General features: G+C 34.7%; 2 protein-coding genes and 1 non-coding gene across 3 annotated transcripts; all 3 read left to right on the plus strand.

Moving 5' to 3' along the window:
* Positions 1–22,829: 22,829 nt before the first annotated feature.
* LOC149228063 (serine carboxypeptidase-like) lies at positions 22,830–24,067 on the plus strand. The gene is made up of 4 exons (XM_089375630.1): positions 22,830–22,928; positions 23,071–23,329; positions 23,494–23,627; positions 23,714–24,067. Exons 2-4 carry the CDS (start codon positions 23,218–23,220, stop codon positions 23,861–23,863), a joined length of 396 nt encoding a protein of 131 aa, XP_089231756.1. The 5' UTR covers positions 22,830–22,928; positions 23,071–23,217; the 3' UTR covers positions 23,864–24,067.
* A 3,518-nt stretch (positions 24,068–27,585) lies between these two features.
* Positions 27,586–27,657, plus strand: TRNAT-GGU (transfer RNA threonine (anticodon GGU)). Its single transcript has one exon. It is a non-coding gene; the product is annotated as a tRNA-Thr (tRNA).
* An 11,036-nt stretch (positions 27,658–38,693) lies between these two features.
* Positions 38,694–39,383, plus strand: LOC149228065 (serine carboxypeptidase-like). Its single transcript, XM_089380666.1, has 3 exons — positions 38,694–38,701; positions 38,796–38,988; positions 39,075–39,383. The coding sequence occupies exons 1-3, from the start codon at positions 38,694–38,696 to the stop codon at positions 39,222–39,224; spliced, it is 351 nt and encodes a 116-aa protein (XP_089236792.1). The 3' UTR covers positions 39,225–39,383.
* The last annotated feature ends 32,706 nt before the right edge of the window (positions 39,384–72,089 follow it).

The raw sequence follows: 72,089 nt of genomic DNA on the forward strand, positions 1-72,089 counted from the left end.
CTCCTCCATTGAACCACAAAATGTGAAAGAAGCATGCAAAGATGAATGTTGGGTCAAAGCAATGGATGAAGAACTTGAGCAAATCGAAAGGAACAACACTTGGGAATTGGTTCCTAGACCAAAAGATAAGAATGTAATAGGAACAAAATGGGTCTTCAAGAATAAGTTAAATGAAAATGGAGAAGTAATTAGAAACAAGGCCAGACTTGTTTGTAAAGGGTATGCACAGCAAGAAGGAATAGATTTTGAAGAGACCTTTGCTCCTGTGGCAAGACTAGAGGCCATCCGAATGTTCCTTGCTCTCTCAAGCTTTCAAAACTTCAAGGTATTTCAAATGGACGTGAAATCAGCCTTCCTGAATGGAGACTTAGAAGAAGAAGTATATATTGAGCAGCCAGATGGGTTCATTCTTGGGAATGATCCAAACCTTGTATGCAGATTGAAAAAGGCTCTCTATGGGCTCAAACAAGCCCCAAGGGCTTGGTACTATCGGTTGGACAAATATCTTCACCAACAAGGCTTTTCAAAAGGATCAGCAGATAGCAATCTCTATATAAAAGTTGAAAATAACAAATTGCTAATTCTTGTTGTTTATGTAGATGATATTATTTTTGGCAGCAATGAAGAAACTATGAGTCAAAACTTTGCCTTGGTTATGCAGAAAGAGTTCGAAATGTCACTTCTTGGAGAATTGACATATTTTCTTGGATTGCAAATCCAACAAAATGAAGGAGGTATCTTCTTGTCTCAAACCAAATACCTCAAGCAGATCTTGAAGAAGTATGGCATGGAAGAGTCAAAACCAGTATGTACACCCATGGTTACAGGATGCAGCCTCAGTGCAAATGATGAATCAGCAGCAGTTCACCAACCCACTTATAGATCCATGATTGGGAGTTTGCTTTATTTGGCAGGTACTCGACCAGATATTACTCATGCAGTAGGGATGGTTGGAAGATTTCAAGCCAACCCAAAGGAAACCCATCTTCAGGCAGTCAAAAGAATCTTCAAATATCTTCAAGGGACCCAAAACTATGGCTTATGGTATCCTAGAAATACAGATCTCACTCTTCATGCTTACACAGATGCAGATTGGGCTGGAAGTGTGGATGATAGGAAAAGCACAAGTGGAGGTGCTTTCTTCATGGGTTCCAGATTAGTGTCTTGGTTCAGCAAGAAGCAAAGTTCGATTGCCTTATCTACAGCTGAAGCAGAATATGTGGCTGCAGCATCTTGTTGCACACAACTTCTTTGGATGATGCAGACCTTGCAGGACTTTCAAATCACTTGCACTCCACCTGTCTCTATCTTATGTGATAATACAAGTGCAATCAGCATTTCAAAGAATCCAGTCATGCACTCAAAGACCAAGCACATACCAATCAAGTACCATTTTCTTCGGGAACAAGTGCTTGAGCAGAAGGTCAAATTGGAGTATGTTCCTTCTAAGGAGCAAGTTGCTGATATTCTCACAAAACCACTGCCCAGGGAAACTTTTGAATATCTCAGACAAAAGCTGGGAGTAGTTGATGCTTCATCCTGTTGTTGAAATTTGTTTGGTCTACAGAAAAGTTGGTATACGCAGGTTACGGAAGGGATATGAGCGTATACACGCGGATTTGTGTTGAGTAAGTCGCGTGTATGCTGGACGCTTGTTGCAGAAAGAATATCCGCGTACATACGCTGCTTTATATAGGATAAAACGCGTATATGAAGTTCTGAACAGCAAAGGAAAACTCTGAAGTTCTGAACAGCAATAGGAATGTCAGAAGTATTCAGGCACAGTTTCAGGGAGTGCAACAGGCACAGGTTCAGGGGGAGCAGCTCAAAAGTCTCATAAAGCATTGTTGGCATTCAGATGTTTTGGTTGATTGGTTTAAGAAGGAGCTCAGAAAGAAATTCTCGTTGCTGATCTAACAAGATGTTTATCAGATGCTGCTGGTGTCTTTCCTAAGTCTTGGTCTAGATCTGTTGTCTCTATGTCATGTATCTCTCTTGTCTCTTTTATGGTGTCAAGGTCATGTAACGACCTTTGTTGGTTTCCCCACTATGCCTGGGATGAATGATGAAATGTTCATGTATTATCATGGTTAGGTGGATGAGTCAATATTGATGTATCCCCACTTGGTTGGGTGGATGAGTCATTTTTTTGTATATCCTCACTTAGTTGAGAAATGGATGTATGTATGAGTCTTTGGTTATAGGAAGGTCTTTTATGATGTATAGAGTCATGTTCTTCTTGAAGAACATCTTTTGCAGATCTTGCCTACAGTCAAGGGGAGCATGAACAGCACTTGGTGAGCAGGATGGATAGATTGGTACTCTTTGGCATTCACAAAGGGGGAGCACACTTGGAGATTTCAGCATGTACTCAGGGGGAGTATGGACAGCAGTATGGACAGCAGAAGGATTACCAAGGAAGAGAATATCTTGGTCCTCCCTTTGCCCTTGATGTCAAAGGGGGAGAGTGACTTGGTGTGGTGGTTGCCATCAAGTCCAAAGGGGGAGATTGTTGGCATTATGGTTCAAGTGTTGTCCTTGATGGCAACTCACTCAGTGGATGGTACAGGTGCTCAAAGGTTAGTACAGGTGATGGCAACTTAATCAGAAGACAGATCTCAGTACAGCATGGCAAGAAAGCTCATACACGCTGTTTCGTTAAGCCCAAATCGCGTGTACACGCAAGTTCGATTCAGAAAAAGCGCGTGTATGTGGAAAGGTTCCTTTGGTTCATGGTGGTTAGACCTTGGAAGTTGTGCCTATGATTTCGGACCATTATGTCTCGACGGGCGTGTCGATCCCTAGTTTTAAAGTTGATGGTATTGTGTTACTATGGTTTTGGCTCTTGGTATTGAGAAAGGCCTAAGGCTATATAAGGAGAAGAAGATCATTAGGCAAAGATCATCTTTCGACAAGGCATGAATATCTAAGAGAGAAAGAGATCTGATATGCAGGTTCTGAGTTGGTTGATCTGAGCTAAGGAGAGATCTCATCGGTTGATGGAGAACTAGATCTAAGGAGAGATCGGGATCAAATGGTTTGAAATGCACTATCATGTTATGGTTGATTATGCGTATTTCTAGATCTGCATATTGTCGCAATGTTACGTTCTGAGTCTAACTAATATCTGGTACAGCTGCAAGTTGAGAAAGTTTATTTTTAGATCTGTACGCAGGTTGGCTTCGGTAAAAGCGCGTGTATACGCGGTTTCTGCTCATTAAAGTAGCGTATATCTTTTGAAGCTTGATTTGGGTTTACAGTGGGATCTGACTGTTATTACAGAGTTCTGTAGTCTGCTCTGTGTTCTGGTAACTGGTGATTGACAGGGTTCAGTGGTTCAGTGATTCAAAGTTGGTTGTTTTATGCTTCAATGATCTGTTGTGAAAATTGAATGAATTGTGGTCTTCAGATTGTAATGTTGTGCTTCAGGAATATCCAAGTCTGAAAATGTATGAAAAGTGATACCTGGAAGAAGGAAGATTGTAGGTCAGCACCTACGTACTAGTATCTTGGCTAGTACAAAAGCAAAAGGGGGTTGGAGCTCCCTTCCAAGGAAGTTTGGAGAACGAGAGAAGGTTGAAGCCTTCTGCAGGTTGTAGCCTGCGTACTGGTATAAGGCTGCACCAGTACAAAAGATTGTAAACTGAAGTTTCATATTAAGAAAGATAGAGACAACTTGCAGCAGGTGGTTTTCACCCACATTGGGTTTCCACCTTATATCTTGGTGTTCATGTGTGTGGCTTTTTATCTGTTCTGTTATACTGCACATGTTTACTGTTAATATGATGAATAATGTCCTGATGCACTTAATTGAAGAATAAGCCAACTAAATTGTGAATTTTCTGCTTATACGCTGTTTTACTTCGTCACAGTAGCGTGTACACGCTGGTTCACTTAACTGAAGTAGCGTATATGTTTTGGGCATTTGAAAAGTTTGATTAATCTGATAATACTGATTCACCCCCCCTCTCAGTATTATTTCCAACATAGGTATGGAAAACAAAGCACATCTTTTGAAATACACCTCTTAGTGTAGCTTAAAATGTTTCTTATCATTGTCGAATCATTCTATCTTCAATGACATGCATGGTTGAAAGAACTGAAAGTCATTCCATGTGTTTCCTCTTAATGTCTTGCTCCCTTTCACTTGTTTATTACATAACTTAGAAGATGAAGAGTATTACCATTTGTTTATTTAAGCTACGGAGGTTGTAACCAACATTATCTTATGACTAACCAGGCATGATGCAAGGAATCCTAAGTGGTATGAAATATGTTTGATGATATGTATATAGTCAGTACACTCCTTTGCATTAATCCTTCCTTTGTATCTTACATGTACCCTCACTACTTGTCAGATTTGGCTACCTGCTGCCAGCAGTCTCTTAGCTCTTTCCTGACAAAGCAGGGGAAGGAATTTCCTTCAACCTGATTTATTCAAGGCTCTTCATAGAAAGTATAGAGCTAAGAGAAGGAGATGTAGAATCTCACTATAAAACTCTTGAAAATACTTTGCATGTTCAAATCTATCCAAACGATTATGCTGCCACTCAACAACATTGTCAATCTTGGAAGACTCAAGAAAGATCACATCTATAGATATCATAAACTTCTTATTCACTTTATCATAGAGATGGTATTCTTTGGAGGTATGAGTATCCAAAGAAGATACATTTGTGACTCCTTGCACTAAGTTCTTTTATCTGTTCCTTAGGTAACAAGGCATAACAGGAGGAACCAAAAACCCTGAGATGCCTCACTGAAGGAATGTGGTCATACCACATTTCATAGGGAGCCTTGTTACTGATAGCCCATGAGATGGACTACCAGCTTGATTTTTTCATTATGTTCCTTTTAATGTTATAATACATATTTCTACATGCCGAAGCATCCAATACCATGGACCGAAAACCATCACGTCCAAAAACATGTGTGAAAATCATGCACAAAACCATAGGTGGGTCTACCCATCCCATAAAGTGGGGTTACAGGTATGCCTCAAACCCCCCGTGACTCCTCCCCCCACTACACAATCGGTGCAACGAAGGCGGGCTCCTCCCTCCCTCTAACACCCCAATTAGCTACGTGGGCTGGTCGTGGAAAGAATATAACACAACCCAATAGTATGCAAAGGATGTACAATGCGGAAGTACATGAAATCCACATTCCATGATCCTGAAAACAAAGCACATGCAGTCCTAGAAAGGATCCATTATCATGTTTATGGACCTTTCTCGACAACCTCCACTGCCATATACAAATATTTTGTCATTTTTATTGATGACTTCTCACGGAAGTGTTGGATCTTCTTCATGTGGAAGAAAGATGACACATTATCCAAGTTCGTATAATTCAAGGCACTGGTTAAAAAAGAAGCTAGCAAGAAGGTGAAGGCTCTATTGTAGCAACTGCAACACCCTCCAAAATTTTGGCCTGCACTTAAATATCGAAACCTACTATGGATATTGTGATTGATTGTTTCTTAGTCAGTTATTGGTAAGTTTATGATCTCAAGCTCCCCTTTTCGATCTTAAGAGTCGTTCATGCTTTTATATTTACATAGAATGTGTCATCTTTGGGCATGGGAGTTATCGCTTGTCATGCAAAGGGAGGTTTGCTTTTCTTCAAGGGGAAATATTTATGAGAATGGGTTTTCCTCACCACATAGATGTGTTTCACACTCATTTCACACACTCTTACACAAGTGTTGCCTTTATCCTCCCAAAGTCTATCATCAGAGCCACACTTATCGTAAGCTTCCACAAAGGTTGTTGCATTAAGAGAAGTATGTGTTATATGTTCTGGATGGTCTATGTTGTATCTCTAAGTTTTCAAGTGTGTGATTATAGTCAAGTTTTATCACTGTTCACATCAGTTTCATTAATCCCACACTTCGCCAAATTTTGGAGTTTCCTTAGCAACCTAGCCTCATCCAACTTTCTTTAACTTTGCACTTCACATATGTAACCCTCAAGACTTTCCCTTGCTTGTTGGAACTGTGAAATGTGCAGAAATTCCAACCTCCCTTAGCATTCAAAACTACAAAGTGATTTCCTCCAATCTCCTTCCTTCAGTCGGAACCCACTGTCTCAAGAAATTGTGTAGTTTTGTCCCTTGACTACCCAGTCAACTCCCTCTCATCTTCCTTGTCACGTTTTCTAGGACTTGCGTATCCAACAAGAAATTTGGGATATGAATTCCATCAAGGTAGAAAATCAAGGGGTTTTCAAGTCATTTTTTTAGGGTTGCCACTAGCATAGTCTCACAATATGATCCACCCAGTCCCTAAATTGGGGTCTAGTGCTATTTCAATTAATTATTAGATGATCATGGTGGGCCATAATTCCAAGTTAAATGTTATGACTCTTCATAGGATATTATTGGACATACTTGAGGAGACACCTCTTTGGCTAAAGGGTTAAATATTTTGACTTCAATATCGAACCATCAACCATATCCTCAACATTTTTCCCATCAACCATATCCTCAACATATCGAACCAACAACCAAGAATATAACTGAGGTGAAGCATGGGCATCCTCTATCGCCCACGTTGTTCAGGATATATATAAATCTATGAATGCCTCTACACTCCACCAATTGTGCATCAATAAAATTTTGGGTTGCCCCACTATCCACCAAGATGGATACACATTGTCCCTGCAATGTGCCTCTGATTCCCAAAATTGCAAAATTGGGATTTTCCATGTCAAAATTTTAATTCGAGACTGACCATGCATTGGAAGGCAATTAACACATTATTAAGACATTAAAAATGAATAATTGACACAATACCAAATACAATACATGCATTGATTTTTATCTCACAAGGTATTTAGACGCTAATTAAGCAAGTTCACACAAAGAGAGAAAGGAAATATCGTGATACATTGTTCAATTTGTAATCAAGAGCACTATATTGGATAAGGGAGAAGTAACATTTAGTATCTTTCTCATATACAAAGGAAAAACTACGAAGCAATGTAAAATGCCTTTCGTGAAGCAATGTTGTTGTAAAGGGTGGGGATTTTGGGTAGATGGTTATAGGTTTTGGAGGTATTAAAATAAGTATTTGGTAAAACTAGGGGATATGTACTAAACTAGGCATGAAGTAGTATTGACTATTTAGTAATAGAAAGAAAAGGGTATTCTAAATCGTGAACACACTAATGGTTGTTTATCTCACCACTTGAAAGGATGTTATGAGTTCAATGAACCACATGAGGGAGAAGATTATATGCTAGTAGTACTTTTTTGCAACGTTCCAAATCAGATGTGAATGAAGAGGACTTTGCAAAGGTTTTTTTGCAAGGGTCAAGGGTTTATAGGCTTTGATAGTTGATCAAAATGGTGGAATGAGGACGAGTTATCCAATGCAATGTGATCAGAGGAGGTGGATTCAGTTGTATGTTTGGATGTCATGAAGATGCTAAAGGTTGCAAGGTTCATTCTGGCAAGTGGAAAGGACAATGGCAATTGTTCTTTGCCAAGGAAGAGTAGATTAGACTCCTCTTCTTTGGCAAGATATATACACAACAAGGGGTAACTAACAAATTAATTTGCGCATTTTGACATCATTGTCGATGACATTTATTGTGAATGGGTTGTCATGTTGGTTAGCTAGTGTTGGGGCATAATATGATGGAGACAATCAGGAAATCTACTTTCACTACAAAAAAGGGGCAAACAAGAAGTTAATTTTTTTTGCAAGGAAATTCTGAATACATTATCACATTAGTTTAGTGGTTTTCATTTATTAATATGATCATGGTGGGTCATACTTTCTAAGCTAAATGCTATGACTCTTCATAGGATATTTTTAGAGATACTAGAGGAGAGACCTCTTTGGCTCAAGGGTTCAGGAAGGATTTTGACTTCAATATCAAACCATCAACTATATCTTCAACACTTGTGCCATCATGGAGGAGGGGAGACATTTCTCTTCAAAATTATTCCTCTACTTTGTATATTTTTCGAAGTTGTTTGATGTTATCTTTAGGGAGGCATTGTTCCATGGATGAAATTTGCATTTCAAAGATTTTGTTTACTTTTATTATATGTCTACTAGTTTCTCTAGGAATTTTTTCTTCTTCCTTGTTCCCATTTAAAGTGGGCAAGTCTCCGCTTTAAAATGCCCTGATATTGTTTTGCAGTTACCCAAATCCACTTCCCTGTTGTGTTTGCTGAGGCAATTTTGACTTGGCCCAAATGATTTGTTTCCACAAAATATGAGATTTCCTTGCCATTTTTAACATTTACTATTGATTTGTTTTCCATTTTGGGATGAGGCCACTCACTAAATATCCTCAATGAAAATAACGCATGAACCTTGATGAAGCCCTAAAAGAACAATCCCTCATTCATCCGTAAAAATCGTCGAATTTCGCTTTGAACAAAACAAAATATGCTCAATACTAAACTACCCACATAAATGGTATTGAGATTTAATAAAATTTACTCGAAGTCTAAGTTTTCGATTCCTTCTCGAGTCAGAAAAACCACTGGCAGTATCAAGTTGGTAAAAGAAAGTAGGATCTGTTATCCAAAATCCTAGCTTAGTGCCCTGAATCCCTAATGTGACTGATACTTTGATTAATTGAGTTGATGTATCGATCCTTTGTCTCATGGCTAGCTGTGACAACTCGATTTATTGATTTAGCTGATCTAATCTTAGGGTTAACTGTGGTAGCCGAATTTGAATCCATGATCCATTTGTCGTTTGTAGAAAAACCACGAGTTCACTGAAACCATCAAGAGAACATGGACAATTCTTCATGTTCTTCCACTCCAACATAATTATATTATCAACATTATAAAACATATAAAATATGTATCAATTTGTACCAGGCAAATCTACTTGAAAGGATCATAACCTATAAGCTCGACCATGAAGTCTTACTCCAATAACGTCAAGATAATTAAACAAGTGACCTTTTAATAGAAAAGATTTTTTAACAATGGGAACTCAACTAACTAGGTTGACCCTTAAGACTATGTATTTGTACCATTCACTTTGAAATTTGAGAAAAATAATTTTAAATTTATAAAATTACTAGCATTATAAATGAAATATTTATAATAAACTCATTTTTGCATTAAAATAAAACTTTTATTAACTTAAAATTAAAAAAATTGTATTACCAAACTCTTCCAACAAAAAACAAACAAAAAAAATATCAGAAATAATAGTACTCAAGGTGTAAAGAAGCAATAAATGTAAAAGACACTCATACCGATGAGAACACAGTTAACAATATAATATCAATGGATTTTATGGTTAAAGACTTACGTAATTACATTAGCATAAGTTTTAGCGCCATAGGTTCTAGATAGAGCCACATTTCGCAGAGGGGGTCTTATGCCTCCCATCCTACCCTGCCTTTTCAGTTTCAAGAACAAATCTCTTTCTTCTGGAGCATTCCACGCATTCCAATAGTGAGCCTGCACATTCCGCGGAGGGGGTCTTATGCCTCCCATCCTACCCTGCCTTTTCAGTTTCAAGAACAAATCTCTTTCTTCCGGAGCATTCCACGCATTCCAATAGTGAGCAGACTTCGGAGGGATCGAATCCCATTACCACACTCCAATAGCGTGCAGACTTCAGAGGGATCGAATCCCATTACCTCAGTTCAAGGTAAGAATTCTTTGAATCAAAATTATCCTCCACTTCCTTGTCGGAGCTTGATTCTATTTCTCCTTCCAACCTGGGTTTTAATCCTCTGAAAATTTACAGGTGTGCTCTGTTTTTTTGATATTTTGATATATGTCCCTATATAGGTTTGGTGTATAAATCGGTGACCTTCTTTTCCAATCTGTTTTATATCCTAGGCATTTTGTTCAAGTAAATCCTGTATTTGGTGTGTCAGTCCCTACTGCTTCCCAGTATGCATAGGGTATCCAGGTTTTCGCCCTTGGATGTTGCTGATTGTGAATGTAATTTTACAAGCTCTAGGGTTTTTAGTGAGGGTTTATGGTTTTGGTGGTAATTTTGGAGAATAATGTTTATATCCTGTAGAGCATTATTAATGCCTTTGATTTGGCTTTAGTCGATGTTTGTTTTGTGCTCGTTTTGTATTTTTCCAAAACAAAAGCTTGATAGTTAACACCACCCGCCTACCTAGGGTTCGAATCAGGGATCTTGGATGAGGATAAATCTAAATGATCAACGAACACCCGCATACCATGGGATTCGAATCCACACCCTACGATGCTTTTTTTGAATTTTTCCCAAACTGGAAATTGATTGATAGACAATGACACCTGCCTAGCGTGGGGTTTGAACCCACTACGCGAGATGATTGTTGTCTATTAAACTTAGCGATGGTTGTTTAGTATTTTTCCAAAACAGGGGCTTGAGAATAATAAATCCCGACGGTTCTAACAAACAGGAGCTCAGAGAATAAGAAATCCAAAGACAGAAATATTTCATTTCAAAATATGCATTAAATGAACACAACACGCCAAACGTAGGGTTCGAACCCACGACTACAAGATTAGGAACCTTGGGCTTTAACTACTGAGCTAGATGGGTTACTCCTTTTGACTTCCCACTTAAATCAAACTCCAGAATTATTACCTTCAATGAATTTAGGTTAAATTCAACACAAGTAGTTTACTATTAATAATTCCACGTTGTGGACATGCTCTTGAATTGCAGTAACATCAACTTTCAGTTTGTTCTCGGTTTTGAGTGACAGGCATAACAAAAATCTATTATCACCACTGTCAAGTGAAATTATAAATAGTAGAAGAGAACTTAATTTCTTCAGGTTCCATCCTCCAAAACCATAACACAGGAATGAACTTTACAATCTTGTTGACCTTAACTTTCTTACTTGTTAAACAATTACAATGTTTTTCCCATTTAATGGTAATGGTTTTTAAAAGAAAATGATCATGTTGTCTCACAATTATTTGATAGTAGGCTCTACCTGCAAAATGGAGAGTGTACTTAATAAAGTATGGACTATATTCAGCCATAAATGATGACTAGGGTCTTTGAAAAAAAATTCTATAACTGACAACCTTTCCATTTGTTTCTGCGGTACATTTATCCATTGTGTACTGTCATATCCAAATGAATTGAAAAATACAAATTGAAACACCTAATACAAATTCCGTTGAAAATAAATCCTTTGGCTTCGAGATGGTCTTCGTTTGATGTTTTTTTGTTTGTAGTTAAGATCCACCAGGATCACTAAACAATCCAATTCAGATGTCCATGAATGCAGCAATTTATTCCTATAGCATAAGCAATGATCCTAACTAGTGTCCACAAACTTTTCTTCGCAGATTTCTATTACATTATTCTATACAAAATGGCAGACCAGGTATTTATGTTGCTTTTGGTATTTGTATTATTTATGTTGTTGATTTAGTTAGAGGTTGGATTTGTTTTTAGAAATAACTTTAAAATGATACTTCAAAAGTTTGTTTGTGACTAGTTAAATACTTGTTGGAACACTCTGATAAGCTTGCCTCAAAGTGTTGGACAAATCTTCAATGCACACTCAACACATTGGTAGAGTTTTGTTCAAGGTTTTGAACCTAGTTCTCAATTGTTTTCATATCTAATTCCTACATAAGCACTAAACACTACCTTGAAATAACAAAAAAACAAAAGTACAAACAATCAAGTGATCAAAGAGCCAAAAAATGCATTAAAAAACTACATATTCATAGATTCACTCCCTATGTTTATTCATTGGTCATGTTCTCTTGAAAAATAAGTAATACCCAAGTTAAAAATTGCAGTCCTATTGTTTAAAAAACGTGGTGCATTTAGTGAAATAGCACATCGTCATCCGAATATTCAGATGAACAGGAAACAAGACCTACTCCAGGTACATATGAATACTTCAATGAAATGATATATTGCAGTTGCAAAATGTGCCAAAATAGGAAACTAAAGATGCGAAGGCTTGTTGGTATCCATAGATTGGAACATGGAGTTTATATAGAAGAGGTACATTATAAGTAACAAATTGTTATTCTTATAATAAATAAATATGCACATTATTTAATACATTATTATTGATCATTTGATTTGATTTTTTTATTTATGAAAAGCCACTTCTAGTTCCCAATATTCGTGAAGAACCAATGGATGATATTGATAATAGCGACTCTCAAGATGAAGGACAAGACACATTTATGGAAGAAGCCACTTCGCAGATAAATGAGGCTGGTGTCAATGAATTTATCCAAGACTTCTACACATCTTTTGAAGAAGTTGTTGATTCACCCCTAGCTCATTTGGCTAGGACACCTCTTTATGCAAATGCTAAATCTTCTATATTGGCGACACTTATGTTGTTGTTGAACTTGAAGGTTACACATGGACTGACAAACACATGCTTTACTGATATATTAAGGTTGGATTGATATTCCTATAAATTAATTCTCTAGATGTCTTAAAAGTTTTGAATATTGTGCATACTTATAAAAATCATTTGTTGCACTATGCAGACTTTTGGCAAACAAAATACTTCCAAAGGACAATAAGTTGCCTCATTCTCATAGAGAAGTATCTTCAATAATGAAAGACATTGGAATGGAGTACAAGACATATGATGCATGTCCAAATGACCATATATTGTACTATGGAAATAATGCAAATTTACAACAATGCCCAAAGTGTCACACAAATAGGTATCGTCAAGATCAATTATCCAAGAAGGTTCCTTATAAAGTATTACGACACATTCCACTAAAGCCAAGGTTTGAGAGAATGTTCAAATGCAAGGAGTTGGCAAAATATATGGATCATCATGCACAAGGGAGGAGCTAAGATGGTGTCATGCGTATGGTTGCGAATAGTAAATGTTGGAAATATATTAAGGTAAAATGGCCACATTTCAAAAATGAGCCAAGGAATGCAAGAATTTCTCTAGCAATGGATGGCGTAAATCCTTTTGGAGATCTTAGAACAACATATTCTGTTTGGCCAGTGTTAATTATAAACAACAATCTCCCCCCTTGGATGGCAATGAAAAAGGAACATGCAATGTTAACTCTTATCATACCAGGTACTAGAACATGTGAATGCAATGTTTTCTTGAAGATTATATAAAAATATTTCAATTCAGTTAATCCTAATAAATAACTCTTTGTTCACTTAGGGAAATATCAAGTAAAGGATATGGATGTATACATGGAGCCCCTCATTGATGAGCTTCGTGAATTATGGGATGGTGTAAATATGTTTGATGTATCAAGACCTATCAATGATAGAAACTTCCTATTTCATGTGATTCTTATCTGGACAATTCATGATGCCCCGGGGCTCTCTATTTGTTGTGGTAATATAATATAAATTACATTTATAATTATTATGTTCATTTTAGGATTTACTAAATATGGGTTCCAATCTTATTTTACGACTACAAACAAAGGGGAAACATGGTTGTCCATCATGTGGGCCAAAATTGTTGCATAGGTAGTCAAGGGATCTCAATAAAACTGTCTATGATGAGTATCGACAATTCTTACCACAAAATCATCGCTATCAAGTGCGTGATAAACATATGTTCAATGGAAAGGAAGTGGAAATGAGGAAGCCAATAAAGATGAACCCTGCTAGGTGGAAAGTGATGTATGACAAAAAATAAGGGACAAGTTTTCCCCTAGGAATGAAAAGACTCTCTATTTTCTACAAATTAGAATATTATGAGAACTTGCCAATAGCCCACCTATTTGATACTATGCACATCGGGAAAAATGTGGCAGAGTGCTTGTGGAAACATCTAAATGGAAATAACATTGAAGCACAAATAAAGTTAAGAAAGGACCTTCGAGTTGCCAATATCATGCCGAACATGTGGTTGCACGAAGACAACTCATATGTTCATGCTCCATGGACATTTACATCAAATGAGAAAGAAAACATAATTTCTACTATGAAAAGCATAAGATTTCCTTCTGGCTTTGGTGCGACATTAAAAAACTTATTCACAAGAGATGGATCAGAGTTCTCAGGCCTAAAAACACATGATTGGCACAATTGGATAAAGGTAACATTGTCACATGTTATATTTGTTGGAAACTTAATTATAAAATTGTATATCCTAGTGATAATATCAGTTCATGCATATTTGAACATGGTTATTTGTTAATAGACATGCTAGTATAGTGATGAAATTAGTTCATGCATATTTGAACATGGTTATTTGTTAATGGTCATGCAGTATGTGTTGCCTGCAACAATACCAAGTACTTTTGACCACACTGTCACTTTGACTATTTACAAATTATGTAAATATCTGAGGTATTTTTCAATCCATCATGCATACTCTTCCATTACTCTTATCATTTGAAGTGCAACATTGATTATGCCTTTATATGAGTTTCTACTTTTGGTTTACAAGAAATAACAAGTCTTTATTGTAATACTTGTAGGTGGGTCTCATCTAAAGAGATACATTAGGATGACTTGAAGTATTGGAAGAGGAATGTTTCACTTTTGATGTGTTATATTCAAATGTTCTTCCCTCCAAGCTTCTTTAATTCTCAAGAGCACTACCTTGTACACCTAGTAGAAGAGATTGAACAGTGTGGTCCTATTCATATTCGAACAATGTGGCTCGTGGAGAGATATATGAAGGTCTTGAAACAAATTGTGAGGCAAAAGGCTCAAGCAGAAGGGTCCATAGTTGAGGGGTACATGGTTTTCCAGGCCATGGTTCATTTGAGTGAGTACTTACCTCAATTGCATCTTGAAGCTCTGCGATTATGGAATTATAACCAATCTCAATCATTTGGAGAAAAATTAGAGGGAGAAGGGACTTCAAATAGGATAAAAGGTGTAAAAAAATGTTAGGAGTTATTTGTATCTTAAGTTTTATATTACATGGCTTTAAATAATTATTAATTCATTGAACGAAAAAAAATTTCATTGTAGATGCGAAGGAGTGGGAGGCATTACATTTGTATGTTGCATACAATTCTGACTTTATGTTGGAATGGATGGAGAAGTACGCTGAAAAAAAAGAAATTAGAAGATGAAAATGCATGGGCCAATATATATAATAGACATGGTCAAAACACTACTCGAGCATTGCCTGCAAGCCATAAAAGAAAGTGGCCAGAGAGATGCTCGTGGAATTGGCTAAAGGCCAATATTGAACATGAGGCAACAAAAGGGAATAATAGAGTAACACAACAACAATTGAATTTCATTAAAGGATCCATAAATGGGGAGGTGATATATATTAATATATTGCATATATTTAATAAATTTTTTGTTAGATTTCATATCCTTGAATCTAATTAGTTTATATTTATATGAATTTAGGTAAGATATTACAAAGGAATGTGGAATTTTGGTCATCATTTTCGCATCAGAAAAGTTGATGAAAAGAGAAAAACTTATGATTGTGGAGTTTCAGCATCATTTGAGGTGGAATGTCGTTCACGTGCAAATGATAGACAACCAATCACAAGAATACTTCGCTACTATGGAGTGTTGGAGGACATTATTGAGCTTGATTTTATGTCTTTCAAGAAAGTTATTTTTCGTGTTGAATGGTACAAGCTTATTGAAGTGGGAGAAGAAAAAACTATCTTGCTCCATGATAATGGATTCCACATGATCAATACATCTAGGTTTGAAGCCACTTCTGAACCTTATGTGTTTCCAAGTCAATGTGACCAAAATTTTCTCATTCCAAATTTAGAACAACCTGGTTGGTCATTTGTGATTTATTATGATCCAAGAGGACAAAGAGTAACATTTGTTCAAGATGTAGAGGACCATGATTTACTTGAAGATGCAGAAGTTCCCCCTAAAGACATAGATGGCCAAGATGGAGATGATGAAGAATTTATTGTCAATGATGCATATCACCAAGATGAAGACCAAGACGAGTTTATTGAAGTTTATGAAGGACATGAGCAACCACATGGGCGTCAAATCCATGAAGATGATGAATTCATTGATTTTAATTTACCTGTAGTTGAAGGTGATGAAGACTATGAAAATGATGGTATTAATTTACTTGTGGATTTAGGGTCTATTAATGATGGGGTATATATGCCATCAGATGAGGATATTTCATCCGAGAATGACATTTTATGATCACTATGTATACTTTAAGATAGTTTTAAGGATTCACTACAATATAATTTTTCTTTACAAGTTAGACATATGAGTTTTTAATTGTAATGAACATTAAGTAATTTGAATGTTTAATGTTTTACTTGTGAGGATGACATTTTTCGATCACTATGTTTACTTTAAGATGGTTATAAGGATTCACTGCAATATAATTTTTCTTTACAAGTTAAGTATTGAGTTTTTAATTGTAATGAACATCAAGTAATTTGAATGTTTAAGGTTTTACTTGAAAGACATATATATTTGGTGTTACCGATTCTCTTTTCTTATCGGTTTTTTTTATTAAGGTTTTCTTATTTTTACCTGTGTCTTAATTCGAAACTGAGACTTCTTATTGGCTACCACGAAATGGATTTTGTCTGAGTGAATTATTTACCTAATCAACTACAAGGAAAATATTCTCATTGGACCTAATAGACACAGGATTCAAGACACAGATAGGAATAAAACACATAATAACATAAAAATAAGAATGGGGGATTCAATGATATTCACTACTTTTATGGAAATATTCTAATGATATTTCCATAAAAGTAGTGAATATCATTGAATCCCCCATTCTTATTTTTATGTTATTATGTGTTTTCTTAAGAATGTACCCATGGGTGTTACTGATGCTACTATGGGGGATTCAATGATATTCACTACTTTTATGGAAATGTTAACAAATGCACGAGGGCAGGACGCTGCTATGATGATGCATGAGGTAAGCTTGAATATTGTCTTTTATATGTTCAATTATCTTATATTCCTTATTGTATTATCTAATTTATGTTTGTGGAATGCAGGCAATCGCTAAAGTCATTCCAACCCCTATAACACCTTATAATACATCTAAGGTAATGATAGTGGTAAAACTTGATCAATATTTTTGTGCATTTAGTTAACTTATTTCACTATATATATTTATTAATATTTGTGTTTTTACTAAGCGTGCATTTTGTTGGCATGCAGGATTCATTTATGCCCCTCAATACAACCAATGTTGGCATGCAGGGATCATTAATGCCCACATATACATCTAATGTTGTGCAAAATGTAAGATTCAACAATTTATTTGTGTGAGTTTGATTATGTTATTTGTTGATAAATCTAGGGCATATATTTAATAAAGTTTTTGCACAATGACTCCATGATTTATGAGGTGTTACGAAGAGCTACATCATGCCTTTAAATGGATCACCCCATCCGTTTTTTTCTTCTTGGAAATATAATACTATTTTAACAAGTAACCCAAGCAATATATTATTCCAAAACATGATGTCAAGTTACTTTTCTAGGGTTTTTATGTAATCAAGAGGCCTTTTTAGGGTTTCTTAAATTCAAACCTTAGATCATACTCTTTTCCCTTTATGTCATTCTAGAGTTTATCCCATGTCCTAGAAATCAAATCATATGGAACAAATAATTAAGATTAAGGTTTCTAAATACTAGGGTATTTCTTAAAATATAAACCCATAAATTCAACCCTACTACATCTTATGATGGATCCTTTAAAAGAAAATTACTATACATACTTCATGGACACCTATCTGTACTGGTTAGTATTTAGTAAACAACAAATGGTAAACAGCAGAGGCCCATTCATAAAAACGACTTACAGCCAGTACTCCCCTCCGCTAACAGCTTGTGGTTTCAACATACAGCTGTTACAACTCAAGGAGGACAGGAAGTTGTAAATCCATGTGGTCAACCAAAAATAGCCCAGCTTATTCATCGTGATCCTAAAAGGTGTGCAAGTGTTTAGCTAATCTGACATCAAGATGTTGACAACCGTAAGGTTGGAGGGCCATTGTTGCTCAAATTCATCAATGTAGATATGTTGATGAGGGTATGACCAGAGCTTACTTATATTGAAGCATGTGAAGGGATTCAAGGGAGAAATGGTGACCAAATCTTCCATAATGTTGGGTCTTGAAGAATCTGATAAAGAGATAAAGCAAACAATGAACGACACATGTGCTGTGGGTGTTGATATCCTTACAATGGAATAGTATTTGCAGCCCATGGCTTTCAAAGAACGAAATTTGTTTAGTATTGTTGATACAGGCTCTGGAAAAACAATGGCATATCCTTTACCTACTATTGTTCATGTTAATATGCAACCTTATCTAGCTTCAGATTCTGAACCCTGAATGCAAGCATTCTTGCATTCATAGTCGCTGCATTATTATTTGCGGAAGCTTACGCACACCTTTCATGAAGAAAAGATTATGGTGCTATTACTATTGAGGAAGCTAACTCCACGACAATCTCCTGATTGTTTTGATTCACATCGCTGATTCTTTGGGTGATAGTCAACAATTTGGACGAATTTCCTGGCGATAGATTAGAATCTGGATAAATATGATGCCAAAAAGAAACTGCTTTGAGCACATTGTAGCTAAACTCCAATTCATGTGTAAATCACACCAGTTCTGGATCGAGGATTATGAAAGAAGGTTTATTATGGAATAGTTTCTGGTGTTGAATCATTAGGTCTCAAAAGATACAGGCCTGTAATATTGGTTAAGAGGTGCCTCAATTTCCACTATTCTAGACCTGTAGCACTCAAAGGAAGACATAAATCATGCCAAGAATATTGTGGCCAATAACACTGGACGGGTGAGGAAAATCGCACAAGTATAAACTTGTAATGTCAATAGAGAAGGGGTTAAAATATGTAGAGTGCCCCAATCTAGATCCACCGCATCTATTCAGCTACCACAGCTTTATCACACAGGCTACTCAAAAGAAGATCTCAAGTAAGTCTTCTAGTTCTCAAGGCACCATGCTTTTAATGAGTTTAACCTTCCAAAGGATACTTACTCCTAAATATCTTAGGAATTTCCATGAATTACGCAATCTGTAGATTATATATCCAAAACCTAGTGGACCTGCTACAGCACTAATTTACTAGCAACCTGTCTGAAATTGTATATAATTCTACATATGGGAAAGATTGACAAATGTGCACATCAAACTGTCTGGGGTGTGTGCACATTTAGTTAACCCTGTGCGTTGTTAAGGAATAACATTTGATTTACTTGTTCCAGGGAATGTGCAAACTTCATGGTTGACTTCCACTTAAGTGCAGGAAGAAATGAGCTGAGATATGTTCATGAGAAGTATTCAGATCCATGTCATGGCTATGTTGCTTTTTTATGCCTTGCCAACTTACCCAATGATGACAGTTGCACCACCAGCAATGACGTTGTCATTTGTATTAGTGATAACATCGACTCAAGTGCACAAGAAGGGGGATTAGAAAGACCTAGCCAACTGAAAGCCAGGAAACACACTGCACCATCATTGACTGCAATGCTAACATCTCAAAGTGAGGTCTGTGTCACTCTCTTATACTTTTCTTGTTCTTGTTCAACAAATATACACAAACCAAAGACTGCAATGCTAACATCTCAAAGTGAGGTCTGTGTCACTCTCCTATACTTTTCTTGTTCTTGTTCAACAAATATACAACCAAAGAGTATCCATGTCCACTCCAAATTACTAGCAAGTTTTATAACCTTAAGATAGCTTTGTCTTTAGTCATGTTGTACGTTGGATGAAAATGATTAGTTATCTTGATAGCCTCAAGTTAGTGTTTTGTTTATTTAAAGTCGGCTGAAAATGATTAATAATCTTGATGAATGTATTTAAGGATGCATTCAGGGATTCCCATCAGGTGCTTCCTAGCATTGATGATGGAAACATTGAAAACCAATTGGTAGTTGTTGAATACGTTGAAGATATATACAAATTCTACAGGACAATTGAGGTATGTTTCTCTGTCAATGATTACAGTTTCTTGTTAGGGTGAAGGTAAAGTTTTATTTTCCTTAACTAAAATTTGGCATTCATGTATGCCCAGGATGTGAGTTGCGTACCTCCAGATTATATGAGAAACCAGGTTAAAATCAACACAAAGATGAGGGCAGTCGTGATTGATTGGTTGGTGGAGGTACAACTTTGTTCCTATGCTAGTTCCAACTTCCATTTGCTATCAAACTTAGATCTAAAAGAGATTTATATGGTCTATCTCTTAGGCCTGACATCAAAATCTTAAAATTTTCAGGTGCATTTGGAATTGGAATTAATGCCAGAGACGTTGTATCTCACTGTGAACATCATTGATAGATACCTTTCTATTCAGAGTATTGCAAGGAAGAATTTGCCATTACTTGCTATCGCTGCAATGTTTATAGCTAGCAAATATGAAGAAGTCTGTCCTCCACAGGTAGGATGACTTGTTGACATCTGTAAGAAAGGATGTGTATATATCTAATTAAAAGAACACTTTGTTGGCTGTATAAAAGTACATATGCCTTGCCAACTTATCCAATGATGACAGTTGCACCACCAGTAATGACGCTGTCATTTGTATTAGTGATAACATCGACTCAAGTGCACAAGAAGGGGGATTAGAAAGACCTAGCCAACTGAAAGCCAGGAAACACACTGCACCATCATTGACTGCAATGCTAACATTTCAAAGTGAGGTCTGTGTTACTCTCTTATACTTTTCTTGTTCTTGTTCAACAAATATACACAAACCAAAGACTGCAATGCTAACATCTCAAAGTGAGGTCTGTGTCACTCTCCTATACTTTTCTTGTTCTTGTTCAACAAATATACACAAACCAAAGAGTATCCATGTCCACTCCAAATTACTAGCAAGTTTTATAACCTTAAGATAGCTTTGTCTTTAGTCATGTTGTAAGTTGGATGAAAATGATTAGTTATGTTGATAGCCTCAAGTTAGTGTTGTGTTTATTTATGATGTAAGTCAACTGAAAATGATTAATAATCTTGATGAATGTATTTAAGGATGCATTCAGGGATTCCCATCAGGTGCTTTCTAGCATTGATGATGGAAACATTGAAAACCAATTGGCAGTTGTTGAATACGTTGAAGATATATACAAATTCTACAGGACAATTGAGGTATGTTTCTCTGTCAATGATTGCAGTTTCTTGTTAGGGTGAAGGTAAAGTTTTATTTTCCTTAACTAAAATTTGGCATTCATGTATGCCCAGGATGTGAGTTGCGTACCTCCATATTATATGAGAAACCAGGTTAAAATCAACACAAAGATGAGGGCAGTCGTGATTGATTGGTTGGTGGAGGTACAACTTTGTTCCTATGCTAGTTCCAACTTCCATTTGTTGTCAAACTTAGATCTAAAAGAGATTTATATGGTCTATCTCTTAGGCCTGACATCAAAATCTTAAAATTTTCAGGTGCATTTGGAATTGGAATTAATGCCAGAGACGTGGTATCTCACTATGAACATCATTGACAGATACCTTTCTATTCGGAGTATTGCAAGGAAGAATTTGCCATTACTTGCTATCGCTGCAATGTTTATAGCTAGCAAATATGAAGAAGTTTGTCCTCCATAGGTAGGATGACTTGCTGACATCTGTAAGAAAGGATGTGTATATATCTAATTAAAAGAACACTTTGTTGGCTGTATAAAAGTACATACACCAGCAATATCTACTCATACAGAAGATTACGTTTTATGCTGGAATCAGCACAAAAATTATATTATAATAAGTAACACAATATAGAGCTGGTTTATACTTGGCTACAAGTCAATGACTTCATCTGCATCTTCCCAAATGAATGCACGTCAGAACAGATAGTGGCCATGGTAATTAGCTCTAATTGATAATTCTTTGTCATTGATTGCAACATAGTCTCCAAACATTTAGATTGACTAATCAATTGATAATAACTCTTCGCAGGAGTTTAAAGCAATTGAACTTCAAGCTTACAGTTCCCACTCAGCCATTTGTATTCCTCCTCAGGTTTCTAAAGGCAGCTGATTCCAACAAAGTGGTAAAGTTTTGAATGACACCACTTTTTATATTGTTGAAAGTAGCCTATGTGGCATTGATCAAATCTACTTTCGAAAATGCCTCATAAAATCTAGCATTCATGTTTTAAATTACTTTTCTTTATTGTATTCCTAATAATACCTTGTTGTACTGACAAGTCGTACTATCTATTATTCAGATGGAAAATCTAGCATTCTTCTTGGTTGAACTGTGTTTGCTTCAGTACATAATGAGCAAGTACAATCCATAAAATTTGTGTTAAGGGCTTTGAACACTTATCCGCTATGGAAGGCTTGTTTGTTGATGTGTTTTTTGAAATATTCAATGTATTTTTTAAGTTGTTTGAGCAAGCGTTTTCCATAACAGTAGTGAAGGCTTATCTAGATCTTAAAATATTGTGCATAGGTGATGCTTTTCCCTCCTCTAGTTAGTTCATTCTTGTTTATTGTGTGTTTTTACAAACATTTTGCAGTATGGTCCACTTTTTATCATTTTTTATAATATATCTCATGTATTTGATACTTGTAGACCTTTAATCCATAAAAAACAGCCCAAAAATCTCATAAATAGACACCTATAAATATAAACTAGTCATCAAATTTCAAGGAATATTTTTTCATGGGGCTGAAATCCTATTAAAATTTGGAACAAAATGCATATTTTCATATTTATGAGATGTATACTTTGTTTACTGAACTAGATTTGTATGTGTTCATATTGAAATCTTGTTACTATGTTTTAAATTGCGAGAAGCTTGATGGCTAAATGTTGTTTGCTTTATGATCCTTAGTTACCATTTGTGAAGTGTTTTAAGTAACTGGTTACGGCTGATGTTATGCTAGATCATTTATCGAAGGTTCTTAATGTAGGTTCTAATTATAGACGGTGTGATAACTTTCCAGGTACCGAAGGGACTGTCACATGCTTTGCATCATACTTGGTGTGCACCTCAATTTTCAATTCCATTATGGCATTAGCTGGGAATATCAATGTAAGACTTAAATTCTAAATACTGGACAGCCAGACATTATGTTTATTTTATCAGCATTTTTTTATCTTAAAATGTAGTTTGTCATCGTTGTTTTATATATCTTACGATATTAGTTTTCATTATTTTGTTTTATATTTTGCAGTACTATGATGTTCGGAAGGAGTGCAATGGTGGCCTGTGCTATCATTTTTCAAATATGGAGAATTACTTAAACCAGTGATCCGTTAGGGATGCCCTGGGGGTTGGCAGCCGAAAATTTGTCTCCTGTAGCCCCTTGGTTTATGAAGCTATGCTTACTGACTGGATGCGGAATATGGAAGTTGGCATTCCAACACTCTTGGAGGATGGTGTTAAGTTGCTAGTTTATGCAAGAGAATATGATCATATTTGCAATTGGTTAGGTAATGATACTGTATACATATAACATTTTGTTTTTGTTTTGGAGAATGACTTTATGATTTAGGTGTTAGGTCTGTTATTAACTTATTTGCAGTTGTGTTTTTCAGGCTTGTCAGTCTAATCTTCAAAATTGAAAAGTTAATTGTTCAAATTATGTGTCTTTCAGGCAATTCAAGATGGGTGAATTCCATGGATTGGTCTGGAAGTGAGAATTTCAAGAAGGCACCTACAAAATCCTTCCTTGTAGATGATAAGGAAGCAGGTTTAATAACCAGTTATGGACCACTCAGTTTTCTCAAGGTAAAAGGCACTCGATGATCATCTTTGATTTCGTTGTACAAGTAGATAATTTCTTCCTTACGGAATCTTCTATTTTGCTGCACCAGGTTCATGATGCAGGTCATATGGTCCCAATGGATCAGCCAAAAGCAGCCTTGGAGATGTTAAAACGCTGGACACAAGGAAGTATTACTGACGACAATTCTCAAATTTTAAAGACAGTGACGGAGATGCCAGAGAAGAATTTCGAGAGTTAGTTATCTACTTAACTAGGAGAATTGCTCTCTTCACCTAGATTAATGTAAATATTTCTAGATTTGCAGTAGTGTGCATCCCCAAAGATGTGTATTTTCTGATTTGGAAAAATAATTGTGCATTGGGACCATCAGTCTTGCTAACTTGTGTCAAATCTTTTGATGGCCACTTTTTAACTGTATAGAAATAGTGCTTCTTATTGCTTACCAAGCCTTGTGGAATTATGATTATACATGGTGTTAAAGTTATATTCAAGAACATGAATAGTATGTCCTGTGTTCTTATTCTAGCATGTTCTGATGTCCTAATGGATGAAAGAAATTGTAAATTGGATGAAAGAAATTGTAAATTCAACAAAAATATTTGGTTAGAGTCTCGGGGAATTCAAAGCATGATGCTCTTAGCCTACATTCAATTTTATTGACAATGACATGAAAACATTTATGTTGTTTGCAATCATACAACGGATGCCAGTATTGTCTACTTATATTTGAATTGGAGGCTATGTGGTTTGGCTGTGTTTCACTTCTCGTTCGTTCTATTATTTTATTGTTGAATATGCCTGTTTCCTCTTTTTGCCTCTTATCCCTTTATAAGCCTCTTGGACATTAAGTGCTTGGCATGGCAAGATATGTCCATAAAGCGCATGGACTATCTACAATCCATCAATGCTTGCTGTTGCTGCTGTCTACACTACTCGATGCACTTTGAGGAAGGATCCATGTTGGAACAAAACACTTACCCTTCATACAGGCTACTCTGAAGCAGACCTGAAGTAAGCCTTAAAATTTTTGAAGCATCATGCTTTTACTGATTTTACCCTTCTAAAGAAATCCTACTCCTAGACATTTTAGATTTCTTCATCAATTACAGGCAGGCATTGTTGATCAGCTACGGCCAGAACATTGTGTCTTGATAAACTATATGTTGGAACTCAGCTACTAACACCCTGTCTGAATTGAATCTTTATCTAACACTAATGCGCATACTAAGCGTCTGGAGGCGTACGCACATTTTGTTAACTCTGTACATTGAGGTAATAACATTTATGTGCATTGTTCCAGGGAATGTGTGTATTTCATGGTTGATTTTCACCTAAATACGGGAGGAAATAAGCTGAGAGTTGTTCATAAGAAGTATTCAGATCGTTGTAGCAAGTCTATCTTTTAGCAACTCTCAGAATTTCAGAATGAGATTGCATCACATGACATCAGCTAACATAATACATTTTAAATGGTCATTTTTGGATTGCAGAACTGATGCTTATGGGATTCATCTCATTTCTACTGACCACTGGAGAGAAGCCCATTTCTAAGATTTGTATACCGAAAGGAATGGCTTATAGTTTGCTTCCATGTCAAAAGGAGTAATCAATGGCTCCTGCTATCCATCATTGTTCTGAGGTGGACACCAAACTCTATGTTGCTTATTCAAATTTCCCAATGCTATTAGATGTTACTTAGATCGTGTTAGTCCATTTGATATGATTCAAGATATTTATGATAGTTTGATAATTATTCATTCCCTCTTGATTCAAGGGTAAGTATCCTCTGGTCTCCCTCACTGGCATGAACCAGCTCCACTACTTCATCTTTACGTTGGCAACTGTCCATGCGTTATATAGTGTCCTAACAATCGCCCTAGCAAGAGCAAAAGTAAGTGCCATGGGAAATAACTGATCTTCTCCCATGTCATTCAGTTTAAATTTTTTCTCGGTTTGAATTTGCTTTCATATCTTCGTGCATTCGAAACATCTTTAACTCAATAGTTTGAATTATGGACATTTATTTTTTTTTAAATAATTTTTTATATTGTCTCTAGAGAGACAATAGTTTGAATTATGGACATTTATTTTTTTTTAAATAATTTTTTATATTGTCTCTAGAGAGACAATAGTTTGAATTATGGACATTTTTTTTTTTTTTAAATAATTTTTTATATTGTCTCTAGAGAGACAATAGTTTGAATTATGGACATTTATTTTTTTTTAGATAATTTTTTATATTGTCTCTAGAGAGACAATAGTTTGAATTATGGACATTTATTTTTTTAAATAATTTTTTATATTGTCTCTAGAGAGACAATAGTTTGAATTATGGAATTGTCTCTAAAAAGACAAATATGTAATTGTCTCTAAAGAGACACAAATGAAATTGTCTCTAGAGAGACAAATCAAATTATCTTTATAGAGACAATAATAATATGTGTTCTATATTGTCTTTATAGAGACAAATTTTTGAGACATTATATTTTGAGACACCCACTTAGAGACAATATTTAAGACAATATTTGAGTTTCTTTTTGTCTTAAGTTAAGACAATTGACTCAAATATTGTTTTAAAACCCCCTACATGTAGTAGTGACTGTAGCAGTAGAGAACATGGTAAGACTAAAGTAGATAATGAGTATGAGAGTGGGTCGGGCAGCGATAATGTGGTGAGGAGCCGATTGGAGGATGATCAAGATAACACTCAACGTCAAAGAAAGAAGCGTTTTCAGAGACATACTCCACAGCAGCTATAGGAGTTGGAGGCGTATGTTATGAAACTAATTTCGTTTCCTTGGTGGGCTAGTTTTCGGGATGAAGTTCATTTGTGTTTGTTGTTTTCGGGACGAAAAGCAATGCCAACAACTTAGCAAAAAGTTGCAGCTTGCGCCTAGCCAAATAAGGTTTTGGTTTCAAAATAGTCGCACGCATATGAAGGTATGCATTTTTTTGTTGTTGTGGCCATTAGGGTTAGAACACTGCACAAAGTCACAAAGAAATTCACCACAACTGTTTAAATCTTTCTTTTCTTTCTATTTCATTTCATTGATCCTGATTTGCTAACTCCTGGATTGGTCAGGCTAAACAAGAGCATCACGATAACTCAACTTTGAGGCCGGAAAACGAAAGGCTTCTAATGGAAAACCGATCTTTTAAAGAAGCAATGACTAACTGCACCTGTTACAATTGTGGAGGACGTGCAGCAATAAAACCCACCTGTATCACTAAACTATACACGCCACAATCCCATTGACGGATATTCCGTCACTTCTTTCCTTCCACATTTGAATCCAAATTCCGGAATTCCTTAATTCTCTCTCTTCTATTTCCGAGAGAGAAGAAAGGATTCTATCCATTCTAGTTTTAGAAATTCTAGGTTGTTCTTTCTCTTTATCAAGGAATTTTTTTTGCTCAACTCCTCTAATCTTCGAATTGAATTCTTTCTAATTCAGTTTAGAAAGATCTTCCTCTTCCAGGAAGAAAAAGAGCCATAAACTGGAATGGCTCCATATTCTTAGCTCTCAATCTTTGTTGATCTCTTATAGTAATCACATCTTGAGGTTTGCAAGGGTAACTTGGTATATCTACCATATGGTCATTGACCCGGATATGTCCATGATTCACTAATTGTCTAGCTCCGGGAATGGTGGGAGCCATACCCAATCGAAAAAGAATATTATCCAAATGCATTTCAAGTAATTGCAATAGGACCTGACCCGTTGAGCCTTTGTCTCTTCTAGCAATATGAACATATTTCAGTAAATGCTCTCAGGCATAACTTTTCTCCATCCGCTTCGTATCAGCTCAGCCCGGAGTTTCCAGTATAGCGATCCTTACCCTACGAGCTACTATAATATATGTTCTCAACTTGATATCTATAAAGATAGATGGATCATCCATATCCAATTTGTTGTCCATCTACCATAGTAGACTCACTCATTCATATATGATGAGGGGGCCCTTTTAACTCAGCGGTAGAGTAACGCCATGGTAAGGCGTAAGTCATCGGTTCAAGTCCGATAAAGGGCTCATGTTTCCCACAAAGAAAGAAGGCTCGAGTGTCCATTTCTATTACATAGATAGAAATATTTTCACCGAAATATGAAAATGAAAACAAATCGGATTCGGATCCAGTCCATTTTTTATCTTCTTTTATGAGGCGAACGACGGGAATTGAACCCGCGCGTGGTGGATTCACAATCCACTGCCTTGGTCCACTTGGCTACGTCCGCCCCGGAAAAACCAATTTATCTATCTACAGTCATTTCTTCCAAGAATAAAAAATGAGCTAACGTTTGTTCTTATGTGGGTCGTCGGTGACCTCTGATAGGGGATCAAAGCAAGATCGATGACTAACTCTCAATTGTGGAGGACCAGCAATGCTCACTGAGATGCCTTACGAACAGCAACATGAGTTGCGGCTTGAAAACATGAGACTGAAAAAAGAGGCTTGTCTCCACTGCCATTCAAACTTAATTTAGCTTTGAAATATTAATAATGAAGGGCAGTTTAGGAATGCAGCTGGTCCATTTCAAGTTTGAAACTGTTTCATACATTCATTAAAACTAAGCTTTTTATTCAATTTCAAAACTCTTATTTGTTGTTTTAAGGTAGTAGTATGAAGGTAATCTGGATTTTTTAAACTTATATTTTCCATTTAATCCTTCCTTCCTGTGGTAATTATTTGTTTTTCTTTCTGCTAAAATGAAATTTATCCTGCTAATGCACGGAAAGGTAAGCAGAAACCTCAAAGGTTATGCAAAACAGCTTCCTCCCAACTGTTATTTGATGACATTAGACTCATATTTCCAGTGGACTACAGATTTTTCCTCTAGGAAGTGGGGTTTATGTCTATGCCCGTTGAAAAGGATTTCTAATACTAACTGTACTATTGAATGCTATGGTTTATGTACTAGGGTTAGGATGTTAGGATTTCTAATACTAACTATACTGGGGTTTATGTCTATGGTGCTGATTTTAGTTTTATGAGGCACTTCTGGTTTGTAAGCGGGTCAATTTGACAGTTATGGAAGGATATTGGTGGATTATAGAAAAAATTGTGTCAGTGAAAAAAACAATTCGGTGATTGTTTCTCTGGATTGTGCAGCTAGAGAGAGTTGCTGCGATTATGGAAAGGTTGTGCGGGAGACCATTCCCATGGTAGCCAGCATTAACATTTTCAGAAAGAGATTGTCTGTGATGGAAGTCGATATCATCATGAATTTCCAAAAGCAATTGCTAATCCTTGTTTCGGTTATGCGTTGGGGAGACAGGAGCTCACCACATATATCCTTGCTAAGTGGTAACACAAAATTATACACCAAACATCCCCCTTAACTCTTCGAGCATAACAAGGGAATTTCGTTCTAGGAATTGAATCAATTGCCAGTGGACTTTACCACTATGCAAGGGTAATGGTTCGTGTATTTAAGTCCATGTAAATAGGAATACGGTATCTTGTATTGAAAATTTTCGCTGCTGTTTCATCTTGAGATTATAAAAGTCATTAAATGCCTTGGTCCAGTTAGATTGAGCTTGAGCTTGTGTGTTGTGTAGGCTGATGTTTAGGAGCAAACCCCTTGGTTATCACAGACTTGACCCCAAGGGCTTCGGGTAGAATCTAGCCTGTCATCTCCTGTTTTGGCCACTTGATGGGCTAACCCTTGGGGCTTTTTATTTAGTGATGTTGTAATGTAATATTTAATATTTTCACAAATTACATAAAAATAAAAATAGTTAAATTAAACAAAAAGATTAATGTAATGTAATGTAAATATTTTAACTAGTCAAAATAAAATAAGAAAACAAAAATAAAAAATAAAAATAATTTGATAAAAATAAAATAATAATAAAAACGAAAATGATTCATGGTATTGAGAACTCATGATATTAACTCACGGTATTCATGTGGAATGTAGCCTATGTGGAATGTAGTCTATTTCAGGGGAAAAATTAAACCGACTTAGATCAATCCTAATTTTGGATCTGTCAAGTGATGAGAGGGATCAAAATTCTTTATATGCAACCCCCTTTTGTAGTTAAAAGAGATTCGGTCCCTCCATAGGCTTAGAGATCCAGAATTAATATGGATCCAGGCTAGTTTTATTAATGGTTTGGAGAATTTCTTGTTATAGTTATCTTCTTAAAAAAAAAAAAAAAAAAATCACGAGATTGGTCTCTTGACATTACTTAACTAGTACAACCACATTAAAAATATTAATTGGTTGATAGAGTGGAAGACTTCATCAATATAACCAACTATTGCAACACCAAGAATACTTTATTAATGCACACATTTACCTTATTAACCGTGTATAGAAAATTTATGGGCCAATTTTAACTTAAGAGATTTTTTTATCAATGAATATTATAAATAATAATGAAGAACTTATTAGAATTGAAATAATCACAAATTCCTAGGAAATTGGTGGGTGGGGAGCCAAGCGGCATGAATATAATTTTTTAAATTTATTAAAAATAATGGAACATTTTGCTAAATAAAATTTTCGTATATATAAATGAATGTTATAAATAATAATGAAGTACTTATTATTGATGAACTTATTAGAATTGGAATAATCTCAAATCCCTAGGAAATTGGTGGGCATGAACCACGTGGCACTAATCTAATTTTTTAATTTATTTAAAGTCAAGGCAATCTAACAACTCTTAATACACTACAACAATTAATAAATATTAAGACTAAACATATGTTGAGCATAAATTGGAAAAAAAAGCCTTTCAGTGATTAAGTTTTCTGAAATGCTTAAAATATTAAGGAATTTTATTTTTATAATTTAAAAATTATTTGATTAATGTATGTAAAATAAAATTATTTATTTAAAAAATAAGAAAAATGCTATATTATTTAAAGAAACAAGCTAATGACTTAAAATTTAAAAATATGTTCTAATTTATTATATTTCTTTATTTATTTTTAGAAAATATTTTATTATTAAAATTTAGAAAAAATTAAAAATATGTTCTCATTTATTATATTTATTTTTAGAAAATATTTTATTATTAAAATTTAGAAAAAATTATATATTTATATATGTAAGATTTTATGAGTAATATTTTAAATATTATATTTCTAAAATTTCATATATTTAGATGAAAATTTAATTAAAACATATATATGATATGTAAGCATTTGATTTATATATTAAAATAATTATAAAATTTATAAAATATATTGTTGAAATTATTTGTTTTTGATATTTTTATCACAATGTAATACTTTTTTTTAGTAACTTATGTTTTATAAAACAGAGACATATTTATCTCTTATATATTTCATAAGGAAAACAATGTATAATGATAATTTATAAATAATTTAACTTCGATTGACTATTATATTATACTTTTCATCCCCATTTTATATCTAAATTAATTAATGGAAATTAATTAAATCATAATCTATGTTTTCTCAATTCTTAAATATTTGAATTGTTTATTATATTTTTTTATTTGTTTAAAAAATAAATTTTGCTTCTTTTAATTTAGAGCAAAATTGTTATCAGCTTGTAGCTAAATATATTAAAATTATTTTAAATAAATTTCTTCTCTTATCATAATATAATTTTGAATATATATTTATAAATTTATAATTTAAATAAATAAGGTAAATTTATAATCTTTTAAAATTGGTTATCAATTTATAGAAAAATACATTAAAATAATTTTAAACTATTTTTTTTCTTATCATATTATAATTTTGAATATATATTTATAAATTTATAATTCAAATAAATAATGCAAATTTATAATCTTCTAAAATGGGAGACCAAAGCTAAAATGTGAAATGTCTAAATAAAATTATTGAATTTGAAATAGTTTTTAATTTAATTCTAGGGATATTTCAATTATATTGTAGAAATTATAATGTTTTAATCATTTCTGTTTTTTAAAATGTAATTTAATATTAATGAAATTTATTTTTCTATTAATTTAATTTTAAGGGATATTTCAATTATATTGTATAAATTATAATGTTTTAATAATTTTAATTTTTTAAAGAAAATATAATTTAATATTAATGAAATTTAAAAAAATAAATGATGTGTATAATGTAAATAAATAATATGCTTTTTATAGTGAAAGAATGGTAAAGTTTATATGAAAATTTAATTAATAATTTAATGATATAAAAGTTTAAGTTTATTGTCAAATCTTTTATTTTTGAAAATTATAATTATATATATATATTAAAGGTAAGTCACTTAAATTAATAAAAGTCTAACTCCAAGGAAAACTGAACCTAGATCAATTGAGGTAACCTTCGGGCCATTAATTATTTATATTCATTAAAAAGTTGCAATTTAATATTAATTAAATTTTAAAATTTAATAATTAAAAATTGGCAATATAAATAGGTGTTCCTGTGGCATAGTACTTGCAAAATAAAATTTAAAGATAAATATATGTTAACTTATGATTATTTAAAAATAAAATAAAAAGCATAGTCTTGCAAGTAATGATGAACTGAAAACAAGGAGAGAATAAATAATGAGAAGCAATTTCACCTCGTTTTGAAGATGTCAGTAGGGTGAAATTAGGTTAGGGTATAATATTGGCAATAGGAATCATGATGTTGATACTTATTATAATATAACAATAGGAATCATGATGTTGATATTTATTATAATATAATAAGATAATGTTTTTAGTTTTTTTTGGTATGATTTTGTAAAAAATATTTATTTATTTTAAAAAAAATGATTTAAAAAAAAAAACCTAATTATATTATAATTATCTTTATGACTTTGTTTTAGATAGATATCAATTTTTTCCTTAAAATTATAAGAATAATGCTTAATACTATTTTTATAGTTGAAATGGATTCAACACAATAAAAAAATTTCTAGCCATTCAAAATCTTGAAGCTTAGAAATTATAACCAAAAATTTCTATCGAATTTTAACAAAATAATGCCAATTTTTTTATTATTTGTCTAGCCACTCTTTTAATATTAGCCTCTAATAAAAATATATTTGAAATTTCGAAAAGAAAAAGTGAAAGGTCCTTTCAATAAAAGATCAATTATTCGTGCACATTTTGATTATGAATTTTAACTACATACTGGTCTGTGGTCCCCCTACTGTAATCTAGAAGCTCTGAGGATGATTCCGTAAAAGGAAGGAACATTAGGCCTTAGAAACCCACAATGATTGCAATGGTAATTATGCTTTCTACCTTCAATTTCCCAACGCTACACATTAATTTTTTTTAACGAACTGCACATTTAAGATTTTTTTTAACGGGCTGCCCATGCCCAAATTTTTACCGAACACTGCACATTATGTTGTACTTTGATCCTTCTTTCGCCCCACGTCTGCGGACGTAGTCACAAAAGTTTCTTAATAGACAACTCTATACCTAGGAATCTTTCACATCCCCTATAAAGCTCGTTTTGAATCCGTTTCAAATGCCCACATGAGTACTTCCTGTATATATTTCCAATTAAAGATTGGAATGCACATTATCGTTATTCCCATACTGACATTTAGACCAATCGATAGGTTATTCACGGACTCGCGATATTGGTTTCCATGATTATTGTGGTCACACTGGTTCCTAAACTGTTCGGCTTGCAGGCCACTCAAATTCATAGTCTAGAGAGATCAGGTGGAAAGAAATAATAATCTTGAAATGAATTGCTTCAGAGGTCCCATTTCTCCATGGGGCCATCTCAATGTGTATAAACTACCCCTCCTCCCGAATAGGTTCGTGTATAGCTTAAAGATTTCATGCACCACTCAATACTAATAGATTAGCTAGTTGAAAATGACATATATAATTTAGATAACTGCAACACAGTGAACAAGGAAAGACTTCTTAATTATAAGCTTGTAAGCTTGTAGGGATTATCAATCAAAAGTGGTGAAAATAAGGTGGACCCTTAGATCTGTAAAAGACTCACTGGACCTTAAAAATATAAAAAATGTTTATGTTATCAACTTCTCTTGTGGGACTCCCTACATAGATGACATTGGTCGCTCTATTAATCAAAGGATTCGTGAGCATGCTGCTGACATCAAGCATGGTAGGACTTGCTCATTTGCTATGGCATAACATGCAAAAAACTAAGCATCACTTTTGCATCGAGGAGGCCCACTTCATTGCCATGATTAGTCATTTCCATCATGGAAAATTCAAGTAGGCCCTAGTAATCTAAAAAATAACCACTAATTTGTTTTTACTTATTTTTCAATCATTATGGTCAATATTCTTTTATTGGTTTTTCATCAATTAAGTTTTATCATCTTGATCATTCTTAGCTCTTTTATTTATTTTTTATCATCTTAGCAACTTTAAGTATTTATTTTATGTTAGACTTTGTCTATTTTATTGTTTTTTCTTGGCTCCTTGATTTATTTGTAGGCCTTAGCCCCTTATTTTATGGTTGACCCTGATTCATTATTTTGATTATTTTAGTTTGGATTTTATTTATTATATTTTCTGATTTTCTCAATAATTTATTTTTATTTCTTAATAGGGTGTTGACTCCTTTTGTTATATCTTTTTGACTTCGCTCCTTGTTTGAGGTTTGAATTTGAATGTTTGATTCTTTTTATTCTATAGATATTTCGAACGCTAACCTATTACTAGATTTTATTTAAAATAATGGGATCCTTATAACTAATGTTATAAATTAAATAACATTATTCAGAAACTAGCCATTTATTATAGCCATTATATATTATTCAGAAACTTGCCATTATATGAACTAAGAGTCTCTACATTGATCTCTATTTAAGTTGGTTCCATGATCTATCTCTTCATCTTGCCGTGATGATGAACCACACTAGCTGGTTCAAAATGCATCGACAAAAATTCTTCTATGTGATTTCTACAATTTTTTTTTCCTTCTTAAAATGAGGTTTGTCGGAATCATCAAAACAACAACATTTAACACATAATATGGCTCTAATTGGTCCACCTGCATTATGATGATGCACTAAGAGACTTGTCTATAACATAGAGAACATATTGCAATTCCATTATATTCAATGTCTTTGTCAAATCTTTACATCTAACTGTGTGATAACCTTAGTGTAATTACTTTTGCAGATATTATTATTTATATTTAATTGTAACTAAAGTTTGTTGGCACATATAAATGTTAGAATATTGTTATGAATAAATATTATTTCACTTATTTGCTAAAACACAAGAGGGGCCACCACATCATTAGCTAGACTCCCATGATTAGCTAGATTACTAACTGTGAGGAAAGAGTTAGAATCCCTTATGGTACAAGGAGGGACAAAATCATAGAAAAATAAAAATCCTCCACCATTTGAAGGGGATGATCCCTTTTGCGGTTCTGACCACCAAATTTATAGTGACTCGAGATAGATGTCATGAGTGAAAGATAATATGAAAAGAGATTGCAGGAGATAAAGGCAATCTGAGTTAGACATGGTACTAGTGGGAGATAAATACTAGGCTTATTTTGATAAAGAATTTAGCCCAAAATTAACATGAAGCTCTTTGTACTTGATAAGGTGAAACTATGAAAGATAGTTGATTGGTTTCTATATAGGAAAATAATCTATTGCTCAAGGGAACTACTAAGATAGAGGTTCACTGGAGTGCGACAACTCCTATTGTATATTCAAGATTCAGATAAGTAACAAGCTTATATGTTGTGCAGAGACTATGCATGTCAATATTAATTACTATTAACTATGCATGTCAATATTAATTACTAGTAACTATTGAGGTTCACTAGTTAGGACGAGTGCGACAACTCCTATTGTATTGTATTTTCAAGAATCATATAAGTAACAAGCATATATGTTGTGGAGAGACTATCCATGTCAATATTAATTACTAGGAACTATTGGAATTGTATTGTATTTTCAAGATAAGTAACAAGCTTATATGTTGTGGACAGACTATGCATGTCAATATTAATTACTAGGAACTATTGGATGTAAGATTTTGTTCGAAAAGGAAATTTTAATGGTGTTGTAATTCAGTTTGTGGATATGAAATTATAAACTACGAGTTAAATAGGACATTTTTCCAGATATTTGTTTTTCATAAAAAATAAATAAATAAATAAATAAATTACATATAATGTAAATAGAACTAATATATGACAATGTTAGCAATATTATGGGTTAATACCAATACAAGGTTCTCAAGTTAAAGCCAGTCACCAAGGAGCAAGCAAGTAGTACCTACTAGGAGACTAGGTTTTTTAGAAAAATAGGAGTTGAGAAACTAGGAAACTAGGACCCTTGAACTCTAATTTCCAAGTATAAATAATTGTTCATAACTACTATATAAATATAGATATAGAACCAATCCATAAAATAAAATACTGAAGTAACATGCATAAAAAAATTATTTAGCCATAAATTACATAATAAATTCACAAATAAGAACATTATTTAGCCATGAATAACTTGTATTATTTAGAAACTCTTATTTTATAATTAAAATTTAAATAAAACCTTCACAATTCTAGTGCTTGATGTACACATGTGTGTGATACACATAACATAAATTTAAACTAGTAGCAGACCATTAAGCCTCAAATTATGTTTATTTTATACAATTTAGTAGTTACTAAAAACTTACAATAATTTTTATTTTTATTTTCAAAAATTCTTTAAAAATAAAATCGCAATGGAAAACCACCTACAGTGTATTTAACCCATCAAATACAGTAAACCATATACCTATGTATTTAATGCATGGTTCATAGGCTAATTCAGGAGGCATGGACCTAACCTCATTGTATTGAGGTACAACTTGTAATAGAAAACCAAGAGAGGAGGGTAAGTTACCCAAATACATGGAAACTTTTTCGGAGTAAAATACCTTATAGTTTTCTCTTTGAAAACTTCGGATATATTCGGTACTGACCTGCATCCATACAAGGCTGGAGTTATAAATTATAAAGGTTAATAAGAAAAGTAAAATAAACAAGGGCAACTGCGTAGCGGTAGTCCCTGCTGTATTGCCAATAAACACGTTTGGATGGTCTCCAAGAGACCCACGAGCCATCCATGCTCATCTTTCTTGTAACAACTGCATGGTATTTAACAAATAAGCAACTTCAATTCAAAGATTGGCATACCGTTGATTGCAAGATTCCGCACGGCAAGAAAATATTTGTTTACGAATTAGCCCCAAACACAGCGGATGGCCCGATGATTCCTAGTGTACAAAGGAAACAACTACCTCACCTGGCCCAGAGTATTGTGGATATTTCCATAAAAACGGAAGACAAAATAACTCATATCTAGAATATGTTACTTAGCTATCGCTTGGATCTTCTCGAAAGTCACTGATAGCGGATTGGTGCAGCATATGATCGGCTTGCAATCATGAAAATGCGTGCACTCATCTCTGAGGGGAACATGATATGAACATGATATGAGAGCATTAGATCGCTTAGCAAATGTAGCAAGTTGTGTGATCTACCACCAACAAGAATAATAAATAGCAATGATATAATAATAATAACAATAAATAGCAAGCTATGCGATCTACCTAAGTAACCCTCAATATTTACCTACTCAATTTGCAAGATAACTGCCACGTCCAAAGATCACGTACCTTACATTGCAGAATATTGCAGCAGATGATCCGCTGCAACCAGGGATCTTTTCAAAAACACAATGGAAATTCGCGTATATTAAATGCATATCTATATATTAAATTCATACCTGTAAAGCCATTCACATGCAACGCCGTAGAGAGGCACTATCGTGTCGTGAAGACCAGAGACTACTCTGGATCTTTAAGAAGAACAAAACATTGAACTATGTATCTTTATTAAAAAGAAAAAATATTTCATATGGACAAGTCGTACTATCTATTATTCAGATGGAAAATCTAGCATTCTTCTTGGTTGAACTGTGTTTGCTTCAGTACATAATGAGCAAGTACAATCCATAAAATTTGTGTTAAGGGCTTTGAACACTTATCCGCTATGGAAGGCTTGTTTGTTGATGTGTTTTTTGAAATATTCAATGTATTTTTTAAGTTGTTTGAGCAAGCGTTTTCCATAACAGTAGTGAAGGCTTATCTAGATCTTAAAATATTGTGCATAGGTGATGCTTTTCCCTCCTCTAGTTAGTTCATTCTTGTTTATTGTGTGTTTTTACAAACATTTTGCAGTATGGTCCACTTTTTATCATTTTTTATAATATATCTCATGTATTTGATACTTGTAGACCTTTAATCCATAAAAAACAGCCCAAAAATCTCATAAATAGACACCTATAAATATAAACTAGTCATCAAATTTCAAGGAATATTTTTTCATGGGGCTGAAATCCTATTAAAATTTGGAACAAAATGCATATTTTCATATTTATGAGATGTATACTTTGTTTACTGAGCTAGATTTGTATGTGTTCATATTGAAATCTTGTTACTATGTTTTAAATTGCGAGAAGCTTGATGGCTAAATGTTGTTTGCTTTATGATCCTTAGTTACCATTTGTGAAGTGTTTTAAGTAACTGGTTACGGCTGATGTTATGCTAGATCATTTATCGAAGGTTCTTAATGTAGGTTCTAATTATAGACGGTGTGATAACTTTCTAGGTACCGAAGGGACTGTCACATGCTTTGCATCATACTTGGTGTGCACCTCAATTTTCAATTCCATTATGGCATTAGCTGGGAATATCAATGTAAGACTTAAATTCTAAATACTGGATAGCCAGACATTATGTTTATTTTATCAGCATTTTTTTATCTTAAAATGTAGTTTGTCATCGTTGTTTTATATATCTTACGATATTAGTTTTCATTATTTTGTTTTATATTTTGCAGTACTATGATGTTCGGAAGGAGTGCAATGGTGGCCTGTGCTATCATTTTTCAAATATGGAGAATTACTTAAACCAGTGATCCGTTAGGGATGCCCTGGGGGTTGGCAGCCGAAAATTTGTCTCCTGTAGCCCCTTGGTTTATGAATCTATGCTTATTGACTGGATGCGGAATATGGAAGTTGGCATTCCAACACTCTTGGAGGATGGTGTTAAGTTGCTAGTTTATGCAAGAGAATATGATCTCATTTGCAATTGGTTAGGTAATGATACTGTATACATATAACATTTTGTTTTTGTTTTGGAGAATGACTTTATGATTTAGGTGTTAGGTCTGTTATTAACTTATTTGCAGTTGTGTTTTTCAGGCTTGTCAGTCTAATCTTCAAAATTGAAAAGTTAATTGTTCAAATTATGTGTCTTTCAGGCAATTCAAGATGGGTGAATTCCATGGATTGGTCTGGAAGTGAGAATTTCAAGAAGGCACCTACAAAATCCTTCCTTGTAGATGATAAGGAAGCAGGTTTAATAACCAGTTATGGACCACTCAGTTTTCTCAAGGTAAAAGGCACTCGATGATCATCTTTGATTTCGTTGTACAAGTAGATAATTTCTTCCTTACGGAATCTTCTATTTTGCTGCACCAGGTTCATGATGCAGGTCATATGGTCCCAATGGATCAGCCAAAAGCAGCCTTGGAGATGTTAAAACGTTGGACACAAGGAAGTATTACTGACGACAATTCTCAAATTTTAAAGACAGTGACGGAGATGCCAGAGAAGAATTTCGAGAGTTAGTTATCTACTTAACTAGGAGAATTGCTCTCTTCACCTAGATTAATGTAAATATTTCTAGATTTGCAGTAGTGTGCATCCCCAAAGATGTGTATTTTCTGATTTGGAAAAATAATTGTGCATTGGGACCATCAGTCTTGCTAACTTGTGTCAAATCTTTTGATGACCACTTTTTAACTGTATAGAAATAGTGCTTCTTATTGCTTACCAAGCCTTGTGGAATTATGATTATACATGGTGTTAAAGTTATATTCAAGAAAATGAATAGTATGTCCTGTGTTCTTATTCTAGCATGTTCTGATGTCCTAATGGATGAAAGAAATTGTAAATTGGATGAAAGAAATTGTAAATTCAACAAAAATATTTGGTTAGAGTCTCGAGGAATTCAAAGCATGATGCTCTTAGCCTACATTCAATTTTATTGACAATGACATGAAAACATTTATGTTGTTTGCAATCATACAACGGATGCCAGTATTCTCTACTTATATTTGAATTGGAGGCTATGTGGTTTGGCTGTGTTTCACTTCTCATTCGTTCTATTATTTTATTGTTGAATATGCCTGTTTCCTCTTTTTGCCTCTTATCCCTTTATAAGCCTCTTGGACATTAAGTGCTTGGCATGGCAAGATATGTGCATAAAGCGCATGGACTATCTACAGTCCATCAATGCTTGTTGTTGCTGCTGTCTACACTACTCGATGCACTTTGAGGAAGGATCCATGTTGGAACAAAACACTTACCCTTCATACAGGCTACTCTGAAGCAGACCTGAAGTAAGCCTTAAAATTTTTGAAGCATCATGCTTTTACTAATTTTACCCTTCTAAAGAAATCCTACTACTAGACATTTTAGATTTCTTCATCAATTACAGGCATGCATTGTTGATCAGCTACGGCCAGAACATTGTGTCTTGATCAACTATATGTTGGAACTCAGCTACTAACACCCTGTCTGAATTGAATCTTTATCTAATACTAATGCGCATACTAAGCGTCTGGAGGCGTACACACATTTTTTTAACTCTGTACATTGAGGTAATAACATTTATGTGCATTGTTCCAGGGAATGTGTGTATTTCATGGTTGATTTTCACCTAAATACGGGAGGAAATAAGCTGAGAGTTGTTCATAAGAAGTATTCAGATCGTTGTAGCAAGTCTATCTTTTAGCAACTCTCAGAATTTCAGAATGAGATTGCATCACATGACATCAGCTAACATAATACATTTTAAATGGTCATTTTTGGATTGCAGAACTGATGCTTATGGGATTCATCTCATTTCTACTGACCACTGGAGAGAAGCCCATTTCTAAGATTTGTATACCGAAAGGAATGGCTTATAGTTTGCTTCCATGTCAAAAGGAGTAATCAATGGCTCCTGCTATCCATCATTGTTCTGAGGTGGACACCAAACTCTATGTTGCTTATTCAAATTTCCCAATGCTATTAGATGTTACTTAGATCGTGTTAGTCCATTTGATATGATTCAAGATATTTATGATAGTTTGATAATTATTCATTCCCTCTTGATTCAAGGGTAAGTATCCTCTGGTCTCCCTCACTGGCATGAACCAGCTCCACTACTTCATCTTTACGTTGGCAACTGTCCATGCGTTATATAGTGTCCTAACAATCGCCCTAGCAAGAGCAAAAGTAAGTGCCATGGGAAATAACTGATCTTCTCCCATGTCATTCAGTTTAAATTTTTTCTCGGTTTGAATTTGCTTTCATATCTTCATGCATTCGAAACATCTTTAACTCAATAGTTTGAATTATGGACATTTATTTTTTTTTAAATAATTTTTTATATTGTCTCTAGAGAGACAATAGTTTGAATTATGGACATTTATTTTTTTTTAAATAATTTTTTATATTGTCTCTAGAGAGACAATAGTTTGAATTATGGACATTTATTTTTTTTTAAATAATTTTTTATATTGTCTCTAGAGAGACAATAGTTTGAATTATGGACATTTATTTTTTTTTAAATAATTTTTTATATTGTCTCTAGAGAGACAATAGTTTGAATTATGGACATTTATTTTTTTAAATAATTTTTTATATTGTCTCTAGAGAGACAATAGTTTGAATTATGGAATTGTCTCTAAAAAGACAAAAATGTAATTGTCTCTAAAGAGACACAAATGAAATTGTCTCTAGAGAGACAAATCAAATTGTCTTTATAGAGACAATAATAATATGTGTTCTATATTGTCTTTATAGAGACAAATTTTTGAGACATTATATTTTGAGACACCCACTTAGAGACAATATTTAAGACAATATTTGAGTTTCTTTTTGTCTTAAGTTAAGACAATTGACTCAAATATTGTTTTAAAACCCCCTACATGTAGTAGTGACTGTAGCAGTAGAGAACATGGTAAGACCAAAGTAGATAATGAGTATGAGAGTGGGTCGGGCAGCGATAATGTGGTGAGGAGCCGATTGGAGGATGATCAAGATACCACTCAACGTCAAAGAAAGAAGTGTTTTCAGAGACATACTCCACAGCAGCTACAGGAGTTGGAGGCGTATGTTATGAAACTAATTTCGTTTCCTTGGTGGGCTAGTTTTCGGGATGAAGTTCATTTGTGTTTGTTGTTTTCGGGACGAAAAGCAATGCCAACAACTTAGCAAAAAGTTGCAGCTTGCGCCTAGCCAAATAAGGTTTTGGTTTCAAAATAGTCGCACGCATATGAAGGTATGCATTTTTTTGTTGTTGTGGCCATTAGGGTTAGAACACTGCACAAAGTCACACAGAAATTCACCACAACTGTTTAAATCTTTCTTTTCTTTCTATTTCATTTCATTGATCCTGATTTGCTAACTCCTGGATTGGTCAGGCTAAACAAGAGCATCACGATAACTCAACTTTGAGGCCGGAAAACGAAAGGCTTCTAATGGAAAACCGATCTTTTAAAGAAGCAATGACTAACTGCACCTGTTACAATTGTGGAGGACGTGCAGCAATAAAACCCACCTGTATCACTAAACTATACATGCCACAATCCCATTGACGGATATTCCGTCACTTCTTTCCTTCCACATTTGAATCCAAATTCCGGAATTCCTTAATTCTCTCTCTTCTATTTCCGAGAGAGAAGAAAGGATTCTATCCATTCTAGTTTTAGAAATTCTAGGTTGTTCTTTCTCTTTATCAAGGAATTTTTTTGCTCAACTCCTCTAATCTTCTAATTGAATTCTTTCTAATTCATTTTAGAAAGATCTTCCTCTTCCAGGAAGAAAAAGAGCCATAAACTGGAATGGCTCCATATTCTTAGCTCTCAATCTTTGTTGATCTCTTATAGTAATCACATCTTGAGGTTTGCAAGGGTAACTTGGTATATCTACCATATGGTCATTGACCCGGATATGTCCATGATTCACTAATTGTCTAGCTCCGGGAATGGTGGGAGCCATACCCAATCGAAAAAGAATATTATCCAAATGCATTTCAAGTAATTGCAATAGGACCTGACCCGTTGAGCCTTTGTCTCTTCTAGCAATACGAACATATTTCAGTAAATGCTCTCAGGCATAACTTTTCTCCATCCGCTTCGTATCAGCTCAGCCCGGAGTTTCCAGTATAGCGATCCTTACCCTACGAGCTACTATAATATATGTTCTCAACTTGATATCTATAAAGATAGATGGATCATCCATATCCAATTTGTTGTCCATCTACCATAGTAGACTCACTCATTAATATATGATGAGGGGGCCCTTTTAACTCAGCGGTAGAGTAATGCCATGGTAAGGCGTAAGTCATCGGTTCAAGTCCGATAAAGGGCTCATGTTTCCCACGAAGAAAGAAGGCTCGGGTGTCCATTTCTATTACATAGATAGAAATATTTTCACCGAAATATGAAAATGAAAACAAATCGGATTCGGATCTAGTCCATTTTTTATCTTCTTTTATGAGGCGAACGACGGGAATTGAACCCGCGCGTGGTGGATTCACAATCCACTGCCTTGGTCCACTTGGCTACGTCCGCCCCGCAAAAACCAATTTATCTATCTACAGTCATTTCTTCCAAGAATAAAAAAAGAGCTAACGTTTGTTCTTATGTGGGTCGTCGGTGACCTCTGATAGGGGATCAAAGCAAGATCGATGACTAACTCTCAATTGTGGAGGACCAGCAATGCTCACTCAGATGCCTTACGAACAGCAACATGAGCTGCGGCTTGAAAACATGAGACTGAAAAAAGAGGTTTGTCTCCACTGCCATTCAAACTTAATTTAGCTTTGAAATATTAATAATGAAGGGCAGTTTAGGAATGCAGCTGGTCCATTTCAAGTTTGAAACTGTTTCATACATTCATTAAAACTAAGCTTTTTATTCAATTTCAAAACTCTTATTTGTTGTTTTAAGGTAGTAGTATGAAGGTAATCTGGATTTTTTAAACTTATATTTTCCATTTAATCCTTCCTTCCCGTGGTAATTATTTGGATTTTTTAAACTTATATTTTCCATTTAATCCTTCCTTCCCGTGGTAATTATTTGTTTTTCTTTCTGCTAAAATGAAATTTATCCTGCTAATGCACGGAAAGGTAAGCAGAAACCTCAAAGGTTATGCAAAACAGCTTCCTCCCAACTGTTATTTGATGACATTAGACTCATATTTCCAGTGGACTACAGATTTTTCCTCTAGGAAGTGGGGTTTATGTCTATGCCCGTTGAAAAGGATTTCTAATACTAACTGTACTATTGAATGCTATGGTTTATGTACTGGGGTTAGGATGTTAGGATTTCTAATACTAACTGTACTGGGGTTTATGTCTATGGTGCTGATTTTAGTTTTATGAGGCACTTCTGGTTTGTAAGCGGGTCAATTTGACAGTTATGGAAGGATATTGGTGGATTATAGAAAAAATTGTGTCAGTGAAAAAAAGCGGGTCAATTTGACAGTTATGGAAGGATATTGGTGGATTATAGAAAAAATTGTGTCAGTGAAAAAAACAATTCGGTGATTGTTTCTCTGGATTGTGCAGCTAGAGAGAGTTGCTGCGATTATGGAAAGGTTGTGCGGGAGACCATTCCCATGGTAGCCAGCATTAACATTTTCAGAAAGAGATTATCTGTGATGGAAGTCGATATCATCATGAATTTCCAAAAGCAATTGCTAATCCTTGTTTCGGTTATGCGTTGGGGAGACAGGAGCTCACCACATATATCCTTGCTAAGTGGTAACACAAAATTATACACCAAACATCCCCCTTAACTCTTCGAGCATAACAAGGGAATTTCGTTCTAGGAATTGAATCAATTGCCAGTGGACTTTACCACTATGCAAGGGTAATGGTTCGTGTATTTAAGTCCATGTAAATAGGAATACGGTATCTTGTATTGAAAATTTTCGCTGCTGTTTCATCTTGAGATTATAAAAGTCACTAAATGCCTTGGTCCAGTTAGATTGAGCTTGAGCTTGTGTGTTGTGTAGGCTGATGTTTAGGAGCAAACCCCTTGGTTATCACAGACCTGACCCCAAGGGCTTCGGGTAGAATCTAGCCTGTCATCTCCTGTTTTGGCCACTTGATGGGCTAACCCTTGGGGCTTTTTATTTAGTGATGTTGTAATGTAATATTTAATATTTTCACAAATTACATAAAAATAAAAATAGTTAAATTAAACAAAAAGATTAATGTAATGTAATGTAAATATTTTAACTAGTCAAAATAAAATAAGAAAACAAAAATAAAAAATAAAAATAATTTGATAAAAATAAAATAATAATAAAAACGAAAATGATTCATGGTATTGAGAACTCATGATATTAACTCACGGTATTCATGTGGAATGTAGCCTATGTGGAATGTAGTCTATTTCAGGGGAAAAATTAAACCAACTTAGATCAATCCTAATTTTGGATCTGTCAAGTGATGAGAGGGATCAAAATTCTTTATATGCAACCCCCTTTTGTAGTGAAAAGAGATTCGGTCCCTCCATAGGCTTAGTAGATCCAGAATTAATATGGATCCAGGCTAGTTTTATTAATGGTTTGGAGAATTTCTTGTTATAGTTATCTTCTTAAAAAAAAAAAGAAAAAAATCACGAGATTGGTCTCTTGACATTACTTAACTAGTACAACCACATTAAAAATATTAATTGGTTGATAGAGTGGAAGACTTCATCAATTTATGGGCCAATTTTAACTTAAGAGATTTTTTTATCAATGAATATTATAAATAATAATGAAGAACTTATTAGAATTGAAATAATCACAAATTCCTAGGAAATTGGTGGGTGGGGAGCCAAGCGGCATGAATATAATTTTTTAAATTTATTAAAAATAATGAAACATTTTGCTAAATAAAATTTTCGTATATATAAATGAATGTTATAAATAATAATGAAGTACTTATTATGGATGAACTTATTAGAATTGGAATAATCTCAAATCCCTAGGAAATTGGTGGGCATGAACCACGTGGCACTAATCTAATTTTTTAATTTATTTAAAGTCAAGGCAATCTAACAACTCTTAATACACTACAACAATTAATAAATATTAAGACTAAACATATGTTGAGCATAAATTGGAAAAAAAGGCCTTTCAGTGATTAAGTTTTCTGAAATGCTTAAAATATTAAGGAATTTTATTTTTATAATTTAAAAATTATTTGATTAATGTATGTAAAATAAAATTATTTATTTAAAAAATAAGAAAAATGCTATATTATTTAAAGAAACAAGCTAATGACTTAAAATTTAAAAATATGTTCTAATTTATTATATTTCTTTATTTATTTTTAGAAAATATTTTATTATTAAAATTTAGAAAAAATTAAAAATATGTTCTCATTTATTATATTTATTTTTAGAAAATATTTTATTATTAAAATTTAGAAAAAATTATGTATTTATATATGTAAGATTTTATGAGTAATATTTTAAATATTATATTTCTAAAATTTCATATATTTAGATGAAAATTTAATTAAAACATATATATGATATGTAAGCATTTGATTTATATATTAAAATAATTATAAAATTTATAAAATATATTGTTGAAATTATTTGTTTTTGATATTTTTATCACAATGTAATACTTTTTTTAGTAACTTATGTTTTATAAAACAGAGACATATTTATCTCTTATATATTTCATAAGGAAAACAATGTATAATGATAATTTATAAATAATTTAACTTCGATTGACTATTATATTATACTTTTCATCCACATTTTATATCTAAATTAATTAATGGAAATTAATTAAATCATAATCTATGTTTTCTCAATTCTTAAATATTTGAATTGTTTATTATATTTTTTTATTTATTTAAAAAATAAATTTTGCTTCTTTTAATTTAGAGCAAAATTGTTATCAGTTTGTAGCTAAATATATTAAAATTACTTTAAATAAATTTCTTCTCTTATCATAATATAATTTTGAATATATATTTCTAAATTTATAATTTAAATAAATAAGGTAAATTTATAATCTTTTAAAATTGGTTATCAATTTATAGAAAAATACATTAAAATAATTTTAAACTATTTTTTTTCTTATCATATTATAATTTTGAATATATATTTATAAATTTATAATTCAAATAAATAATGCAAATTTATAATCTTCTAAAATGGGAGAACAAAGCTAAAATGTGAAATGTCTAAATAAAATTATTGAATTTGAAATAGTTTTTAATTTAATTCTAGGGATATTTCAATTATATTGTAGAAATTATAATGTTTTAATAATTTCTGTTTTTTAAAATGTAATTTAATATTAATGAAATTTATTTTTCTATTAATTTAATTTTAAGGGATATTTCAATTATATTGTATAAATTATAATGTTTTAATAATTTTAATTTTTTAAAGAAAATATAATTTAATATTAATGAAATTTAAAAAAATAAATGATGTGTATAATGTAAATAAATAATATGCTTTTTATAGTGAAAGAATGGTAAAGTTTATATGAAAATTTAATTAATAATTTAATGATATAAAAGTTTAAGTTTATTGTCAAATCTTTTATTTTTGAAAATTATAATTATATATATATTAAAGGTAAGTCACTTAAATTAATAAAAGTCTAACTCCAAGGAAAACTGAACCTAGATCAATTGAGGTAACCTTCGGGCCATTAATTATTTATATTCATTAAAAAGTTGCAATTTAATATTAATTAAATTTTAAAATTTAATAATTAAAAATTGGCAATATAAATAGGTGTTCCTGTGGCATAGTACTTGCAAAATAAAATTTAAAGATAAATATATGTTAACTTATGATTATTTAAAAATAAAATAAAAAGCATAGTCTTGCAAGTAATGATGAACTGAAAACAAGGAGAGAATAAATAATGAGAAGCAATTTCACCTCGTTTTGAAGATGTCAGTAGGGTGAAATTAGGTTAGGGTATAATATTGGCAATAGGAATCATGATGTTGATACTTATTATAATATAACAATAGGAATCATGATGTTGATATTTATTATAATATAATAAGATAATGTTTTTAGCTTTTTTTGGGTATGATTTTGTAAAAAATATTTATTTATTTTAAAAAAAATAATTTAAAAAAAAAACCTAATTATATTATAATTATCTTTATGACTTTGTTTTAGATAGATATCAATTTTTTCCTTAAAATTATAAGAATAATGCTTAATACTATTTTTATAGTTTGAATGGATTCAACACAATAAAAAAATTTCTAGCCATTCAAAATCTTGAAGCTTAGAAATTATAACCAAAAATTTCTATCGAATTTTAACAAAATAATGCCAATTTTTTTATTATTTGTCTAGCCACTCTTTTAATATTAGCCTCTAATAAAAATATATTTGAAATTTCGAAAAGAAAAAGTGAAAGGTCCTTTCAATAAAAGATCAATTATTCGTGCACATTTTGATTATGAATTTTAACTACATACTGGTCTGTGGTCCCCCTACTGTAATCTAGAAGCTCTGAGGATGATTCCGTAAAAGGAAGGAACATTAGGCCTTAGAAACCCACAATGATTGCAATGGTAATTATGCTTTCTACCTTCAATTTCCCAACGCTACACATTAATTTTTTTTAACGAACTGCACATTTAAGATTTTTTTTAACGGGCTGCCCATGCCCAAATTTTTACCGAACACTGCACATTATGTTGTACTTTGATCCTTCTTTCGCCCCACGTCTGCGGACGTAGTCACAAAAGTTTCTTAATAGACAACTCTATACCTAGGAATCTTTCACATCCCCTATAAAGCTCGTTTTGAATCCGTTTCAAATGCCCACATGAGTACTTCCTGTATATATTTCCAATTAAAGATTGGAATGCACATTATCGTTATTCCCATACTGACATTTAGACCAATCGATAGGTTATTCACGGACTCGCGATATTGGTTTCCATGATTATTGTGGTCACACTGGTTCCTAAACTGTTCGGCTTGCAGGCCACTCAAATTCATAGTCTAGAGAGATCAGGTGGAAAGAAATAATAATATTGAAATGAATTGCTTCAGAGGTCCCATTTCTCCATGGGGCCATCTCAATGTGTATAAACTACCCCTCCTCCCGAAGAGGTTCGTGTATAGTTTAAAGATTTCATGCACCACTCAATACTAATAGATTAGCTAGTTGAAAATGACATATATAATTTAGATAACTGCAACACAGTGAACAAGGAAAGACTTCTTAATTATAAGCTTGTAAGCTTGTAGGGATTATCAGGTGAAAATAAGGTGGACCCTTAGATCTATAAAAGACTCACTGGACCTTAAAAATATAAAAAATGTTTATGTTATCAACTTCTCTTGTGGGACTCCCTACATAGATGACATTGGTCGCTCTATTAATCAAAGGATTCGTGAGCATGCTGCTGACATCAAGCATGGTAGGACTTGCTCATTTGCTATGGCATAACATGCAAAAAAACTAAGCATCACTTTTGCATCGAGGAAGCCCACTTCATTGCCATGATTAGTCATTTCCATCATGGAAAATTCAAGTAGGCCCTAGTAATCTAAAAAATAACCACTAATTTGTTTTTACTTATTTTTCAATCATTATGGTCAATATTCTTTTATTGGTTTTTCATCAATTAAGTTTTATCATCTTGATCATTCTTAGCTCTTTTAATTATTTTTATCATCTTAGCTACTTTAAGTATTTATTTTATGTTAGACTTTGTTTATTTTATTGTTTTTTCTTGGCTCCTTGATTTATTTGTAGGCCTTAGCCCCTTATTTTATGGTTGACCCTGATTCATTATTTTGATTATTTTAGTTTGGATTTTATTTATTATATTTTCTGATTTTCTCAATAATTTATTTTTATTTCTTAATAGGGTGTTGACTCCTTTTGTTATATCTTTTTGACTTCGCTCCTTGTTTGAGGTTTGAATTTGAATGTTTGATTCTTTTTATTCTATAGATATTTCGAACCCTAACCTATTACTAGATTTTATTTAAAATAATGGGATCCTTATAACTAATGTTATAAATTAAATAATATTATTCAGAAACTAGCCGTTTATTATAGCCATTATATATTATTCAGAAACTTGCCATTATATGAACTAAGAGTCTCTACATTGATCTCTATTTAAGTTGGTGCCATGATCTATCTCTTCATCTTGCTGTGATGATGAACCACACTAGTTGGTTCAAAATGCATCGACAAAAATTCTCCTATGTGATTTCTACAATTTTTTTTTCCTTCTTAAAATGAGGTTTGTCGGAATCATCAAAACAACAACATTTAACACACAATATGGCTCTAATTGGTCCACCTGCATTATGATGATGCACTAAGAGACTTGTCTATAACATAGAGAACATATTGCAATTCCATTATATTCAATGTCTTTGTCAAATCTTTACATCTAACTATGTGATAACCTTAGTGTAATTACTTTTGCAGATATTATTATTTATATTTAATTGTAACTAAAGTTTGTTGGCACATATAAATGTTAGAATATTGTTATGAATAAATATTATTTCACTTATTTGCTAAAATACAAGAGGGGCCACCACATCATTAGCTAGACTCCCATGATTAGCTAGATTACTAACTGTGAGGAAAGAGTTAGAATCCCTTATGGTACAAGGAGGGACAAAATCATAGAAAAATAAAAATCCTCCACCATTTGAAGGGGATGATCCCTTTTGTGGTTCTGACCACCAAAGTTATAGTGACTCGAGATAGATGTCATGAGTGAAAGATAATCTGAAAAGAGATTGCAGGAGATAAAGGCAATCTAAGTTAGACATGGTACTAGTGGGAGATAAATACTAGGCTTATTTTGATAAAGAATTTAGCCCAAAATTAACATGAAGCTCTTTGTACTTGATAAGGTGAAACTATGAAAGATAGTTGATTGGTTTCTATATAGGAAAATAATCTATTGCTCAAGGGAACTACTAAGATAGAGGTTCACTGGAGTGCGACAACTCCTATTGTATATTCAAGATTCAGATAAGTAACAAGCTTATATGTTGTGCAGAGACTATGCATGTCAATATTAATTACTAGTAACTATGCATGTCAATATTAGCTTATATGTTGTGCAGAGACTATGCATGTCAATATTAATTACTAGTAACTATGCATGTCAATATTAATTACTAGTAACTATTGAGGTTCACTAGTTAGGACGAGTGCGACAACTCCTATTGTATTGTATTTTCAAGAATCATATAAGTAACAAGCATATATGTTGTGGAGAGACTATCCATGTCAATATTAATTACTAGGAACTATTGGAATTGTATTGTATTTTCAAGATAAGTAACAAGCTTATATGTTGTGGACAGACTATGCATGTCAATATTAATTACTAGGAACTATTGGATGTAAGATTTTGTTCGAAAAGGAAATTTTAATGGTGTTGTAATTCAGTTTGTAGATATGAAATTATAAACTACTAGTTAAATAGGACATTTTTCCAGATATTTGTTTTTCATAAAAAATAAATAAATAAATTACATATAATGTAAATAGAACTAATATATGACAATGTTAGCAATATTATGGGTTAATACCAATACAAGGTTCTCAAGTTAAAGCCAGTCAGCAAGGAGCAAGCAAGTAGTACCTACTAGGAGACTAAGTTTTTTAAAAAAATTGGAGTTGAGAAACTAGAAAACTAGGACCCTTAAACTCTAATTTCCAAGTATAAATAATTGTTCATAACTACTATATAAATATAGAACCAATCCATAAAATAAAATACTAAAGAAACATGCATAAAAAAAATTATTTAGCCATAAATTACATAATAAATTCACAAATAAGAACATTATTTAGCCATGAATAACTTGTATTATTTAGAAACTCTTATTTTATAATTAAAATTTAAATAAAACCTTCAGAATTCTAGTGCTTGATGTACACATGTGTGTGATACACATAAATTTAAACTAGTAGCAGACCATTAAACCCCAAATTATGTTTATTTTATACAATTTAATAGTTACTAAAAACTTACAATAATTTTTATTTTTATTTTCAAAAATTCTTAAAAAATAAAATCGCAATGGAAAACCACCTACAGTGTATTTAACCCATCAAATACAGTAAACCATATACCTATGTATTTAACGCATGGTTCATAGGCTAATTCAGGAGGCATGGACCTAACCTCATTGTATTGAGGTACAACTTGTAATAGAAAACCAAGAGAGGAGGGTACGTTACCCAAATACATGGAAACCTTTTCGGAGTAAAATACCTTATAGTTTTCTCTTTGAAAACTTCGGATATATTCGGTACTGACCTGCATCAATACAAGGCTGGAGTTATAAATTATAAGGGTTAAGAAGAAAAGTAAAATAAACAAGGGCAACTGCGTAGCGGTAGTCCCTGCTGTATTGCCAATAAACACGTTTGGATGGTCTCCAAGAGAGCCACGAGCCATCCATACTCATCTTTCTTGTAACAACTGCATTGTATTTAACAAATAATCAACTTCAATTCAAAGATTGGCATACCGTTGATTGCAAGATTCCGCACGGCAAGAAAATATTTGTTTGCGAATTAGCCCCAAACACAGCGGATGGCCCGATGATTCCTAGTGTACAAAGGAAACAACTACCTCACCTGGCCCAGAGTATTGTGGATATTTCCATAAAAACGAAAGACAAAATAACTCATATCTAGAATATGTTACTTAGCTATCGCTGGGATCTTCTCGAAAGTCACTGATAGCGGATTAGTGCAGCAGATGATCGGCTTGCAATCATGAAAATGCGTGTATTCATCTCTGAGGGGCACATGATATGAGAGCATTAGATAGCTTAGCAGATGCAGCAAGCTGTGTGATCTACCACCAACAAGAATAATAAATAGCAATGATATAATAATAATAACAATAAATAGCAAGCTATGCGATCCACCTAAGTAACCCTCAATATTTACCTACTCAATTTGCAAGATAGCTGCCACGTCCAAAGATCACGTACCTTACATTGCAGAATATTGCAGCAGATGATCCGCTGCAACCAGGAATCTTTTCAGAAACGCGATGGAAATTCGCGTATATTAAATGCATATCTGTATATTAAATTCATACCTGTAAAGCCATTCACATGCAAGGCCGTAGAGAGGCACTATCGTGTCGTGAAGACCAGAGACTACTCTGGATCTTTAAGAAGAAAAAAACATTGAACTATGAATCTTTATTAAAAGGCAAAAATATTTCATATTTGGATTTGAAGGACGATAGATGGTGTGTTAAAAAGCAAATAATTACTATTTAAAATAGGAATTAGGAATGAAATGAATGAATTCATAATCAACTCACCAAGGCTCATTCAAAATTGGAAAATAATATTAATAAAAAATAAAGTAAGAAATATAATAAATGGAAAACCATGTGGGGCAGTGCATGCAACTCCAGCTGTCTGCATTATGGATACAACTGAACTGATACATCATAGATCGACTCCTCAGGCCCTCAACATCAACTTCCTTTGCTTTAACCATGGCGATGTTTCTGACTATGAATAAGTTTTTTTAAGTTTTTTCTCTCAGATCTTCGTTCTACAGCTGAAAGTGTTAACTTCATACAATTTAGTCCCTGTCTTTGGTTTCTGTTTTTTGCTAATGATGCCTGCACAAAAATTTTAAGGGATACACAAAAACCAAAGCCTTTTTTCCTTAGTTATTTTTTATTTTTGTATTGTTTTTCTTTCTATTATTGACAGGTTACAGTCCGTCGACCTTCCTCCTTCACACGCAGGCTCAAACCATTAGGGTTTTGCTTCAGGGTAAGATCTTCGGCATATTTGTTTTCATTGTTTTGGCCTTACTAGCCTCTTATGTTGTCAACTCTACCCAATTCCATGGGAATTCTGGTTTCCCTGGCAGGCCTTGATACTCGGCTTGCTACTCATTTGGTTTCAATCTCCGTTTACTCTCCCAGGCGATATCACAGGTGAATTTCAGGTTCTGGGTAGTCTATGTATTTGTTCAAACTCGTATAAGAGTTAATATTTATGTTGTTTCAACATCCTAGCTTGTAGTTCAGTTTAAAGGCCTCGACAGACTGTATTTCTTTAAGGGCAATAGCCTCTTTTAAATATATTTGATGTTCTTTTCCTCCTTTGATAATTTGGAGGGCTTTGCCTCTTACAACGTTTAATGCATGTACACTATTATTTTGTATTCTCTGCACTGATGTTTTTTCTCAGCACTCGAATTTAGGGCTATAGTGATGAATGCACTAGTTAGGATTTTAATTTGCTTTTAGTTGATAATGGCCATGCGGCTCCGTGAAGATTTTAACAGTTTAATAGAGTCAGAGAGTTTTGGTTTTGTAAGGCTTACAATGCATGGTTCTGGTCTTGATGTTATAATTATGCTTTATGTTCACTTACTTTCTGCCTACGATGTCCTGACGAAATTTATTCAGCGTTGGACAAAGCAGGCTTATCCGAGCCTCCTCCTAAAGCTCTATGATTTACCGGGTCTCCTACAGCCCAACACACATTTTGAAGGCCCGAAATCTTGGAATGTTCAGATCTTCTAGTCCAAAGATGATGCTTCCGTCTTCCGGTCCATAGATGATGCTTCCATCGTGGGGTTCCCTGCGAATCCATCAGATGATAGCCAACGAAAAATACAATGACCTCATTCATCCAGGTCAGTCTAAAAGTCTGGTATAGGACTCTTATCCAAATTATGTATATTGATAGAGATTCTAGCTTATTCACTAAAACAAGAAATGTTGTATCAAATAATTTTCATATTTGTACAGGTTTTGTTGAGAAGCCACTTTATTTTGGAAAGGAAATGCATACCTAGTCGAATAAATCTTTTGTTTCAGTTTATGCAGAACTTAAGGGAGAAAATGCTAGAAAATGCATAAAAACATTCAAAAATTTATGGAGAAACATTAAAAAATTTACTAAAAAAAAATTATGGAGAAACATTAAAAAATTTACTAAAAAAAATGTATAGTTGCATTGAATAATAAAGCTCAGAAATTTAGGGATGGTCATGAATATTAAAGCATAAGCTTACCCACATGTTTTTCTCCTTTTTGATGCAGTTGGAAGAATCAGAATAACATGCTCTATACATTGAATAATAAAGCTCAGAAATTTAGGGATGGTCATGAATATTAAAGCATAAGCTTACCCACATGTTTTTCTCCTTTTTGATGCAGTTGGAAGAATCAGAATAACATGCTTTAGACCTGAACTTTGCCTGGTAAAATATTTGGACTGAGGCTTGAGAAGGACGCGTGCCTTATAAATAAGATAATAATCACAGCGAGCCCTGGCAGGCTTGGGAACAAAGGTTAGATAGCATTCATCAGATCCTTGAACATTTGCGGAGAAGAATCAACACACACCACTGGAGGAAACCATCCCACCACCTCAAGAACAGATTGAAACTGTGGAACACTGTAAAGAAGAGGCAGATTCTTCGTACGCTTCTGTCACGGTAGGGTAAGACTACTGTTCAGTTGCGCCTCTTCTTCAAAGCTCAGGAAGTTGTCCAACACTGTAAACCTATGGCGAGTTTACGATGGATAAGAATGTGTGGCAGTTGTAAGCAAGCTGTGTGGAGTGTGGCAAGTGTAAGTGTTAAGTGGCAAGTGTAACAGAGTTTGCATAAGGACACATAAGCAGTCTAAAAGTTTGGATATATATGCAATTTCAAAATTTGGGAGATGTATGAAGTTTGAAACCTAAAATGTTATAAAAGTTCATGTATGGCAATCGATGCATGAGTTTTTTGAAACTTTGGATAAAGGTTTGTTAGCCATTTTTGAAACTTTGGCTAAGACGCGCGAAGGTTCCAATAAGAGTCTCAAATCAAAACTTCGGATAAAAATTGCGTGAAGAGAAATTGCAACCCGAGAGATTGGTTAAATTTTGATAGCGCACAATTTTTTTTGGTCAAAAGACTTTTTGGTCAAAAGACCGATTAATGTCTGGCCAACGTCATATCGATCGCTAGAGTCCCTGCATTGCCGGAGGCAGGGACTAATAAGAGTTTTAGCTAGAGTTCAAATAAGGTTTTTTTCCTTATGCCTTTACCTATGAGAATGCATTGTTCCTCAAACGTCTTGACCCCTAAATCATAACCCTAGTGATCAAATGTGGTAGACTTGAATAGTAGGTACGCAAAGTGAAAGTTTGGAAAAAAGGAAAATAAAATACTTTGTAAGAAAACAAAGGTTACAAGAACTCACCATTCATGTAGTGCTTCGGAAAAAGATCCACGAGAGAGGGCAGAAAACCCTAAACCTATAAAAAGGCATAGCAAGGGTTAAACCAACATTTGTATACGTTTATAGCTCAACTAATAAGCATTTCTTTAGAATTAAAGGACTAAGGTAGATTGCAAAAGAATACATTATTAAATAGTGTAAATTTCTTAGGAACCCCAATGCCATAACCATAACCGTGACAACTCTAGATGGAAACTGAAAAAAGGAAATTTCTCGAAGGAAATGGTTTTCTTTCTTTCCAAAATTGGAAACTTCATAGACTCAAAGTTAACTACGTAAATTCTATGCGCAAAGGCCCTAAATTGGAATGAAGAATTGAAGCATATCAAAATATTGTAGGGAAGAAAACTTCACAAAAATAAACTTATTAGCTCGTACAATAAAAACCCCATAAATTATACTTGCCCGAAAGTGTTAAGCAAAGAAGTTAAGGAAAACATTTAATAAACATTATGATAACTCACAGAAAAGTAATGGATCTGGCGTGGTAAGATCTTATTCCAGATCTCCATGGCCAACGTTTTGAGACAAGGTAGGAAAACTACCTCCATCTGTCATCGTACGTAGAGCTCTTGTGGTAGAACTTGTGGATGCAAATGACACTGCAAACAAAGGACAGGTTGGCTGGTTACCTTAACTGCTAAAGGGAATACATAACCACCATTCTATTTCGTATTCAAATCCTATTTCTTCCCTCCTCAACTGATTACGTGAGTTAGATGAGGTGTATAATCTAGATAATATCCACCAACGTGTCAGAACCCATAATATAATACAACCACCTCATCAGTCGAATTTAAGTGGCACCATGAGCAAACATAATAAGGTTAAGTTCAAAGTAAATATTACCAAAAATTAAATCCAAACTTTTCTTTGGCCCGATTGGCACGTATGAGTACTTTCTTCACAGTGAATAAGGTTGATATTCATAAGGGGACATGAAATGAGAGTTATGTGAATGTATAAATAAGTTAAAACATGGGTAACATGCCAATACCCGAAGAATAATTTTAATGTATTTGCCCAAAACACAAAGGATCACAAAGGATTATGAGTCCTAGCAAATTAAGAATAATAAACGGAGTTAAAGGGTATGTTCAAAGAAGGTTCTTAACCTAAAACTAAATTGCCTAGAAATAATAGTCTAATGAAACTTTATTAACCACTAATTAGAGTTGTTTCTCCATGTTAATGCATGTTACTTAATAAGTAAAAGAGTTCTACTCATGAGTAAATTGATATAATTTTACTATCTGAATTAAGTTTGTAATATTTACGGATTGTTCTTTAAATACCTTTACCTAAGGAATAATTATGTTGGGGATTTAAGAGTGGAAAGAGTTGTCTAAAAAAATAGTTGTGTGGTAATACATATTAAGTAGTAAATTATATCCCATGAATGTTGAATAGTGAGTAGATAAAAAATAGTTGTGTAGTAATACATACTAAGTAGTAAATTATATCCCATGAATGTTGAATAGTGAGTAGATAAAGATGTTCATAATATGTGGAATTGAGAAAGTGCTTATATAGAAATCAAAAGATGTATAACTTTGTAGATGAGCAAGCCAAAAGATATATAGCTATATAGATGAGTAAATTAAAATTTACTATCTTACTTTGTTGAACAAGTAGAAATAGTGGATATATCTGTTTATATCAAATTTTTTATGGAGAAATATCTAAATTATTTTACTTTCAGTGTTTCATATAAAATTATGATTTTTTGAGTTTATAGCATGTTGGATTCTTTTTGCTTTCGCTATCAATAAAAAGATCTTTCATTTAAAAGTCCATAGATATTCAATATGTATTGTAAAATGTTTGGTAGGTATTCTCTATAGGTTCTCAATCTAAGCTACTAGCTAGAAAGGTTATTGACATTAAAGGAAAGGTTTCATTATCTCACTTTCCAACATATTTACAAGAAATGTAATACAAGGGCAGACTCCTTATCTAAAAGAGTTCTTACCTTGACTTCTAGAATCATTTTCTTTGAAGAATGGTAGTTCGCTAATCTGATTGAAAGAGTCAGTTTTTTCCAGTTAATTTTGATTGAAAGAGTCAGTTTTTTCCAGTTAATTTTAATGAAAATCTGACAAAGATTTTTAAAACTTGAGTTTAAGTTGTTTAATCTCTATAATTTGAGTGTCTCAAAGCTTTTTAGTGTGTTTAATCCATTTATGCATTCAAAAATGTATTTCAAACAACAAAAATTCATAATCTTACTTAAGATTGTATAGTTAGATTCCGGTGAAAAGGCCATTTCGTCTATAAGTTAGATGACATCAATTTATATGTAACTCGCCTTTTTTTTTTTCAAAACTATGAAAATATTTAAAAGTTTTAGCTTAATTATAAGCTAAGTAAAGCAATAAGTAGCAATTGAAATCAAATCGCAAAACATTATTACCCATTGCCTCTTTTCATATAATTTATCTCAATCGTGGTCCACATTACCTTCTATTGTGTGGAGGCCCTCTAACAAAACAAATGCTACTAGGTCACACTAAATTTATGTCTTCATGTAGGATTGTCAAATTTCCATGAATTATGATTGTGCTAAATGGTCATGAAGAGCACATTTAACCAAGTTTTAGGGTACATTTTAGCACCAACCATTAAGTTTTAACCAACATGTCAATCCAGAAGTGACTGTAACCTTATCGATGCAATTCATTATTTTTCTTCGTGTGGACACCCTTATAATGGAACACATGCTACCATGACACACCAATTTTATGCCCTCACATCAAATTTTCAAATTTGCATGAATTGTGAATCTACTAAGTGGTCTCGAAGGGCACATTTAACCATTGTATGGAGCTCTGAAGTTTGACAGCATATTTTATTCATTGAACTAAAAAAAGAGAACCTAGATAGAATCAGAATAACCTCAACCAAACTTAATTTTTCTTTTAAGGTTCGTCGAACTTCAAAGTTCAAGTTTGGCAAACCCTATGACATTGATGGGGCTTTGGTGTTTTTGAAAGTTTCCTTTATGTTGGTTTTTTAATTAGAAGATGATATGGTAGGTATTAGTATAATATATGTAAAAATAAATGTGTTATTTAGTGGTTAGGAGATAAATCTCAATGATTTTAGTGTATTTTTAAGATAAAAAAGTTTAAACTTCAAGATTTGAATAGTGAAACAATTTTTGTTTATGATGAATTGTATTTATGTAGTTGTTGAAATTAGTTAGTTAATGTCTTTTTACCATGTCAAAATGTCTACATAGAAAAATGTACAAATACCATTATATGGGTTAAAATAATGAGTTGGATGGTTGAACATTGAAACATTAGTGCAATGTTTGGTTGAACATTGATCATATTGCTATTGATGTGATGTACAGATCATAGTGTATATGTTGGTTGTCTTTGAAAATAATGGAAATATACCTCTTGTTATGGGATTTGTGTTGTTTTTTGATGTATGATGATTATATATATGTGTTATATTGGTATTATTCACATTTAGATTAATGCTTTAATCCCTCTCCATTATTAATATCAATTAAAACAATCTAATTTAATGGCATAGTATAGTCAAATGACAAATTATGGTTGTTGTTGGATTTCATAGTGTTAAATGAATGTATGTGGAGTGTTACTTGAAAGCATTGCATCATAACGTGATAAATTCACTATATAGATCTCCCCACCTATCCAACACTTTGCTAACACTCCTTAAGTGAGACCTTCCTTGCTTCAGAAGTTGATAATGCTAATGCTAGACTAGTAAAATGTTTGTTGGACACTTACGTGGACCCTACTTTAACATTAGAGCTAAGAAATTCTTATGTTTTTGGGACTACAATTCAATTTTGAGGCCTTAGAAAAATGAAGAAATAGCTGGCTAAACCAAAGTGGAAGATTGTTTTGATGATGGAACAAAATATTTGCTAATGAGGAAACCCCATTGCTTTGTTGGAGGATGGAAAAATTCAAGGAGACATTCATGTATGAAGACATCTTTGAAATTTTATGGATAGATTTTTCTAGTGAGTTTGTGTGAATGGTTGCATATGCTTTATGAAGCCCCACAACATCATTGACTAGACAAGAAGAAAAGTAAGTCAAATCTTAAATCAAATAAGTTTGGAGCATTGTGATCACTTGGTTAATCGAGCAATAGAATTTTGGGGGGAGAAGACAATGGAAGGATACATTGTATCTAGTTTGTAGTAGAAGTGTACTAGTTTTACTCAAAATCTAAGGACCAGTTTCAAAAGGGGTTTTAAGAGAGATTGGTGAACACAAACCCTGTAAGGATAAAAATGTTGTTGTTGAAGGAAAAGTTGTTTCCTACTAACCCACTGAGCATGGTGGTGTAAAACCTTTCATTAAGAAATGGGTTACAATGGGGTTAGCAAAGATGAGAGCTCAAAGGACTAAATGACAATGGAGGACAAAAAAGCTAATGAGAAAGTTAAGCAAGCTTTGAGGAAGTAGAGATAAATAACCAGTGGTGGTTGAACTAGATGTGAGCAAATGAAGGCGGAAAGGAGGAGTTGCAAAAGAAGATTAGCGAGGAAGAAAGTGGTTAAGTGAGGATGAGAAAGTTGGAGAATTTGAATGGGAAAGGTGATTGGTTAATGAATGGTTTCGAAATAAAGGGTTGATGATAAAATATAGCTCAATAAGGAGTAGTATCCAAGGCACCTCAATGAGGTATGATGAACACAATGGAGTGGGGTTATGAGAGATATGTGATTACAAAGTTACAAGTTGGATGCAATGTAGAATGAGTTTGTGGATGAAAAATAATCGAATGAACAAATGGGAAACCATATCCTAAGGCCGACATATGTGTCCCAACTATCTAGGGAAGATGAGCACCTAGTAGTAGGCATGGCACTAGACAATAACAAAGTTGGAATCATACCAATCTTTCCCCTTATGCTTCTTAAATACAATTAGGAAACACTACATTAGCTTGTTAATAATGTTTCAAGTCCACCTAGTAGTCAGCTTACTTATGGAGGAATAATAAGAATTAGAGGAAGTAGTATTAACAATAGTGCAAGTTTGAATATTAGGAGTAGCGAGTGTTAGTTATTTAGAGAAAAAAAAAGTGTTTCATGAATTTTTTTTTCTCTGTAAAGACTAATTCTATTAAAAGGAAAGAAAAATATAATTACAATGAGGCAGAAGCCTCAGCTGAGAGCATCTGAGTGCCGCCAGGTCATCAAAACTGTCCCATAATTGGGAAAACCAGTTACAGTTTGCAAAAAACCAAGCATAAGAGCGGGAATACAACGGCAAAACCAAAATGAGGACTTGAGATAACCCCCTTTGAAGCAGTCGAGACAGACACCAAAAGACAGAATTGCTGTACATGTCAGCAATAGAACCACAGACTACCGAGACACAGAAACATAAACAGAACCACAAAATCGTAAACAGCCAAACATAACCAATTAGCAATAAAACTCTGAGAGGACACGAGGGAGTCCAAGTGGCATCACATGGGGATGTCCTGGTCCGATGACTCCTCAACGACAGGGCAAGCATTTCCATACCAAATTTCACCATCCTTCGCTCCGTCACCAGCCGCGCTGCCACCTGGAGGATCCAACGCTTGACGGGTGCCGCTTGAGCTGCCAGCAAGAGCCAACGAAACTGTGGCTCCAAGAGAGTTGCCGCCTGGTTGCCTGGTGTCGCCTGGAGTATCACCATCCTCATGTTGTCCGCCACGCCTTGCAACCTTGCCTTCTTTTATCGGGTTTTGCTCAGAGCCATGACTGCCAGCAATTTTGTGAATGCCCTAAGAATGCTCTGCCGAGGTACGTGCTGGAGCATGAGGCTGAGCTTCTTCTTCAGAGAAGATAATGGTGATATTAGCCATGATAATGGGCCTGTTCAGGTTACTCTGAAATTTAAAATGAGTCAACTGGAAAGCGTTATGCGGAAAGGGTCTGCAGGACGGGTTAGGAGGGGGCGAATTAATAGGAGATGAAGATGGAGAGGCAGGGGGCGGTGGCTGATCAATAGACTGAGCTACCTGAGAGTGTGCGCGACCACCATGACTGCCTCCATGGCGACTTCTCATGCAGTGACGGACCATGGTTAAGTGGCGAAGGGGAAGCTTAAAAGAATTGGGCTCTTGGATGGGAGGCAGAGAATGCACAGTGGGTTCCTGAGCAGGGTTCAAAGAGCAGAGCTGGGAATGAGAGAAAAGAAACCCATTTCCAAAATCAAAATAGCCAAGGAGCCAACAGCGAGTGCCTGTAGTGGTTCTGCTGCAAGGGTTTCCTGCATGGTGCGGGCATATGCAAAAGGAAGGGGGGCAAACAATGGAGTTGAAGACCGAATGCACCATGTTTAAACTATCAACTGCCTTGTCTCGGCCGGAGCGAGCCATTAAGACGTCCTGCAGGCGGACCTGCTCTCGCCTTAGGTGAGCCTTCATGTGCCAAGTCTGGGCATGGGTAATAGCCCTGGCCAGCAGCTAGCAGGGCCGAGCACCTTCAAACCAATTAATCACCATTAATGAGCTCCATTTCACCTGCATCTGGGTGCTCTTCTCCTCCCTGTTTCATTTCATTCTTCACCATATTTTGGTATTCCATAAATTGGATTTCAGAGGCCAATCTGGAAATTGAGCCTGTATGAAGATCCAATCCGCTTTCCACTCCAAGATTAGCCAGTAAGTCAGCTACTTTATTTCCTTCCCGACGTATGTGCTTGAAAGTGATCGCTCTATGAGAATAGAGCCAATTTTCAATGAGTTCAAGCCGCTTCGCCATTCTCTAACTGTTGCTCACTTTTCTTGAAGGTGTGCCTTACATAATTTTGTTGACCATATTTATGAGGATCTAAGAGTTGCCTTCTATAATAAGTGGAAAGTATCCCTTATTTTGAGCCATAATAAGACCCTACCATAGTCATTCCAGTTCGGTCGAGTTGTTGGTGTCCCATCCTTTTGAACCTAAAAAAGTTAGAAGAGGAGCACCCTTATAGTCTTTGAATATCCCTCCAAAGCCTGCATTTCCTGGGTTTCCTTTCGAGGCACCATCGAAGTTTAGCTGGAACATATGCTTGGGAGGAGGGAGCCATTTTCCAGGTGTACTTCCCTTTGAAGGAGTTGTTCCTTTGGTTATTAATTCTTGATTCCACTGAAGGTTCCAATTTGCCCAGATATTTCATTCTTGGGGGAGAGAAGGAAAGTCCTCCTCATGCCAAGTTTGTAGAAGTAAGGGTTCCTTGATATTTTGGCAGATTATTTTCCAAAGATTCTACAGGGGTGAGGAGTGATCCTTGAAGATTCTTCGATTTCTCTCCTTCCAAATAGTCCACACGAGGAAGCCTAGAATAAGCTTCCATAAGAAATTTAAAATCTTGCTTTGATATGGATTCCAATCCTAGTTGCGGACAATGGCTATGATGTCTCCATGTATCCTTCCTTCCTTTTGGCATCGAAAACTGACTTTTTCCTAGAGCTTGCACGCAAGATGAAAAGAATGCATAAGATGCTTTATGGATTCATCTTCTTGTCTGCAATTGGGGCACAGGGAGGGCCCATGATAGTTCCTCTTCCTGAGATTGTCCCATGTGAGGATTTTATTTTGACATAAAAGCCAAAGAATGGTTGAGACTTTCGGCCAGATGGTAGGGTCCCAAACTTTGCTCCAGAGAGGGTCTTTGACCATATGTTCCTTGATAATGATGTTATAAGCCTCCCGAGAAGTGAAGGTGCCTTTTTCTTCATAGCCCCATCTGAGAATATCCATTTTGTCTAAGTGTTGTATTTTCCTCTTCAATAATTCTATATCAAGAGTCTGTTGAACTTGTTCTGTTCCATGTCTTAAGATTTGGTCTGCCTTAATCCATTGCCTATTTCCTTGTGTTGTAGAAGGATTCCAAAAACTTTTGACTTTGTCAAAGGTCTGCATATCCTGCTCCGGAAGTTGCAGAGGTGAGATTAGGTCCTTTAACTTGGGTTGCTGCTGCCAGGAATCTTCCCAGAACCTTGCTGTGTTGCCATCCTTAACTTCCCAGAAACTATGTTGTTGTATTAGGCTTCTGTGTTGCTTGGCCGAGTTCCAGATTGGGGAGCCCATGCTAACTTCTGACATTCATATTAGTTCTTCTGTTGGGCGATTACCGGCATATTTTGCTGTCCATAGAGTGGCCCAGGGGTGAATGGCACAGTAAGCCATTTCCACCAGATTCGAGCACCCATGACCTCGTTGCTATGATAAGGATCCCTCAGTCCAGTTCCACCAGCACACTTAGGAAGGCACACCGTGTCCCATTTGACTAGAGCCCATTTGCGAATTTGACCTGAATTTCCCCATAAGAAGGATCGCTAGAGATGTTTAATATCTTTGAGAACCCATTTGGGAGCAGCTAGGATCGAGAAAAGGTACAACGGCATGGATTGAAGAACAGCTTTTATAAGGACTAAATGACTCGCCATATTGAGGGCCCTGTGAGTCCAAGAGGTAAGGCGAGCCTCCAGTTTTTCTAAGAGGATCTTCCAAGAAGAGTGCTTCAAGGTTGACGCAGTCATGGGAGCTCCTAAATATTTGGAAGGGAGGACAGCAGTAGATAATCCAAGAATGTGAGCTATGGCTGCTTGGGTAGTAACAGGGGTATGAAAAAAGAAGATTTGGGATTTGGCTTTATTGATATTGGTGCCTAAAGCTTTCGAGAAATCTGTCAATAACATTTTAGGTTGATGAGCTTCCTGGATGGATGGATGACCAAAAAGAATGTTGTCATCAACAAATTGGTGGCGGGTGAAAGCGGAAGAGTTATGAAAGGACAATCCTCTTAGGAGCTGTGAGTGTGATCTTTTTTAATGTTGCGGCCCAACCCTTCTACCATAATAACGAAAACGCAGGGGAGAGAGGGTCTCCCTGTCTAATTTCACAAGAAAGATGAAAGGGGGAGGAGGGAATACCATTGATCAGAACAGAAAAGAAGGAGGAGGATATGAGACTCATGACCCACCTTACCCAGGGAGGAGCAAAACCAAAAGCGATTAGAGTTTTTTTGATGTATAGCCAGCTTAAGCTAACAAATGCTTTTGAAAGATCTATTTTGAGGAGCATACCTAACTTTTTGGATTGCTTCAGGGAGTGGATAATTTCATGCATTAGGATGATTCCATTCGTAATCTGCCTACCTTCAACATATCCAGATTTCTCAGGCAAAATGATGAGAGGGAGCAATAGTTTGAGTTTGGAGGCAATGATTTTGGAGATGATCTTGTAGATTATGTTGCATATGGCAATAGGCCTATATTTGTCAAGGGTACTGGGTTGAGCTTCCTTGGGAATAAGGGCAATGAATGTAGCATTCATAGCTGGAAGCATCCATCTCAAGGTTCTCGATTCCTCAACTACCTGCTAGACTTCCATTTTAATCAGCTCCCAGAAATTGTGGAAAAAATTGGAGGTGAATCCGTCCGGACCAGGCGCCTTCCCATCTTTCAATTGACGAACTGCCATTTCCACCTCCTGTAAGTCGACAAGCCTGAGAAGGAGTTGGTTATGCTCCTCTGTAATAACTTTAGGAATGTTCCTTGTAATTTTTTCTATGGCATGCGATCTATCTATTTGTGGCTCATAATGAGCTTGCTTGAAGTAGTTTAGAAGTTTGCTTTCAATTTATTCATGTGTTTCCACCTTTACCCCCTACTCATTTTGAATATGAGTGATGTTGTTATTCATTCTTCATTGGATGGTGGTCCTGTGAAAAAATTTTGTGGTTTTTTCTCCATCCTTAAGCCATCTTATTCTCAATTTTTGCCTCCATAGTGTTTCTTCCTATTTTTCCCTCTCTAAGATCTGCAACTCAAGATGCTTTTCCTGTTCTGACAGGTCATCTGATCGGCCTTCTGATATAATCCTCTGCTGCATTTGTTTCATATATTGATGAAGGGCACTCTGAGCCTGGAAAATATTGCCAAAAGAAGTATGGTTCCATTGTTTGATCTTGCCCTTGAGGTGCTTAAGCTTCTGCTAAAATTGAAACATTTTTGTACCATTTGTAGGAGAAAAATTGTTCCATTTTGTGTTTAAAAGGTTGTTGAAATTCAGATGAGACATCCAGAAAGCCTCGAAGCAAAATGGTCTACGGATTGTGTTGCCAGGACGAGACCATTGAAGAGAGATTGGCCAGTGATCTGACCCTGAGAGTGGCAAGATTGAAGCTAAAAAGTCTCCACCTAGATGTATTGCGTTGTCTAATAGTAATAATATGTCCAGATGAGAGGCAATCTGATGCAACCCCGCTCTTTTATTGTTCCAGGTAAAAAGTCCATTATTGTATGGCATGTCAATAAGCCAGTTGTTTTGAATAAATTCTTTTAGGTTGTTCCCTTCCTTATCCAATCTGTTCCTGCCTCTCCTTTTTTCTTCCAGCCTGGTGATCATGTTGAAGTTTCCCCCAGTAATCCATAATGGATGCGTTCTGTCAGTGTTGATTGCTGAAAGGGTGTTCAAGATTTATATCTTGTGCATGGCCTCGTAAGGAAAATACACATTGGTTAGATGCCCATGTATATTGGTCCCTGTGATGTGGAAAGTGGCTTGAATGAAATTCTTATTAGCATGGATGTTATTGAGCATAATGGTACGAGCATCCCATATGATTGCTAAGCCTCCAGACGCCCCAGCAGCATCCACTGCGGCTGAGAGACCTCTTGGCCAGGCTTTTGCTGCAATTTTTTCCAGAGCAATTGAATTGCATTTGGTTTCTTGCAAGAATAGAATTTGTGGCCTCTCTTGCATTATCATGTTTCTGAGTAGTCTACCTTTCCCTGGGCCATTGAGCCCTCTGATATTCCATGATATTAGCTTCATTGGAAGATATTTTGGAGGGAGTTATAGTACTTTGTAAGCTTAGAGTATCTGCCTGACTCCACTAACATTTCTCCTATTCAGATTGTTCGTTGGAGATCTGTTTTCCTTTCTTTTTTTTTTGTTATCTTTGGTAATATGTTTCCCATCCCAAAAGCTGCCAGTCTGAATACCTATGGATTTTTGCCTGTGTTCTCTTGAGAGGTTCACCTCCAGATTCTCTAGTTGTCTTTCTAGAATTTTGTCATAATTTTTTGTTTTGCATGCCTGCTCTAGGCCTAGAATGTCTAGATCCCTAATATCTATGCTTTCTGGTTCTTCTTCCATGTTTTGAGATTCATTTAATCCTTCAGTTGTTTCTGTTTCTATACTGGAATCAGGTTGCATGTTTTCTACCTCCATTCCTTGAATATTCCATGCTGCGACTTTGTGCTTAGCAGAGGGGAAAGGATCTTTGGGCAGGGGATCTTCTTGGAGTTCCTTGGAGTCTACATGAGCAGATTGCTTGTCCTTCTATGCCTACCTCTCTGAGGAAGCGGTATTTTCAGAGTTAGGATCATTCTGTCGGGCCAGTGCTTCAAAGTTGTTACTCGTAGAAAGCTTGGAAGGGTTGGCTTGAGGCATCTTAGGATTAGAAGCCGGTTTCTTATGGTTTTCCCTACGACTGGCGACTTTAGTGAAGCCATCAGACTCGAACTAATCTGGTGCAGGAGGAGATGAGGGTTTTTTATTTAAAGGATAGTCCCTAAATAGGTGGCCTAGGGCATGGCATCTTCTAGATGTAAACGACACATGTTCATAGTCAATTAACTAAACCCATTCAACATCATCATGGTATATACTTACCGCATCTGGAAGTGCCTTGCTGAGATGCATGTAGACACAGATTCGTGCATAAGAGGTGTATCTTCAGAGTTTTGTTTCCTCTGCAACTTTGATAAATTCTCCAAGTACATTCCCAATGTCTTGTAGAGAAGCTCCGTCCCCGTATTCCATGGGGAGAGAGCAGAGATGTATCTAGACTGGAGCCTAGCTGAGGTCCTCTTTGTTAGGGTTGAAACGCTCTACCCAACCCCTGAGATACAGGCTGGCAGCATTGAAAAATACGGCCCTCCATCCATAACCCTGTTCTAGTCCTTTAGGCAGCTAAAAATGGCAGTGAAGAACCCTTTAGGTCCCAGTTGTAGGGTGATGTGTCCTTTTGGGTTCCATTTAGCTGTTATCCAGCCCCATAGCGCTTTATCTGTCGGCCATAGTCCTATAAACTTGCCTATCAAAGCATGGTCCCTCATATATTGTATCTGAGAATTGATATGATGACTTGGGAGTTCTACCTTCAGATGTTCAGTCGCCACTGGCTTGCATGTGGTTGAGGAGACTTTGGGTCGTTCTTTGTCCTTTGTTTTGGCTTTTTGTGTGTTCAAATCCATGTTGTCCTCATTTTGATCCTCTGGTTTGGCGGCTTCCTCATTCTTTTGCCGCTCTTCATTTTCGTTGGGGGGAGGCCCTGTGTCCTCCCCCTGGGGGGTGTTCATGATGTTCGTGACTGCCCTATTGAAATTGTATGGTAGTATTGCTGTCGTTGCGGGCAGGTATGCAGATGTCTGAAAAGGTCTGCCATTGTAGAGTTTACAGAAACCCTAGAATGTTGAACCGCTCTTCCCATAATCTGCCTACGCATTGTTTCATGAATTTTAGTACTTATGATGCTTTGAATTATAACCTAGTAGCATGTAATAGAAATAATATTAAAGTGGTGTACTATTTAAAAAATTTGGTAATATGTAAATGCTTTGGAAAAAGAACTTAATGATCCACATACCTTCATATAAAAAAAAAAACCCTAAAAATGTCATTCTTAAAATCTCGTGTGTAGTTACCTAATGTCATTCAAGTAGAATATCACAATTACTTATGTCTATAATGGTGCGATCATCTTTTTCATGAACCCTTTCTATACATGCACCCCATCAAGCATAAATGATCCTAACATATACATTTGAAGTAATATAAAGCATCTATGCATTCATCAACCATTTAATAACTTATCAAAACATGTAAGTACTCATAGATATAATACAACATATAACTAGCTTATAACCAGAATAGAAACCATGACAAAGAAACCATAAGATAACCATCATAATCAACACATATTCTCATGGATCACAATAGGAAAATATCTCATATTAACATATGAAAATGCCAGCCAAGTCAGGGACTTTCAAGTACCACTCAACCATAGCTTGGGTTGAACCAAATATTTCTTTTATCCAATCACCCTTGCGCTATATTATAAGCATGAATGTGGGGTCTCATGGAATAAACCAAGACAAAACCAACTAGGGCTTCTAGAGGCAAAACCACCTCAACCCTCAACCACATTGATTCCACCTCTGTGGTCCAAAAATCACTAACTATAGCAAGATCGATCTCTACCTAAGTTTCCTAAGGCTCTAGGAACTAATAACTAAACCCATAGTAGTCGCAGGGCTCTAGAGCGTTTATCCAACCCAACTCCAGGGACTAGTATCTCAACCCACCAAGGGCTCTAGAGAGATTTTCCCAACCTAGGCTCCAAGAATAGTAAATAATCCTAATTTTTATAGGGATCCAAAGTTTTTATTCCAACCCAAAACCATAGGGAAAAATAAGAACCAAATAGAAAAAATAGAAAGTGGAAAAATCCACAACATCATGGCTATCGAGGAAATAGCAAGGCAAGGCTAAAACCACTATCAATCAAGGAAATCCTCCATGCCAATGGCAACACATAACTAGATAATCACATGCATATACCATGCATCCAAAAATCGACAAGGAGATCACACATGCAACCAGTTACCTACAAAGAAATCTAGGTGTAGATGTTGATCCCATTGTCTCATTGTGCTTCCTTACTTTCCTTTACTTGCTCTTTGTTTCTTTGCTATGAATCCAAGTGAGTACAGGAGTTCTCCAAGCATGCTCCAAGAATGCTCTAAGTGTGCAAGAGTATGAGAGAGAATGAAGAATGGCTCCAAACCACAAATTGTCTAAAATATCGCAATTGTTTCTCTTAAGCCTTTTGATCATTGATGCCTCTATTTTATTCATTTTCCTTCAATTTTTCTTCAATTTCCTCTCATGCAAATATGTGACTCTTCATCTCCCTTTTCTCCTACTTTCCTTTATTTTCATAAATAAGTGCCAATTAATGCCTCTTTGCCTTTGCCAATTCCCATAGTCGTTATTAATCACAAGTGATGGCCACTAAAATTTTTCCCAACATTTAGCTTGGAATACATGTCCTAGGACCTTGGTCTTATTTTATTTACATGGAAATTCAACCAGGGGTTGTTACACAAAAAATAGCCATTTCATTGGACTTTTGACAATTGTTGACAAGAGATACAATGTCCAACTAGAAAAATATTGACTTTTTCAAACATCGATATATAGATAGATGGATAATTGACCTGGTCAAACGTCATATATATGACGAAAATTGAATTTTCATCACATATATGATGAAAAAAATTATCATCAGATATATGACTAACATATCGTCAGATATCTAATGATAATTCTGTGTCAGATATCCAAAAAATGTAAGGGCCTTAAAAAAACAAATACAAAAAATATTTTCAAGTAAAATTTGGAAGTATGATTGAACTATCAGAGTACAACATCAGATTTTTTGCCAATATGTACTAACGGGGATTAGGGATTAAGGATCACATGTTAAGAATAGGACTTGTAGGAGGAAAGCCTACAATTGTGATAAGGTGCTTGAAAAAATTAGTTTCAAACAAAGGGAGACTTTGGGCTAGGCACAACACTATTTTTTCAATGACTTGGTTGGGTTCGCCAGTCGTAAAAAAAGTAAGGCCATCTATAAGGACACAACAACTAGGGAGTGCAATGGCGTGTCAAGGAATTCCAAGAAGTGCTAACACATGCTAGACATTTCCAAGGCATGTTAGGCATGCCAAGACATTCCAAGTACTAAGGCATGCCGAGATGTGCCAGGTGCTAGGGTGTGACACCAATGCATGTTAGGGAGTGTTAGGGAAACACAAGGGAGCACTAGCTTCAATTGCATGGAAATGAATGAATAACAGTGGGTGAGAGGGAGCGTTGGCAAGTTCCAAGCGTACTAAGGAGGGAGTGACAAGGTATGCTAATGCGTGTTAAGGAGTGTTAGTGACTGCTAGGGAAATTCAAGGGAGAACTAGGTCAAAATGCATGGAAATGAATGAATAAGAGTGTTTCAAAGGGAGTGTTAGGGAGTTCCAAGTGTGTTAAGGAGGGAGTGACATGGTATGTTAGGCAGTGTTAAGGCATGCTAGAGTGTTAGGGAAACATGCACCCAAGATGTTCCAGGTTCCAAGGTATGACAACGCATGATAGAAAGTGTTACGGAGTGACAACAAAACATAAGGGAGAAATAGGCCAAATTAATGCATGGAAATGAATGAATAATAGATTGTGACAAGAAGTGTTAGTGAATTTTGGGTGTGCTAAGGAAGGAGTGACAAAGTATGCTAGGCAGTGGGAAGGAAATCTAGAGGTCAGGGAAACATGCCAAGATGTGTCAGGTGTCAGGGTCTGCCAATGCATGCCAAGGAGTGTTTGGGAGTGTCGAGGAAACACAAAGGAGCACTAGTTTCAAATGCATGGAAATTAATGAATAAGAGTGTGTGATAGTGAGTGTCAACGAGTTCTAGGTGTGCTAAGGAAGAAGTGACAAGGTATGTTAGGGTAGTGCAAAGGAATGCTAGAGTGCTAGGGTGACACGCCAAGATGTGCTAAGTGCCAGGGTGTGTTAATGTGTGCCAAGGAGTGTTAGGGATTTACATGGAAACACAAGGGATAAATAGTTCAAAATGCATGGAAATGAACAAATAAGAGTGTGTGATAGGGATGTGCTAAGGAGGGAGTGAGAAGGTTATATGTTATGCATTCTAAGGCATGCTAGAGGGCCAGGGCATGTCAAGTAGTGTGTGCTAGGGAGTTCCAAATCATGTCTAGGAATGCATGGGATTCTAACACATGCCACATTGTGCCAAGGAATTTTAAGACATGCCAGGTGATATGGCATGTCAGGATGTAAACTATGTTTCTTAGTTCTTTTACTGCACTATTTAGATGTGAGCCTTGTCTTGGTAACTTGTTAAGAGCGATGAGTTGAGATTGGACATAACTACCCTAAGATGAGATATAGGTAGTTCTTAGGTGAACAAGGAATATGTTGAATTTCCACTACACATAAGAATTTGGGTTTGGTCTTAAAATATTTGATGAAAACACACTCAAGTTCAAAAACACATCTACTTTATTGCACAACGAAATCTACACACATCAGGGA

The sequence above is a fragment of the Pinus tabuliformis genome, chromosome J (assembly GCF_031772625.1).
Source record: "Pinus tabuliformis cultivar Carrire ecotype Pingquan chromosome J, CPIR1, whole genome shotgun sequence".
In the NCBI taxonomy this organism is placed as follows: domain Eukaryota; kingdom Viridiplantae; phylum Streptophyta; class Pinopsida; order Pinales; family Pinaceae; genus Pinus; species Pinus tabuliformis.

Coding starts and splice junctions, on each gene's coding strand:
- LOC149228063 (XM_089375630.1), top strand. CDS start 23,218: ATGCTTACTGACTGGATGCGGAATATGGAAGTTGGCATTCCAACACTC. Junction 23,330..23,493: donor TCATATTTGCAATTGGTTAG/GTAATGATACTG, acceptor TGTGTCTTTCAG/GCAATTCAAGATGGGTGAAT. Junction 23,628..23,713: donor GACCACTCAGTTTTCTCAAG/GTAAAAGGCACT, acceptor TTGCTGCACCAG/GTTCATGATGCAGGTCATAT.
- LOC149228065 (XM_089380666.1), top strand. Junction 38,989..39,074: donor GACCACTCAGTTTTCTCAAG/GTAAAAGGCACT, acceptor TTGCTGCACCAG/GTTCATGATGCAGGTCATAT.